Source organism: Lineus longissimus, chromosome 19 (genome assembly GCF_910592395.1).
Source record: "Lineus longissimus chromosome 19, tnLinLong1.2, whole genome shotgun sequence".
NCBI classification, from domain to species: domain Eukaryota; kingdom Metazoa; phylum Nemertea; class Pilidiophora; order Heteronemertea; family Lineidae; genus Lineus; species Lineus longissimus.
The window spans coordinates 10,565,905-10,630,127 of record NC_088326.1 but is presented as its reverse complement, the minus strand read 5'-3'; the positions used below and the strand labels follow the sequence as shown (position 1 = coordinate 10,630,127).

The following is a 64,223-nucleotide window of genomic DNA, read 5'->3' as shown; positions in this document are numbered from 1 at the left end:
TCCATCCATCCATCCATCTGTAGGCAAAGTTGGGCATTTTGTAATCATACAACCGAGGCACTTCAAATCTAGTCTTGCTTATAAACACCGCAGAAAATGTTGCTTTCGGAAAAAAATTTGGGCGATTCGACTCAAATTCAGCTCCCCAGGGGGCAAAATGCGTAAATGAAAAAACAATTTTTTGACGCTCTATTCCAGCAGATAAAAGCTCGAAATAAAGTTGAAAAGGTCTTCATGATACAGAAGTTTTGATATAAAATAGATTAGTGTGGATTTATATCACCAGTTGGCGGTAGTGAGCAAAACTGTTGTTTGACCCCGGATGACCCCGCTTTAAATTTCCCGCCGGTTACCTGGAGTACTATCATCAAGAAAATGGCGGTGACCTTTTTATTTCTACCGGAGCGATGATTTTGTAAGTGACAAATTTTCTTTTTAAGCCTTTACGGAAACGTATTTTGGTACGAAACTTTACACGTTTATAGAAAAGATCAACGAGAATGTGTTCAAATGCCCTCACAACGATGAGTTCAACAGAATTTGGTCAAAACAACCTTCGAATGGAGTCAACTTTCTTTGCGAAATTGAAGCGACGACTTCATTATTTATCGTAATTTATGCAGATCTGAGTCCAGCTGATGGGCGATGTTTTGATTTGTGTTCAAACTATTGGAAACTTCGGAAATTAGTTCTATTAGTTCTACTATTCTGTAGGAGTATATTTATTATAGCCATTGATGTTGACAGCTAAAAGTTTCTTGTCCAATCACGTGACCTCTCCAACACTCGATAATAATGCACTCTTTTCGTCCACGTTTTAGGCCAATCTTCGGCCTGAACATGAAATCTAATAAGCGCAGTACTTAAATCAGATGTTTCTCTCGCCTTGAAAACATTCATGGGTAAAATCCATTGAGATTAGTCGAGTTAATCCACTTTTTCCGTGCCTAAAATCTCTGCCGCTGAATTCTATAAATAGAAACTATTAACATCGCGGCAGTGTGGTTCCCATTGTGCGCCCTCCCACTTCACACCATGTCAGGAACTTTTACGGAGAGAGAGGGCGTGCGGTAAGAAGAATGGCCAAAATGACGTCACGTTTTCCTGGCAATGCCTCTTGCCAGACCAGTCAAGCATTGGGAAAGCATCTTTAATTCAGACAACGTTAGAACTAGAGAAACGAATATGTTAATTTGCAAAATTAAAAGCAGATTTCACCACTAACCAGCCAAATCGGAATACGACGGCGCAAAATGTTCTCGCTTTCCTCCTGCTAAAAAACCTTGTTCCCGCACTCCTATTTTAATTTATCCCAAGGAATATGATATGATCTGTTTTCACTTTTTGGCTCAGTCACCGTAGGGGAGTCTATGCAATACTGCAGTGTCCGTCGTCCGTCTTCGTCGTTGTCCGTCGTATCCTAGTTCAAAAACAGTGGCACGTTTTTTAACCGCTAGGCCTATGAACTTAGAACTTTGTACACATGACCCCCTAGGTCAGATGACCCGTGACACTAAATTTCTGTCCGATCTGATTCTCTACTTGGCCACCAGGGGGCCAAATGTGGATATCTAAAAAGTGTGATATCTCGCTTATTAGTGACTTGTTTTCGATAAAACTTTTGTGGTAGGTACTCATAGCAAGGATACATCATATATCTTACGGGTTTTTAATTTGATCTACTTTTCAAGGTCGCAGAGGTCAAATGGCGTGAATTGGCCGTTTGAGTGTAACTATGGCACGTTTCTCAACCACCAAAGCTATGAGCTTGAAACTTGGTACATATAACCCCCTATATCAGATAACCTCTGGTGCTGAATTTCAGCCTGATCTGATTCTTGACTTTGCCACCAGGGGGCCAAAACAGAAAAAGTAAGAAGTGCAATAGCCTGCTTATTAGCAAATTGTTTTTGATGAAATTTTTATGGCAGGGACCCCTAGCAAGGTTACCTCAGATGTTGCACGATTTTTCGGATTTGACGTACTTTTTAAGGTCGCAGAGGTCAAATGGCGTAAATTTGCCGTTTGAGTGTAACTATGGCACGTTTCTCAACCGCAACAGTTATGAACTTGAAACTTTGAACAAATGACCCCCTAGGTCAGTTGACCTTTTACACTGAATTTTGGTTCGGTCTGATTATTGACTTGGCCACCAGGGGGCCCAAACTCAAAACTCAAAAAGTGTGATTTCTCGCTTATTACTGATTTGTTTTTGATAAAAGTTTCATGGTAGGTACTCCTAGCAAGGATACATCACATATCTTACGGGTTTTTGATTTGACCCACCGTTCAAGTTCACAGAGGTCAAAGTTGAAAACTTTACCGTTCTTGGTACATTTTGTCGTTGTTCAATGTAAAGAGTTTTAATTTTGTGTAATGATGCATCTAAGAAGCCACTATTGTATGCCAAGTTTCAGCCAGATCGGAATTCAAGTATGGCCGAAATTGCATGTTTTGTGGGTTTTTCCTCGTAGTGTGGCAATCCAAAGGTCGTGAGTTCAAACCCCGGTCAAGGACAGCCAAAAATATTTTTATTTTTCATCTTTTCCTTTTTTCTTTTCTGAGTTCTATTTTACATTTTCTTCATTTTTTGATTTATTTGGTGCCATAGATTTAATTAGGCGGCCATCTTGGAAATCGTTTTTGCCGATTGCTGTAGTGTAACGAGTGATGGAATTGTTATGGTCGGGTGGATGTGTCTACATCACATATCACCCTGGTTTGTTATTTGACCTACATGTCAGGGTCACTGAGGTCAAAGTTAAAAATATATTCACCATTGTCATGGAGTGGCACATTTCTTCACTATCATTTTCACCTAGACTCTACAAGCTTGGAACCACAAGTCTCGGATTCACCACTTGGCCAGGGCCGGCTCTTAACTGGTCACAGATGCATGTATAAATTATGAGAGGCCTACATACTGTAGCACTTTCTGTAACTGTCTACTAAAAATACTTACGGTGAGCACAATGGCCCCTGGCCGTTTCATTTGTAATTTAAAAATGGTATTCATATAATGAGATCAATAGTAGTGTCCGTGTCAGATCCCATCATGGAGGTATAAATAATTATTTATACCTCCATGATCCCATCGTTCAACTAGTCTTCTCTCCCCAGGTGCCTCACACGGACCTTCACGTCCCCATACTCAAGACCAACTCTTACAATATCGCCCTCAAAACAACCCTGGAGTCATGAATTCACAGGTGCTCCTGTGAAATCTCAGTTCTAGTTTATTTATCAAACTTTATCGAGGGTTACCCGGTTATCGAATCGAATGGATGTGTCGATCGTCGGGGCGGATCGATATGTGGTTAGGTTGTGCGTCCAAGGCGATTACTAATAGGTCATTCAGTTAGTTTGAGAAAGATCATGATCATGAAGATGCGTGTTGTGTTATCATAACTGGAAAATAAGTTGAAGTTATTATTAGTACTACGATTCTTACATGAGTAAAAAGTAGACGTTTTAAGCAACACAATAATGTTACTCCCATTTTTTTCTGTAAAGCTATACTGAACTAGGGATATCTTCCGTTACCTCCTGTAATATTTACATACCATGGCTGATTAGTTCAATCATATTTCATCCAGCTGGCAGCTCTGCATTGGAAATTTTAGTGGTATAACGTGTTCTCTTGACCTTCAAACAGTAGTATAAAGCCGATATTTACAACTTTATACCCTCAGTCCTATGTTATTAGGTCATCCAGCTGAGCGCCAGGTCCTTGGGCCTCTTGTTAACTTTTGGCCCATAGAAACACCACTTTCACTCTCAGAATGGGCCAAATCTATATGAAGAACAGGTGTTTCGAAGACGCTGTATCCTGCTAAGACAGTAGGCTAGTGTCAACACTGGAAAGCAGGCCTATACAAACACGCGGTCATGTTAATCTTTCATCAAATTTGAAACCAACTGGTACTTCTCAATTTTTTCATCATATCCAATCCAGAGATTATCATCATTGATGCAGATATGTGGCGGGTAACGACTTGTTCTCTTCACACCATCTTGATACTCTATCTCCCTCAATACCATGTCCTCCTCATCTTCTCCTTCCGTCACCTGGTGGATACCGATAATTATCATCATTCCCCATTTGACCAGCTGCAAAAACCTCGCCATCACTTCCAATACAAATATCATAGCAACCGAATCCTTCCACGCCGTGTGAAGATGATGAGATCTCTTCAAGGATGTCATTACTCCGGTGAAACCCCAGGATCCTGTCAACAGCAGCCATATATAGGGTCTGTTCAGGGAACAGAAACCCATACGGAAAGAATATTCAGGTAACCTGATACACTGAATGACGGTGCCATTCGGTTTCACAACAAGAAGTGAATTACTGAAAGAAGTTAAGGCAAACATCTTGTCAGACTCATCAGCCTCAACACGCCACAGCTCATAAATCACCTCCCCAACACGGGTAACGTTAATATCACGGCTTTTCCCATCTTTCCACTACTACTTCACCAGTGGATGAAAAGGCCATTTCATTAGCAGGGTGAACTCCCTCTGTGATTGTGCCCGTCAGTGAAGAAGATACTTCGTCATGGAAGTAAATCGTGTTCGCCGAATGATCATCAGGTGAGCCTAATGTAGCAAGGCGAGAGTCAGGTAGATGCTTCAATCGGAAAGCTACCGCACACGGCCGATTACTGGGAAAGGTTAATTTCCACACCTTTTTCATTTGTCGCAAATCCCGCTTTGTTTTACCTCTTCTGATTTGATGATCCGCACTTATTACAGCCAGACTGTGCCCTAAATCACCGATGTCAAGTCCTAATTCAACGAGCGATCTCGTGACTTCCTCTGTCACAGTCATAGTGACACTTTCCCTTGAAGAACCGACTAAGTCAATGAAATCCTGACTAATGCTGGTGAGGCAAGTAATACTCTCGGTATCAATGGTTATCTTGGTAGATCCTACTGCCCGGGCCTGCTCTATCTTCGTCGTCATTTCCTTCTTCCGGGTCTCAAGGGATCGAATAAGCAGGTTGATCTTCTCAGATGATTTGGCGAATCTCTCTCTGACATCTGCGATGGTTTTTGCCTTCTCTATCTCGAGTTTGTCTACGTCTTTGACGAGTTGCTTTGTCATTTCATCCTCCTTCTCCTTTTCCTTCACCAAGAGGTCGATTTGCTTTTGTATCTTTTGACTCTTTGCCTGGTGATCCCGGATGTCTTTCCTATTCTTAGCAATTTTTTTTCGGTACCGACAGGCGCCTGCTTTACAGCAGAAGTCGACTGTTGCTGGACAATGTCACAAAGCCCCGGCAGTTTCGTTTCTTGGTCTCCAACTTGAGTCCTAATCGCGTCTTCTAGTTCAGCCGGACAGGCTTGGATTCTTGATAATAAGTTGATAGCAACTTGACGGCTTGGTGTCACCTCGTGGACACAGTCTTTGTGATCAGATAATCTGCAGCCACCACAGACAGCCTGTTTGCGAGGATTGCAGAAAAACAACAATCCGACGCCATGGGAGCGGCAGAGACCAAATATGTTGTGGTCACGATTTTGATGGTGATGGCCATGGTGTCGTTTGCATTCAGGACATAATTTTAGGTCACAATCTTTGCAAAAATAGGACACTCCTTTCGGACACAAAGTACATTTGATTTCCGCCAGATGTGCAGCCCTCTGTTGATGGATTCGATATGTTTCTATGATGTTGGCTAATATGAAGTTGTCCTTCAGGCCATCCCCGCCATTTGACGGAATATGGCATTCTTCGCGGCAATATGGACAAGGTATTGTTCTCGGCTTCTCAAGGGCGACCCCCCCCCCCCCAATACTTATCGATACACTCCTTGCAGAATGTGTGGTGGCAGGGACCGATGTATTTTGGCTGTATCAGTTGATCGGAGCAGATGACGCACTCAAATTCAGTACTCAAGCTGCTGTTTCTATGATGTTGGCTAATATGAAGTTGTCCTTCAGGCCATCACCGCAATTTGACGGAATATGGCAGTCACCACTGTTACAGCTGCTGCAGCTTTTAATTGCTTTTAGAAAATCCTCGCGAAAACCGATTAAACCACAATGCGATCAATGTTAGATGAGACGGACTCCTCTTTGTAGGTCAATAATCCCAACTGGTGCACAGCGAACGCTCATCAGTGGTGAATGAAAGAGAATAGTCTCTACTGCCATGCACCATAATTTGAAATGTCTCCTTAAATAAAAATGTCAAATTGAAAAACAAAGCTCGGTAGTGTTTATATTCATAGTGACATTGTTTATTTATTAGGTCTATTGCTAAGGCTGTTCGTTATGTAACATACAATGTACATGTAACATGCATACTTTATTACTTCTGTGTTTTACTTGTGAGCTACATAGGTTTATAAGCTGATACGACATAAATTTAGTTGTACCTGTTTTTGAATTTGCCTGTCGTCGCAAGTTTAGTAACTAACACTGGCGTTCACTTAACTTGGCATTATCCCCTACAGCAAGTATATTTGCCTTCAGTTAAGTCCATTACACTCAGCGCCAAGTTCGGTAAACGCCCTTGGAAGTGACAAAATTGTTTTCTACAACCGCGCCCAGACCCAAGCTTGAGATCATCTGGCGCTGGTCAGATGGAGACGTCCTCAGTTATCAGGGGCAGCGGTAGCGCAGTGGAAGAGAGTCGGCCTCATGATCAGGAGGTCGTGGGTTCGACTCCCGGCCGAGTCACTGCTTAGTTCCCCTACTGGTCGAGTTCAAGTGAGCACCTTCTGGTTGTTTCCTTGAAACCCCTGATTGATTTCTGTGGAGACCGAGGTAATATTATGATATCCCAAAGCGCTTTGAGCGATAACTATATTGTCACCGAATTGCGCTATATAAAAGACTCATTATTATTATTATTATTGTTATCATTTGCGTGTGTGACGTCATTTTTTCTTGGTAACGAACAACCGGGCCGAGGTCTCTGGGCGACCAGTTGTGGATGTTTATCGTGCTGGGATGACGATATATCGAATCCCAAACTAATGATAGCTAAAGTCATATGACACACATTCTAATCCTCTTTATCAAGGATATCGTGCTGTCCTTACTAGAGAGGTGTCCTGATGACCACCTTAGGACGACAATCAATGTTTTTATTGAGGGTGTCCTTGTCACCAAATTGTTCGTCGAGAGGTTAAAAGATAATGTAACCCTAGGAAGGTTAGAAGAAAACTAGGCGACTTACGGTTTAGAAGGTATATCAATATCGTATAGTTTTCTAGCCGACCCCCATGGCTATGTAGGTAAGAAGATAATTAGAGAAGAATGTGTATTGGGGGGGGGGGGGGGGGGGTTGCATATCAGAGTGGTAAGGGTTTCCTGCGCAAGTCGCCGCTGCGCCACAGTGCGTTTGGCTTAAGCGTTTATTTGGTGATTAAAATGCGGGTGCGTATGGCGTCCTTTGACCAACACTCCCGCTTCTCACCAACCAGCCGAGCTTATAATTTAAATCACCAAATACTACAGTTACCGCTGGGCTGAAAATGGTTCCATCGTGGCGATGACCGCAGCTGGAAAACGTTTTGGTGGAATCGGACATTACTGTGTTTGGATGATGGTTTATTAAAAAAGATAGCCGACAGTTTTTTGCCGAAAGGCAATCATGAATGAAAGCTTCAAGAGGCGAAACAGAAATCGATTTGTCCAAATTGTTCTCGTAAAGTGATCCTACCTGAGCAGCGTGTCAGTGGTGGATGATCATTTTCTTGTCTCACGTTCACTCAACGAAGAAGACAACATCAGCCGAGGGCCGGTAAGCAGCTCCGGAGCTATAACTATGGCTTTAGTCTTTCCAGCCTTGTAGCGATGTCAAAACTTCTCATGCTTGAGCTTCGCCAACGGTTTTGGGTGATAGTTTTGGAGGACAACGTATGGAGTTGTCTCTCGATATAGCAATACAAAGTTACACGTAAATCGATGCATAAAACGGCGCATTTTTTCCAACATGACGAGTAAGGGAGGACGATTTTCTAGATCTAAGGTATATAGTTACCCCCAGTCCCAATAAACCAATAGTATATCAATAAGTCCTATCATAAAATACGCTAAGAAGATATGTTCCAATATCATATGATCTTATACCAATGACAATTTCAAAGAATTTTTAAAAGAGGAAGCTGTACTGCATGCATCATAGGAAAAAACGCATTTTGGCTTTAACTATGAACATGGACCTAATGTCGTAATGGTGCCAAACAACGTCTACCAGTACTTCTATCGCACAATAATTATATGACAAATATCTATCCAATTTACTAAAAATATCTTATCCATCTAATGGTATCCGGGGCCGTTTTATCTCTTTGGCAATTTAACACCAGATTGTGTCACAAAAGCGTCTAAATCTGTATGACGAACAGGTTTTTCGAAGACGTTGTATCCCGCTAGATCCGATCCTGGTACATGAATGCTTCTTATGTTATCTAAGACTGTAGGGTGGTGTCAACACAAGAATGTAGGTCTACATACACCCAATATTTAAACCAACTTGAACTTCTCAAACTTGTCATTATATGCAAGCCAGAGATTATCATAATTGATGCAGATATGGTGCGATAAGTTACGGATTGTTCTCTTCTCACCATCTTGATACTTTATCTCCCTCCATACCATGTCCTCCTCATCTTCTCCTTCTGTCACCTGGTAGATACCGATATCACCATGCCTCATCCAACCAGCCACCAACACCTCGCCACCACTACCAATGCAAACATAATTGCAAAGGAATCCTTCCACGCCGTGTGAACATGATGAGATCTCTTCAAGGATGTTATTACTCCAGTGAAACCTCAGGATCCTGTCACAAGCAGCGATGTATAGGGTTCTATTCAGTGAACAGAAACCCATACGGTGAGAAGGTCCAGTTAACCTGATACACTGAATGACGGTGCCATTCGGTTTCACAACAAGAAGAAATGAATTACTCAAAGAAGTTAAGGCAAACATGTTGTCAGACTCATCAGTCTCAACCGACCACAGCTCAACAATCACCTTCCCATCATGGGCAATGTTAATATCACGGTATGCACCAGTAGCAGGCTTGAACACTCTAATGGGCGGCTCTTTCAATCTTGCCACTACTACTTCACCAGTGGATGTTAAGGCCATGTCTTGAGCAGGGTAAACTCCCTCTGTGATTGTGCCCGTCAGTGAAGAAGATACTTCGTCATGGAAGTAAATCGTGTCCCCCCAACCACCACTAGAGTGGGCTAATGTAGCAAGGCGAGACCCCCAACCACCACTAGAGTGGGCTAATGTAGCAAGGCGAGAGTCAGGTAGATGCTTCAATCGGTAAACTATCCGACGCAGCTGATTTCCTGGAAAGGGAAAGTTACACACCTTCTTCAATTGTCGGAAATCCTGCTTTGTTTTACCGATCGATCTCGTGACTTCCTCTATCACAGCCACAGTGTCACTGTCCCTTAAAGCACCGACTAAGTCCACGAGTTCCTGACTGATACTGGTCAGGTTAGCAATGCTCTCGGTATCAATGGTGATCTTGGTAGATCCTACTGCTCGGCCCTGCTCTATTTTTGTATTCATTTCTTGCCTACGGGTCTCAAGGGATCGAAGACGTAGGTTGATCTTCTCAGATGATTTGGTGAACTTCTCTCTGACGCTTGCGATGATTTTTGCCTTCTCTTTCTCGAGTTTGTCTACGTCTTTGACGAGTTGCTTTGTAATTTCATCCTCCTTCTCCTTTTTCTTCAATAAGATATCGATTTTCTTTTGTATCGTTTGACTCTTTGCCTGGTGATCCCGGATGTCTTTCCTATTCTTAGCTATGTTATTTTCGGTACCGACAGTCGCTTGCTTTTCAGCGGAAGTCGACTGTTGCTGGACAATGTCACGAAGCCCCGACAGTTTCGTTTCTTGGTTTCCAAGTTGAGTCCTAATCGCGTCTTCTAGTTCAGCCGAACAGGCTTGGATTCTTGATATTAAGTTGATAGCAACTTGACGGCTTGGTGTCACCTCGTGGTTACAGGCTTTGTGATCAGATAATCTGCAGCCACCACAGACAGCCTGTTTGCAAGGATTGCAGAAAAACAACAATCCATTGCCATGGGAGCGGCAGAGACGAAATAAGTGGTGGTCATGATTTTGGGGGTTACGGTCATGGTTTCGTTTGCATTCAGGACATAATTTTAAATCACAATCTTTGCAAAAACAGGACGCTCCATTCGGACACAAGGTACATTTGATTTCCGTGAGAAGTGCAGCTTTCTGTTGTTGCTTTCGATATGTCTCTATGATGTTGGTTACCATGAAGTTATCCTTCAGGTCATCCACGCCATTTGACGGGATTGGGCATTCTTCGCGGCATTGTGGACAAGGAATTGTTCTCCGCTTCTCAAGGGAGACCCAATACTTATCGATGCACTCCTTGCAGAATGTGTGTGTGCAGGAACCGATATACTTCGGCTGTTTCAGTTGATCGGAGCAGATGGCACACTCTAATTCAGTACCTAGGCTGTCGGCAGGGGCGGCGGCCATCTTGATTTCTGGGAAGAGAATAAAAATAATCATGAGAGTGTCGTTAGTATCACATAGTGTCTTGTATGTAGTGTAGGGGAGAAATTACGGAAAATGAAAATCAGAAATAAAACAACTCGGGTCTCGAACTGAGGTTAAATGTTTAAGCGTGTCTCAAAGTGGTGATTGGTGTTCCTTCGATCCACGGCATCAACTGTTCTGAAATGGCCAAGTAAAGTGCTGCACAAGAGTATGTGTGCTCTTTGGTTTGGTCCGGAGCGCTTTGGACTGTTCAGTTGCAGAGTATAATGCGCTAATCTGTTAAAAGTGAATGCAGCACGACATGTGGTTTTACAAAACCTTTTCATTTTCCGGGCCTTTAAGAAATTGAAAATGTACCTGGTAGAAGAAAACTCAGTCAGTTAGATTCTGTCTTCTGAACTCGTGATTGGCTAGATTCTTATGGAGAAACTCTTGTCATTGATTAATAGTATTCGGTCGTGCAGGATTTTCGGACCGTTAAATTCTTGCTCGCCTTGATGCCAAGAGTGGCTATTGGCGAAAAAAGGTGGCATTGCGTTTTATCGAGTAGGCGATATTCCCCTTTTTTTACTCCCAGAACTAGTGTCCTTAATAGAGAGATTGTCCTTAATAGAGAGGTGTCCGCTAAGGGAAGTTCCACTGTAGTTCGTATGTTAGGCGTGTCTCGGCGATAAATCAATATTTTCTTTTTAAATAAAGAGTCAAGTTCCCTCGATCGTCTAGTTCGGAAATGTTCCCATGGTCGGGTTTACGTTGTAACTTGACATGCTTCACTTTTCACGAGTTAACTTTAATTCGGCTTGAAAACAGGGGCCGGTTGCACAAAAGAAAAAAATAGTTAAAAATCACTGTTAGTTTATCTTGGCGTTAACTTAACTCCAAAAAGTTAATTTGGGTTGCAAGAAAGAAAATTATTTAAAAGTAGCGTTAAGTTAACGCTAACTTTAACTGACCTCCTAACCCCAAGATAAATCCCTATTTTGGAGTTAGTTGAAACAAAATGGTGGACAATCAGGCCCTGTTTGTGGCTTTCCAGCCATTTTTTCAAGCTCCACGGCATTTTAGAGAAAGAATCAACCACTTGGAGTTCTTCAATGACAAAAAAAATTTTAAAAGATACCGTTTTTGCAGAGAAACCATTGTTTTGATAGTTGATATGCTCAGGGAGGACATTGAAAGTGCGACCAACAGAAGCCATGCAATTTCGCCTGAGGTGCAAGTCTTGATTGCTCTCCGTTATTTTGCATCTGGAGCTTTCTTTGAAGTTATTGGGGACACTTTCGGTGTAGACAAAGCTAGTGTAAGTCGTGTGGTGCACAGGGTGGCTGGCCTGTTAGATGCTGCACGGGACGATTTTATTGTGTGGCCCAAGTCGGTGGAGGAGAGGCGTCGAATTCAAGCTGGATTCTATGGGATCTCACATTTTCCCAAAGTATTGGGATGCATCGACGGCACGCACATCAGAATAATATGCCCCAGTGAGCCACGTCCTGATGCTGATCACATCCCAGAACCAGCCAATGCTGCTGAGAATGACCAGGAGATGCGAGATGACCAGATAGGCCTACATGCTCCTGATCCTGCACATGCACCTGCACTGCCCATGCCTGCAGATCGCGAAGGCGAAGCCATGGAAGAAGCAGAACAACCCGCGCAAGTTCCTCCAGCTCCAGCCTACGAAGCATCTTTTGTAAACAGGAAGGGATATCACTCCATCAACGTGCAAGCAGTGGTTGACGATAAGGGTAATTACTTTTATAATTATACCTGAAAACATGCTAAATACTAGGGCCAATATCCATGATATCACAACAAGCGCCACATCCTCGACATCATGACATGCACCATGACTGACATGCCTTTTTTGGTAAACGAACGTTGACCAATTCCATGATTGCCTGACCAACAAAACATATGGAATGCCATTTATGCAAAAATTATCTCTTGTACACTGTTGCTCATAAAGATAGAATACGCATAGTTTTTGTATTTTTTCATCGTTAATTGCATAGAAACTTGTTGATGCTGAAATATGTTGAATATAATAAAATACGGAGTGGTCGTGTAATAATGATCAATAGCCCTCCTAACTAAAATGATACATTTCCTTTTCAGGAAAATTCACCAATGTAGTTGCACGTTGGCCAGGGGCAACCCATGATGCCTTTATTTGGAGGAACAGTGACCTTAAAGAGCACCTGGAACTGACAAACCCCAGAGGTGAAGATGGACTGTTGCTAGGAGATAGTGGATACCCTTGTACGCCGTATCTCATCGTCCCGTACGGAGCACCCACAACAGAAGCCCAGCAGAGATTGAACACTTCGTTATGTGCCACAAGAGTGAGGATAGAACATGCCTTTGGAGTGTTAAAGAGGAGGTTCCATGTTCTCCATGGGGAGATTCGTATGCAGCCAGACCGTGTAGTTAAGATCATCTCTGCCTGTTTTGTCCTGCATAATATTGCAAAGATGAGAGGAGAACGTGACCCGCGGCCAGAAGACGACGACAGTGATGACGAAGAAGATGATGAAGATGATGATGAGGAGTATGCTGGCCCAAACTCTGGCAGTGTTTACAGGGACTACCTCGCCAATCGCTACTTTGCTTAATTGACTGTGATCCACTGCAACCTGAGTGAGGGGATATATCAAAACAGTGGAAGCTACAGCCAGTGAATTTTCCAATTTCAAACTTAAAAACTATAACTTATGTATTGCATAATCAACACTCGCGTAAGAAATATACCATAACATTTTCATCATGTCACTGACAATGTAGCTTCTAATTTTGATACATTCCCTTTGTGTTTTAAATAACTTGATATTTACTATATATTTACTATTTAATATATTTAATATCTAAAAAATTCAAATCCTATAAACATAGATACTATTTACACATAAATTTACAGTTCAATGCCCGACAGACCCAAGAACTCCTTTTCCTTCAGCAGAGCAATCTCCAGCTGTAGCTTTTCTATTCGAAGGCCAGCCTCTTTCTGAAGAACTTCCTGAGTACGTGTTGTGGCCTTCTGCGTAACAAGAGTTGCCTCAAGGACCTCAAGCTGCATGTTAAATACATCCTGCTGAGTCTTCTGTCGGCACATGGCGTCTGTCAGCAGACCCTTCGCATGTGCTTTCCTGGCACCTCGGAGAGAATGAAACAAATTATGACGGGTTAAATGGATCACAAAGCACTTCAATTTTGTCACTTTGTGAACGGCCAGAGCTCATTTTAGCACATTTGATTGATTCATGTAGGGACTGCTTAAAATCAAGAAAGGCTTTCGCCATTCTAGAGTCCCAACTACTCACCAGTGATTTTGCACAGTTTGGCCTTCTTTTTGGCTGGAGATTTTGGGGCAGTCATTGCAGTGGCTGTCATCGTCTGTTGAGAATCTAGAATAAAAATGACAGTTCGGCCTATATGATGATAAATATCAAATCACGAAAGGTCACAAAATGTTTTGCAACCAAAACTCTGGCAAATATAGATTCAAATATCCAAAATGCAAATGCCTTGATATATGAGGTGTGGGCCAGGCTATCAGCATCGATACAGTATTAGACCCCGGGCCTGATAGCCTACTGAAAGACCGAACCTGTATCTAATAGCATACCAAGAATTATTGTGGCTCCCTCTATGTGTGTTTCGTGTGGTTGACGATCAAAGGTTGCCACAACCACTGCATCTGAGCAGTCGACATCAACATCTGCAGCTTGATTTACTGAAAAATTAAATGAAATTATCATAAAAAATAATTTTACTATTTCTAAATTAAAGACGCATGATGTCTAACCGGGTCACTACAGTCGCTTTCTGTTTCTCAGTAGGCCTACTTGTATTTCTTCCATTGTATACCGGTACCAATGTAATGTATCATAGTCTAAGAAATACTCGGCTCTAAATTGACATGGGCATATTTATCATCGAGCTTCCAGCACCTTTAAATTAAACTTACCAGGAGTCCAACCAGCCAGATCAGGTAATGTAGCAGGGAGGGAGACTGCTGCTGTAGCCTTTATAGGTGTGGTTACTGAAAATATTAACAAATGAAAGTTTTAAAGTTTAAAGGGAATGAATCACATAAATTGGCGGGAAAAATCAATAAATTCTAATTAAATCCATTGAAAATCCAAATTTCTATGATATTCCATTAAAACAGGGTGATGTCAGCTTAACAATAGGCCTAATGTGTACAATTGCGATCATTTTGTTAATTCTTTGAGGTAATTCACATGCATCATGATGCATGACTTATTGAATAAATTAAAAGTATTAACAAAATATTTATATTGGAACTTATTTCTGTTTCACCCTGTATAGTACTATTTGCAAACTTTGCGTTCCATACACTTACTGGGCATGCTCAGTGCGTTTAGAAATATGGAGTCGGGAAATTTGCAAGCGCGTATTTGGAGCAGCGAATAACCACATTTTCTGTACTTTTGTGCAGTTCAACTACCTTATCTGCTGATGAATTTGATTTATAGAGCTATGAAGTCAACTACTATGGTACTATTTCTAAGTGACGGTCATGAAAAGCTGTACTTTCGGCCGCTTGAAAAATGCATGCATGCACTGTCATGTCAGCATGTACACATGGTCGCTATACACACAGGAAGTCCAACAGAAATGGCTGGCAGAGTGCCAATATCGATGCAGGGACCAGACGACATACTTTGAACTTAGCCAGGGTAGGGCCGAGTTGAGCTTAATTCCACCAATGTTTTTGAAGATTGACATCAGGCTATGAAATCTAGACCTATGTAAGGCTTAGGCCTATGTTCAGAAATATATGCTGGTAGAAGTAGATAGCGTTTTATGGCCTAATTAGGCTAAATCGGAGCCTGGTGTACCTACCTGCAGACTCAAATCCACCAGTGATGCCTCTGAATGCTGCGTCTTTTTCGAATGTTTCTATTATTCTCTGCAGTGTAGGGTCGGCCTGTGGCATCTTTCCCCCTCCGCCAGTCCCTCTCTGGTGTTTTTGCTGCAGGGAATGGATCTCTTTCGCCTTTGAAAGCTGCTGGTTCCATTTTTCCCTGCAGTTATCCCCGGTCCTTGTGGCCACTCCCAAGGAACTAACCATTAGGGCAATTTCATCCCATTTGTTTTTTTTCATTTTGTTTGTCACATCTGACGAAAACTTGGATCGCAAGATCCCAAGTTCATTTATGACAACATCGGCTAAAACTTCGGCTTCTGAGTGTGAAAAATTTGGTTTTCTCTCCCTTTTTGTCTTTTGAGATGAATGATTCTCTATGGAGGCAGCCATCTTGCATGTCTTGCTTTCAATATGAGGACCAAATGCATTATGGGAAATGTCCCTAGCAACTAACATTGATTTACTTAAAAGTAGCGTTAGTTAACATTGGGCCTAACATTGATTTGTGAAACTCAATTTTAGCGTTATGTTAGCTAACGCTAAGTTAGGGACTTTAACATAAAAAGATAAACTAACATACTTTTATCACCATAACTTTTGTGCAACCGGCCCCAGGACGTTAGGGTGAAAAGTGACGTCGTGAATCGTATGTAGCCCACTTTTTAGAAATGACTTGTTCGTACTTCATGTCACGCATGAAAAGTGAACAGTGACACGTTACATGTGAAAACGTGAATTCTATATAATCGCAGCTTTAGGAGATGTTACTACAATGTAATTATATGTGTGAACGACGCCATATTGCTTTAGGAGTCGTCAGATAACTAACTGATGATCAGTATAAACCAGATCATCATTTAGCAACACTTTGTTTTTGTTGTAAACCATGTCATTTTATCAAAACGCTTCTGATTTGAGCATTATATATGCTTCATAAATCAGCTTAGCCATGGACATAAACGTATACATTGACAATAACACTACACATGGGCCATGTCTTTTCGGTTCTCTTCGGTTTAGATACAACACCAGGGCCAAACATCGCTCAGATAGAGCTGTTAGAGGATTATTAAAATTGACACCGGTACCTCAGTATCGGTGTAGGTTATCTCACAGAACCATGGGGCCAACATCGCTTGGATAGAGCTGTTAGAGGAAGGACATTCATACCGGTACAACACTGTCGGTGTAGGTTGTCGCACAACACTACCGTTCGAAGGAGCTGTCTGTTTGTACAAAAACCTCTGCGAGACGCATTGGTTTTGGCCTAAATCAATTCAGCTCCATTCTTCATGTTAAGTCATGAGACAACCAACCTATACCTTCAGTTCTGTATCGATTCCTTACACATGTTTGTATCGGGACCTTTTTATAAAAAGACTCGATACACAGTTTTTAAATTAGGCCAACGACAACCAACCTTTGTGACATTAATAATGAGCACAATTTGTCGTAAAACTGTCCCATATTTATACTATTAAGATATATTCAATATATAAAACATATATAGATATCCCGTGCGTTTAGAAATAAGCACAACATTGTCAACACTGCATTCAAATGACAGTAGGAAATCCTTCTTTTGATGTTGTTTATGGTTAAGAGTGTAAGAACCTCCACCAAATCAACATACATGTATTCAATACAAACGGTAAAAACGATATATCGAATCCCAACTAATGATAGCTAAAGTCATATGACACACTTTCTAATCCTCTTTATCAAGGATACCCTGCTGTCCTTAGTAGAGAGGTGTCCTGATGACCACCTTTGGACGATAATCATTGTTTTTATTGAGGGTGTCCTTGTCACCAAATTGTTCGTTGAGAGGTGAAAGGTTGATGTAAGCCTTAGAAGGTTAGAAGAAAACTAGGCGGCTTGAGGTTTGGAAGGTATGTATATCAGAAGATAATTAGAGAAGAATGTGTTGGGGGGGGGGGGGGTATATCAGAGTGGTAAGGGTTTCCTGCGCAAGTCGCCACTGCGCCACAGTGCGTTTGGCTCAAGCGTTTATTTGGTAATTAAAATGCGGGTGCGTATGGCGTCTTTTGACCAAATACTACAGTTACCGCTGGGCTGAAAATGGTTCCATCGTGGCGATGACCGCAGCTATAAAACGTTTTGGTGGAATCGGACATTACTGTGTTTGGATGATGGTTTATTAAAAAAGATAGCCGACAGTTTTTGGCCGAAAGGCAATCATGAATGAAAGCTTCAAGAGGGGAAACAGAAATCGATTGGTCCAAATTGTTCTCGTAAAGTGATCCTACCTGAGGAGCGTGTCAGTGGTGGATGATCATTTTCTTGTCTCACGTTCACTCTACGAAGAAGACAACATCAGCCGAGGGCCAGTAAGCAGCTCCGGAGCTATACCTATATCTTTACTCTTTCCAGCCTTGTAGCGATGTCAAACTTTGAGAGTCAAGATTGCGACCTCCTTCTTCCTATCATGTACTATCACGAGTTTGCTTTAGCTATTTGAAGTTCCTGGTTGAGAAGGGCGAGGCAATATTTGGGTCATCAATCTATGCTTCTTCGCCTAAGCTTTTCTCTCTCACCGAAGGAGTCGGTTTCGTTTCTTTTCAATCTCATTTGTGACGTCGGTTGGATACGTAGGCCTTTCATTGTTTGGCCCAACACAGAAATTGAAATTTGCTATGCCTTGTTGAACATGCATTGACATCAGATATGTCTTCATGGTTGGCTATTGAATGACAACAGCATAGGCTTAGATTTATTAAGAACACCGAAAGGTGTCTTCACTAGGGTATCTTGATACACATCAGTGATTTACACTACTTGATTGAATTATGCAAGGCACGTACAATACACCCTTTACGTCCCGTAAAAGACGATATTGTGTCGCATTAGCTTGCGATGTATTTATTGTGTAGCCAATGGACAATGGTAAATAACAAATTTCTTTATGATCTGGAATAGCTGTCATCAAGGCATGGCTGGATACGACATCTATTGACAAGGTGTTGTACTGGGCACAGCCATAACACATAACACATTATTATCCGTTTCAACATGCCTGTCTTCTCTATTTTGTCTCGTGGGCCTGGGTGTTCAAAACAAGTTTTGTCACTAACACCAGTGTCAACCAGAGTCTTACAAATAGTCAATTACCTGAAATGCTCTCTGTTTAATCACAAGTCACTTGGCGCAATCACTTTCATTTATGTGAAGTAAATTTAAAGAGTCCATCAGTGTTAGTGAAATTGTTTTGAACATAAGCGCCCAGACATCTGGCTCTTGTCAGATGAGGACGTACTCAGCTGCATTGACGCGAGTGTCGTCATTTGGTGGGAAATAAACGAATCCAGCCGATCAAATGGGTGACCAGTTGCCGATGTTCATCGTGCTGGAATGATGTTGTCATGTGATTTCCTTACTGAAGAGTCAGAGCCGCATTTGTGGTCTTCTCATGCTTGAGCTTCGCCAACGGTTTTGGCTGATAGTTTTGGAGGACACCGTATGGGGTTGTCTCTTGATATAGCAATACAAAGTTACACGTAAATCGATGCATAAAACGGCGCATTTTTTCCAACATGACGAGTAAGGGAGGAAGATTTGCTAGATCTAAGGTATATAGTTACCCCCAGTCCCAATAAACCAATAGTATATCAATAAATCCCATCATAAAATACGCTAAGAAGATATTTTCCAATATCATATGATCTTATACCAATGACAATTTCAAAGAATTTTAAAAAGAGGAAGCTGTACTGCATGCATCATAGGAAAAAACGCATTTTGGCTGTAACTATGAACATGGACCTAATGTCGTAATGGTGCCAAACAACGTCTACCAGTACTTCTATCGCACAATTATTACATGACAAATATCTATCCAATTTACTCAACATTTCTTATCCATCTAATGGTATCCGGGGCCGTTTTTAACTTTTTGGCAATTTAACACCAGATTGTGTCACAAAAGCGTCTAAATCTGTATGACGAACAGGTTTTTCGAAGACGTTGTATCCCGCTAGATCCGATCCTGGTACATGAATGCTTCTTATGTTATCTAAGACTGTAGGGTGGTGTCAACACAAAAATGTAGGTCTACATACGCCCAATATTTAAACCAACTTGACCTTTTCAAGCTTGTTATTATATGTAAGCCAGAGATGATCATCATTGATGCAGATATGTGGCGAGGAACGACCTGTTCTCTTCACACCATCTTGATACTCTATCTCCCTCCATACCATGTCCTACTCATCTGCTCCTTCTGTCACCTGGTAGATAACGCTATCACCATTCCCCATCCAACCAGCCACCAACACCTCGCCACCACTACCAATACAAACATCACAGCAACAGAATCCTTTCACGCCGTGTGAACATGATGAGATCTCTTCAAGGATGTTATTACTCCAGTGAAACCTCAGGATCCTGTCACCAACAGCGATGTATAGGGTTCTATTCAGTGAACAGAAACCCATACAGTAAGGACGTCCAGGGAACCTAATACACTGAATGACGGTGCCATTCGGTTTCACAACAAGAAGACGTGAATTATTGAAAGAAATTAAGGCAAACATGTTGTCAGACTCATCAGTCTCAACCGACCACACCTCATCAATCACCTCCCCATCATGGGTAATGTTAATATCACGGTTTGCACCAGTGGCAGGCTTGAACACTCCAATGGGCGGCTTTTCATGTCTTGCCACTACTACTTCACCAGTGGATGTGAAGGCCATGTCAATAGCAGGGTAAACTCCCTCTGTGATTGTGCCCGTCAGTGAAGAAGATACTTCGTCATGGAAGTAAATCGTGTCCGCCCAACCACCACTAGAGCGGGCTAATGTAGCAAGGCGAGAGTCAGGTAGATGCTTCAATCGGAGAACTCCCGCACACGGCCGATTTCCTGGAAAGGTAAAGTTACACACCTTCTTCAATTGTCGGAAATCCCGCTTTGTTTTACCGATCGATCTCGTGACTTCCTCTATCACAGCCACAGTGTCACTGTCCCTTAAAGCACCGACTAAGTCCACGAGTTCCTGACTGATACTGGTCAGGTTAGCAATGCTCTCGGTATCAATGGTGATCTTGGTAGATCCTACTGCTCGGCCCTGCTCTATTTTTGTTTTCATTTCTTGCCTACGGGTCTCAAGGGATCGAAGACGTAGGTTGATCTTCTCAGATGATTTGGTGAACTTCTCTCTGACGCTTGCGATGATTTTTGCCTTCTCTTTCTCGAGTTTGTCTACGTCTTTGACGAGTTGCTTTGTAATTTCATCCTCCTTCTCCTTTTCCTTCAATAAGATATCGATTTTCTTTTGTATCGTTTGACTCTTTGCCTGGTGATCCCGGATGTCTTTCCTATTCTTAGCTATGTTATTTTCGGTACCGACAGTCGCTTGCTTTTCAGCGGAAGTCGACTGTTGCTGGACAATGTCACGAAGCCCCGACAGTTTCGTTTCTTGGTTTCCAAGTTGAGTCCTAATCGCGTCTTCTAGTTCAGCCGAACAGGCTTGGATTCTTGATATTAAGTTGATAGCAACTTGACGGCTTGGTGTCACCTCGTGGACACAGTCTTTGTGATCAGATAATCTGCAGACACCACAGACAGCCTGTTTGCAAGGATTGCAGAAAAACAACAATCCATTGCCATGGGAGCGGCAGAGACCAAATAAGTGGTGGTCATGATTTTGGGGGTTACGGTCATGGTTTCGTTTGCATTCAGGACATAATTTTAAATCACAATCTTTGCAAAAACAGGACGCTCCATTCCGACACAAGGTACATTTGATTTCCGTGAGAAGTGCAGCTTTCTGTTGTTGCTTTCGATATGTCTCTATGATGTTGGTTACCATGAAGTTATCCTTCAGGTCATCCACGCCATTTGACGGGATTGGGCATTCTTCGCGGCATTGTGGACAAGGAATTGTTCTCCGCTTCTCAAGGGAGACCCAATACTTATCGATGCACTCCTTGCAGAATGTGTGGTTGCAGGAACCGATATACTTCGGCTGTTTCAGTTGATCGGAGCAGATGGCACACTCTAATTCACTGCTCAAGCTGCTGTCGGCAGGGGCGGCGGCCATCTTGAATTCTGGGAAGAGAATAAAAATAATCATGAGAGTGTCGTTAGTATCACATAGTGTCTTGTATGTAGTGTAGGGGAGAAATTACTGAAAATGAAAATCAGAAATAAAACAACTCGGGTCTCGAACTGAGGTTAAATGTTTAAGCGTGTCTCAAAGTGGTGATGGGTGTTCCTTCGATCCACGGCATCAACTGTTCTGAAATGGCCAAGTAAAGTACTGCACAAGAGTATGTGTGCTCTTTGGTTTGGTCCGGAGCGCTTTGGACTGTTCAGTTGCAGAGTATAATGCGCTAATCTGTTAAAAGTGAATGCAGCACGACATGTGGTTTTACCCAACTTTTTCATTTTCCGGGCCTTTAAGAAATTGAAAATGTACCTGGTAGAAGAAAACTCAGTCAGCTAGATTCTGTCTTCTGAACTCGTGATTGGCTAGATTCTTATGGATAAACTCTTGTCATTGATTAATAGTATTCGGTCGTGCAGGATTTTCGGACCGTTAAATTCTTGCTCGCCTTGATGCCAAGAGTGGCTGTTGGCGAAAAAAGGTGGCATTGCTTTTTATCGAGTAGGCGATATTCCCCTTTTTTTACTCCCAGAACTAGTGTCCTTAATAGAGAGATTGTCCTTAATAGAGAGGTGTCCGCTAAGGGACGTTTCACTGTAGTTTGTATGTTAGGCGTGTCTCGGCGATAAATCAATATTTTTTTTAAAATAAAGAGTCAAGTTCCCTCGATCGCCTAGTTCGGAAATGTTCCCATGGTCGGGTTTACGTTGTAACTTGTCATGATTTACTTTTCACGAGTTAACTTTAATTCGGCTTGAAAACAGGACGTCAGGGTGAAAAGTGACGTCGTGAATCGTACGTAGCCCACTTTTTAGAAATGACTTGTTCGTACTTCATGTCACGCATGAAAATTGAACAGTGACACGTTACATGTGAAAACATGAACTCTATATAATCGCAGCTTTAGCAGATGTTACTACAATGTAATTATATATGTGAACGACGCCATATTGCTTTAGGAGTCGTCAGATAGCTAACTGATGATCAGTTTAAACCAGATCATCATTTAGCAAAACTTTGTCTTTGTTGTAAACCATGTCATATTATCAAAACGTTTCTGATATGAGCATTACATATGCTTTATAAATCAGCTCAGCCATAAACATAAACGTATACATTGACAATAACACTACACATGGGCCATGTCTTTTCGGTTCTCTTCGGTTTAGAAACAACACCGGGGCCAAACATCGCTCAGATAGCGCTGTTAGAGGATTATGGAAATTGACACCGGTACCTCATTATCGGTGTAGGTTATCTCACAGAACACTGGGGCCAACATCGCTCGGATAGAGCTGTTACAGGAAGGACATTGATCCCGGCACAACACTATCGGTGTAGGTTTTTGCACAACACTACCGTTCGAAGGAGCTGTCTGTTTGTACAAAAACATCTGTTAGGCGCATCGGTTTTGGCCTAAATCAATTAAGCTCCATTCTTCATGTTAAGTCATGAGACAACCAAACTATACCTTCAGTTCTGTATCAATTCCTTACACATGTTTGTATCGGCACCTTTTTATAAAATGACTCGATACACAGTTTGTAAATTAGGCCAACGACAACCAACCTTTGCAAAGACATTAATAATGAGCACCATTTGTCGTAAAACTGTCCCATATTTATACTATAAAGATATATTCAATATATAAAACATATATAGATATCCCGTGCGTTTAGAAATGAGCACAACATTCTCAACACTGCATTCAAATGATAGTTTACATTGTACAAATGTCTAAAAGGAAATCCTTCAGTCATATGACACACATTCTAATCCTCTTTATCAAGGATACCCTGCTGTCCTTTCTAGAGAGGTGTCCTGATGACCTTAGGACGATAATCATTGTTTTTATTGAGGGTGTCATTGTCACTGAATTGTTCGTCGAGAGGTTAAAAGTAAATGTAAGCCTTGGAAGGTTAGAAGAAAACTAGGCGGCTTAAGGTTGGGAAGGTATGTATATCAGTATCGTATAGTTTTCTAGCCTACCCCCATGAAGGTTGGAAGATAATTAGACAAGAACGTGTGTGTGGGGGGGGGGGGGGGGGGGGGTTGGTAAGGGTTTCCTGCGCAAGTCGCCACTGCGCCACAGTGCGTTTGGCTCAAGCGTTTATTTGGTGATTAAAATGCGGGTGCGTCTGGCGTCCTTTGACCAACACTCCCGCTTCTCACCAACCAGCCGAGCTGATAAATTAAATCACCAAATAATTGTTTTGAACAACAGCGCCCAGACATCTGGCTCTTGTCAGATGAGGACGTACTCAGCTGCATTGGCGCGAGTGACGTCATTTGGTGGGAAATAAACGAATCCAGCCGATCAAATGGGTGACCAGTTGTCGATGTTCATGGTGCTGGGATGATGTCGTCATATGATTTCCTAACTGAAGAGTCAGAGCCGCATTTGTAGTCTTCTCATGCTTGAGCTTCGCCAATGGTTTTGGCTGATAGTTTTGGAGGACACCGTATGGGGTTGTGTCTCGATATAGCAATACAAAGTTACACGTAAATCGATGTATAAAACGGCGCATTTTTTCCAGCATGACGAGTAAGAGAGGAAGATTTTCTCGATCTAATGTATATAGTAACCCCCAGTCCCAATAAACCAATAGTATATCAATAAATCCCGTCATAAAATACGCTAAGAAGATATGTTCAAATATATTAATATGATCTTATACTCTATCTCCCTCAATACCATGTCCTCCTCATCTTCTCCTTCCGTCACCTGGTAGATACTGATATCACGGTTCCCCATCCAACCAGCCACCAACATCTCGCCACCGCTACCAATACAAACATCATAGCAATAGAATCCTTCCACGCCCTGTGAACATGATGATATCTCTTCAAGGATGTCATTACTCCAGTGAAACTTCAGGATCCTGTCACTAGCAGTGATATATAGGGTTCTATTCAGTGAACAGAAACCCATACGGTGAGAAGGTCCAGGTATAAACCTGATACACTGAATGACGGTGCCATTCGGTTTCACAACAAGAAGTAATGAATTACTGAAAGAAGTTAAGGCAAACATGTTGTCAGACTCATCAGTCTCAACACGCCACAGCCTACCAATCACCTCCCCATCATGGGTAATGTTAATATCACGGTATGCACCAGTAGCAGGCTTGAAAACTCTAATAGGCGGCTTTTCCCATCTTGCCACTACTACTTCACCAGTGGATGTGAAGGCCAAGTCATCAGCAGGGTGAACTCCCTCTGTGATTGTGCCCGTAAGTGAAGAAGATACTTCGTCATGGAAGTAAATCGTGTTCGCGAAACAACCATCAGATGAGCCTAATGTAGCAAGGCGAGAGTCAGGTAGATGCTTCAATAGGAAAGCTACCGCACACGGCCCATTTTTTGGAAAGGTTATGTTGCACACCTTCTTCAATTGTCGGAAATCCCGCTTTGTTTTACCTCTTCTGATTTGATGATCCCCACTTATTACAGCCAGACCGTTCCCTAAATCACCAATGTCAATCTCGTGACTTCCTCTATCACAGTCATAGTGACCCTTCCCTTGAAGCACCGACTAAGTCGATGAGTTCCTGACTGATGCTGTTGAGGCAAGTAATACTCTCTGTATCAATGGTTATCTTGGTAGATCCTACTGCCCGGCCGGGGACACCCTGATGTGAGAGCCAAGAGCCAAGTGCCAAAAGCCACGATTACCGTTTTTTACAATACATGCAGATAGGCACTCCTTGCCTAATGTGGTGCGATGAGGCGACCCTACTATCATTATTTGCTTGAATCGGTCGCTTTCAAGAACTTATAAACTTGAGCAATATCATGCCTTTTAAAAACAGTTTTGATTGCTTAGGATTCCCAAAGATAATAATCATATTCATTAGCCATACTTTTTCTTTAGCTCGTGGCTTTTCTGGCGGAACTTGGCTATTTAATGGAGTCTTGGCTCTTGGTTGGTGGCTCTTGGCTCCCGGCTCTTGGCTCTCAGATAAGGGTGTCCTGACATGCCGTCTGGTACATCTGGCTAATGACTGGCATTATCATCAAGTCGGGAAGAAATTTAAAACCTTACATTGAATCTTGTCTATTCAGGTTGCCGAAATATTATATACTTCATTAATAAAACGAATATACTGTCATTGACCGAGGTTGTCACCGATCATACATACTGTAGTATTTTCGAAGGTTTGCGGTGATCAATGCTTCGTCTGATTCAGGTCCCAGCTATTTTCATTTATACCGACCCAGTGTAGGTCTATTTACTGCGGCGGGCAGAAAATGCATGCTGCATACCGTCTGCAGACTGGGGGTTTTCTCATGAGTCAATAGAATCTAAGGTTTGGAATTATGGGACCATATCAGTAGTTGCTTTGCGCCAACTTTTCTTCAAAGTTTGTTTTCTTATATTTGAATTACCAGTGTGAATCATCTTGCAGGAAGATGTTTTTTGGGTGTGCATGACAGATGACGTACTTAATACAGAACATGTATGTTGTATCGGCCTGTTGTGCCTCGTGTGCCTGGTTGATTGGCCGGCAAGGTTGGGTTCGTTTCAAAGGCAGCATTTCATGATAAAAAGTGCTGAATGACATGGGTAAATATAATTAAAGATAACAGAATGAAGAAACCCAGGGAACAGAAAACCATTGTATATCAAACACCCACCTTGACAGTTCTCCTCTGTCTCTTGATGTTAAGTGAAAATACCGGCCTCTTTGACATTCTAAACAGGTGTTGTTAGGCCAAATAAAAAATGTTTTCAGGCAAATGTTTATTACTACAGTCCTGGTCACAAGATACATCCTAGCTGATTAGCATCATGTAGGCCCTACGTGCTAAATCCGTGCGAGTCACACATACATGTAGCGTGCCAGTGGATGCACTTGGTTCACAGTTAAAGGAATTTAGGCCTACACCCCAACTCGTGGTGTATCGCAAAGCCTGTTTGCACAACGGCCTAGATAATCTTTGTTCTACCGTTTGGCATATACCTGAAATGGCCTCTTATTTTTTAGTGTGAAAATCACATGGCAACTGTTGAGATGGTCCCCTAATTCCAGATCTTAATTTTAATACAGAAGTTGGCTGAAAGCAACTGCTGATATGGTCCCCTAATTCCAGACCTTAGATTCTATTGACTCACGAGAAAACCCCCAGTCTGCAGACGGTATGCAGCATGCATTTTCTGCCCGCCGCTATTTACTGTAACCATGGTTCTTGAGCGTAATCAATGAATGGACTACTTCGAAACGAGGACATTTTCCTCGTAACTGGGTCATCATCTAGGGCTCAGTATACAATTAAATCTGCTATAGAGTCCGTGTACACTTTGTGTACACACATTTTCGTGATTTAAAAAAACACTTTGCAGAAGTGTAGTCCTATGTCTATACTATAATGCGCGTTGTGGCCGCTAAATAGGAGGCGATTTTTGTTTCAAAATTGGGCCTCGGAAATGCGTCGAATTCTTGCAACTTTTGGCTTCGTAGGTGTGGATCATAAGTAAGAGTGTCACTGAGGGTGTCATACGTCGAATATCTTGGTGGTTTTGGAATAAATAACAACTTTTCAGAGAGCACGTCGACTGGAGAGCTCCGCTCATTCTCAAAAGCATACACAAACTTCTCGCATATTCTCCCTGCCACATCAATATTAGCTTCCAGCACGTATGTAGTGCTATACAACCTGGTCCATGGTGCAGGGTATTAGCAGAGAGATTAATGATTAGCCTATTCTATTTTAGTTCTATTCGAGAAACACTGACCGGAGTGATAAGGCAAATTCTGCAGGGTGGCCTACCGGAACATGCAGTCAGGGTATCAATAAACAGTTATGCCAGGATGGACAAAATATGTACAGGGGCCAGCGCTTGCTCTTTGATTTATTCTTGGAAGTGACTATTTGGCAAGCCCGGCTCACCAAACAGCGCCTTTTTTCTGCCCTAGATGGAGAGCCGAACTCATGCATATTCAACCATCCAGGAGCTCATTATCATTCGTGGCAACACGGTCAGCAACACTGGAGTTACAGTGAAACGCCTTTAGAAATGCACACTAATGCATTTAACACGCTTAGCAGTTAAATCACGTTGATGACTTTTTTTGTAAATCCATACAGTCATGTACATGTACATGCTTCTTCATGGATTATTGACCAAAACCCGAGTTTAGTAACAGAAATTGAATCGAGAGCGGGAAGTCGGCCATTGTTAAATATGCGCATATAAATTCGAATATGACGTCACTGCTCTCTGATTGGCCAACATGTTGTAACCTCTCCGGCTCGCCAAAGAGGGTAGTATTTTTGCCCTGTTTGGCAAGCCCGGCTTGCCGAACAGGGTGGCTTTTTAGTGCTGTTTGGCAAGCGGCTCTCCAAACAGGACAAAAAAAGATGCCTGTTCGGCGAGCGGCTTGCCAAATAGACCCGGCCTTTATTCTTTACTGATTGATGTTGTCAGTTTGAATTGCGTTCTGCATCTCTCCATGCGCCTGGCTTTGGTCCGACAGTGGCATTGGGTACGGGAGTGGGTAGGTGATATGCCTAATATGTGAGGCCCTTATTTGGAACAGGACCTGCTGTCACTGGTCTCAATGCATTGTGCAAAATAGCGTACACCAATCAGTCTATTGGGGGCTGCATGTTGATAGCAGCAATAAGTCCCTAAATGCAGTTCATTTCGTGTTTTACCTTTAATAAAACTTCAGTAACGTTAGAAATTTAATGTAGTTCAATCATCGTGCCCATTTAACTAATGTATATTACATTTCAACTTTGCCCGCTCCATGGGTATATGCTAGTCCTGTTAATGTCATAAGTGAATTTTAGAAAGTTCCAATGATTCCAAATTGTTTTATTAGCGTTTTTGTGAGACATTCCAGAATATGACACGATGCGGGGCCGTGTTTAGGTCGTAGACTGTCCACATTATCCGACCCGATCGGCCGACAGATTCTTAACTAGTCGGGTCTGGTTCGAGTCGTATAATGTGATACGGCCTGTATAATCGTGGGCACATGCAGTGGAGACATGCCGGGGACACCCTGATCTGAGAGCCAAGAGCCAAGTGGCAAGAGCCACGATTACCGTTTTTTTTACAATACATGCAGATAGGCACTCCTTGCCTAGTGTAGTGGGATGAGGCGATCCTACTCTCATCATTTGCTTGAATTGGCCGCTTTCAAGAACTTATAAACTTGAGCAATATCAGGCCTTTTAAAAACAGTTCTGATTGCAGTATTTGCGCAAGGCTACATGATTCGGCAGGAATGACAAACACGTGTGATTGTACACAGTGCATGAAGTGCAGGCACAAAATCCTGATAGTACGATAGTACGATAAAAATCCTGGGATGATACTGCTATCCACGAGGTGATGTCTGACAAGTCATAAACGGTTACAAAATAAAGTTATTTTTAAGTAGGGTGCCTGTAGGCTTAGGATTCCCAAAGATAATAATTATATTCATTAGCCATAGTTTTTTTTGGCTCGTTGCTTTTCTGGCGGCACTTATTTAATGGAGTCTTGGCTCTTGGTTGGTGGCTCTTGGCTCTCTGCTCTTGGCTCTCAGATAAGGGTGTCCTGACATGCCGTCTGGTACATCTGGCTAATGACTGGCATTATCATCAAGTCGGGAAGAAATTAAAAACCTTACCTTGAATCTTGTCTATTCAGGTCGGCGAAATATTATGTACTTCATTAATAAAACGAATGTACTGTCATTGACTGAGGTTGTTACCGATCATACTTACTGTAGTATTTTCGAAGACTTGCGGTGATCAGTGCTTCGTCTGATTCAGGTCCCAGCTACTTTCATTTATACCGACTCAATGTAGGTCTATTTACTGTAACCGTAGTTCTTGAATATAATCAATGAATGGATTTCTTCGAAACGAGGACGTTTTCCTCGTAACTGGGTCATCTAATTACTGATGCTGTGTCGGATGGTAGCAATGCAGGAGGCAAGGTATGGCATGCCAAAGGGGAATTTATTCAGAGGACATTATTTTTCAATGCAAGAAGCCGTTTTGCAATCAGAAATTCAGAAAATATTGTTCAGAACCCTTTTTACAGCAGACTGAAGTCGAAATTTACTTCACAGAATGAAAAATAGCATCGCAAAGCGAGCATAACCCCTCAGCCTATTAAGGTTGAAGGTGAGATAATGGTGAAGTTGGCTTAGTGGAGTGGCTAGTTTGCATATGGAAATGAAAATTGTGGAAATCTATTTTGACTATGTGAGCGTGGGGGCCATATTGAATTTCGCATCGCGCTGATTTTCGAAAGGCACCTCCCCTTACAAAACTGCATTAGGCCTACACCCACTAAAAATTGATTCCATCCTCCAAGCCGTTCTCCTCGAAATTGACGGAAACCGATTTCAAGCACATTGCCCTGGTGACCATATTGAGAATCAGAACGAGCCGGTTTTCGAAAGGAATCTTCCTCTAGTCACCCCCAACGTACATACAAAAAATGAATTTGATCGGACGAACGGTTCTCCTCGAAATTGACGGAAACCAATTTCAAGCACGCCGCCCTGGTGACCATATTGAGAATCAGAACGAGCCCGTTTTCGAAAGGAACCTTCCTCTAGTCACCCCCAGTGTACGTACAAAAAATTGAATTGATTGTCAAAGCCGTTCTCCTAGAAATCGACGGAAACCAAGTAGCAGACGCGGCCCGCCCGCCCACCCGCCTGGACGGACGGCGCACGTGACGACAATACCCCTCTAGCCCATTTGGGCTGAGGGGTAAAAACACTATATTCTGCCAAAAAATTCGTTCTGCCCAAAAAGTCGTTCTGAAACTTTATTTTATCCAAGAATGCAAAATGCGTCAGAATTGTTTTTGCGGGCAGAATGAAAAATTCAGCAGAATTCACGTGACTTCTGCCAGTAATCACGTGACTCCTGCCAGTTATCACGTGACCACAAACACGATGACGTCGCACGGCACAAAGTTACGAGCCCTAGGCGAACACCATCCGGAGTACCGGATGTGTTTTTCCGTAGATCTCTCAAGAGATCCTCAAAACTGCTGCAATTGAACAAATTGTTCAATTCGTCTGCTCGATTTGGTGCCATGATGCAGAGCTATGTCGTGTGAGCGACGACAACTAGACTATAAGACGTCAGCAGTTTAAATGGTCACGTGCGTTCTGGCAGGAGTCACGTGAGTCCTGTGGTCATTGAAATTCTGAAGGATAAAAATCCTGCCGTGTTTTTCGTTCTGACCAAAAATTTTGGGAAACATGCCAATGAATTATTCTGAAGGAAAAACATACATGAATCGGAATCTTTAACTTGGTGTTGTCAAAGTTCGGTCTGAGATAAAGTTTTGTACACTTTGGCAATTCATAGCGTGATTCTGGCGTAAATTTTAGTCCTGATGTAAACAATCGGTCCTGAATAAATTCCGCTTTGGCTTGCCATAACAAGGTCATTAATATTGGTTTGCTATTCCTTCAGGCAGGTGGCAGCAGCGTTTGTGATATACCGGTGTAACATCTGTCAGTGTTTGCAGGATTTCAGAGTTTCTCTTTTCCCGTTCTCTTATTCGCAGATTAGACGACCACTATTTACCAAACAACAAGGGAAGCACTGGCACACTTTTGGTGGTGGTGGTGGTGGTGGTGGTGGTGGTGGTGGGGGGGGGGGTCGGCTAAATCATTGTCCAAACACATTCTGGTGATAGTTGCCCCCCCCCCCCCCCAACACACCGCTAGCTACGCCCCTGCTCAGATGGTAACGCGCGCGTGGATGACATCGAGTCAGGACAGAGGTTTGGGGTCAAATTCATCTCCGCCCTGGAGATCAACCATGCACAGTTAAGGGACTGGTTCGTGTTTGATTCAGCATAATTATCGTCGTAAAGACTGGGATAAATTATTTCGCTGTACTAAGATGGAAAATAGCCCTACTGGCGAATCGTGCACTTGAGCGTGGGATACTTTTGTGCCAAAACATCACCCCTGCCATCTTTACGCAGACAGAAACACTGCCGACATTCAGCGAATCAATCCCAAGCCATTACCTCATCCGTATGTACCGTCAATTGTACAGTAGATACATATGGAATAATGTACAGAAATCAGCGTGTAAGGACGCTCTCCGCCGGTTAGTCAGGGTTTTTTGCGCGTATAGACGCTCTCCGCGGTCAAGTGGTTAACTACAGTTTGTGACTCATGACGTGGTAGTTTTGGGGCTATTCTATATTTCAGCCCTTTAAAAGTTTTCCAGAAGTAGTTTATGATACGCTTAGCGTGTTAATACGCGCCCTGTCACCCTTTGAACCGTTAAAACATAATTATGAGACTTATATAGCGCTAAATCCAACTTGTTTCAGTCGCTCAAAGCGCTTCACATTATCACCCCTAGCTATTGTACATTCCTGGTACATTCCTGGTTCAAGCTCTACTCTCTGGGAGTATTACCGGTCCGAGCTCCAGCTATACAGCGCTCAGGACTAACATTCATAGTGTGCCAACTCTGCCAGCTAGATACCATTTACTCCTGGGTGGAGAGAAGCAAGTGCCTTGCTCAAAGACACAAAGACGAAACAGCAGTGACCCTTCCGAGAATCGAACCCACGACCTCCTGATTATGAGCCCGGTGCTCTAACCACTACGCCACTGATCTTCCCATAAAATGAGAAAACAGTCATTAAAGGACCATTGGCATTATTAAGGGCAATATTACCCAGTTACCATAAACAAATTGCGCAAAAAAGGAAAAAAAATATCAAAATCTGACATGGAATAACACATACCTTTTCGGTTTTCTTCGGTTGAGATACACCACCGGGGCCAAACTTCGCTCAGATAGAGCTGTTAGAGGATTATTGAAATTGACACCAGTACTTCATTATCGCTGTAGGTTATCTCACAGAACACTGGGGCCAACATCGCTCGGAAAGGGTAGCATGTAAACACTGAAACGTTTCAAAAGAAACAGGTCAAACGAAACAAGTCAAATAAATCGTCAAAACGTGAAATTGAAAATGCACTCTGTTGATGTGTCGTTTTTAAGGCTCTGTTTTGTATTTTTACCACATAAAAGCCACAGAAATTCAAACAGAAAGCGATTAATTATAAATAGATTTACCACAGTCCGTTCAGCTCGTTCACAATTTAGATAAACCGGTATTTCCCCATGTAACCTCGTACCCTGCCCCAATATTAATTAGCGCTATCGTATACTTTAACGACAATAACGACGATTTATTGGAACACGTTGCATTGAACATGTCCAATTTTGCCTTGAACTCTGACACGGAGCATCAGCAGATCAGAGGTCATAGCATTATTCATGTTATTCCGCATTTCAACTGGCATTTCCCTGAACTAATGGTTCGGTTTTGTAAACAAAAAAAAACGAACACGAATTTAAAACAAAAGATAGAATTGATATCATAGGCTAAAAGGCGTGCACAACAAAACATAACATCAGTCTGGTCAGAAGCTCAAGCTGTGTCATGGAATGCATAATGTACAATGATTTGCCAACATGAAAGCCAATTCGGGCAGAGATAATATTTTGAATATTAACTCTGCTTTTGGAGATTGGCACGGGGACGAGGCCGATTTACTTATTGCGCTGAAAATGTGGAATGCCAAGGCGGGTCGCCGTGTTGCAAAAAATAATTACCAAATTCATCGCCTAAAAATCGATCCAGACTATCGAAGTACGCAAAAAGAATTATTGTAATCATTATCACAGATCATGAGTATAATTATTCAGTAATATTCATTTTTATGCAATATTTTTATTTTTGACTCGTTTCGTTTGACCTGTTTCTTTTGAAACGTTTCAGTGTTTACATACTACCCTCGGAAAGAGCTGTTAGAGGAAGGACATTGATACCGGTACAACACTATCGGTGTAGGTTGTCGCACAACACTACCGTTCGAAGGAGCTGTCTGTTTGTACAAAAACATCTGTTAGGCGCATTGGTTTTGGCCTAAATCAATTCAGCTCCATTCTTCATGTTAAGTCATGAGACAACCAACCTATACCTTCAGTTCTGTATCAATTCCTTACGCATGTTTGTATCGGCACCTTTTCATAAAATGACTCGATACACAGTTTTTAAATTAGGCCAACGACAACCAACCTTTGTGACATTAATAATGAGCACAATTTGTCGTAAAACTGTCCCATATTTATACTATAAAGATATATTCAATATATAAAACATATATAGATATCCCGTGCGTTTAGAAATGAGCACAACATTGTCAACACTGCATTCAAATGACAGTTTACATTGTGCAAATGTCTAAAAGGAAATCCTTCTTTTGATGTTGTTTATGGTTAAGAGTGTAAGAACCTCTACCAAATCAACATATCCAATACTAATGATAGCTGAAGTCATATGACACACATTCTAATCCTCTTTATCAAGGATATCCTGCTGTCCTTACTAGAGAGGTGTCCTGATGACCACCTTAGGACGACAATCAATGTTTTTATTATATATCTTGCTACACATCAGTGATGTACACTACTTGATTGAGTTATGCAAGGCACGTACAATACACCCGTTGCGTCCTTTGAAAGACGATATTGTGTCGCATTAGCTTGCGATGTATTCATTTTGTAGCCAATGGACAATGGTAAATAACTAGTTTCTTTATGATTTGGAATGGCTGTCATCAAGGCATGGCTGGATACGACATCTATTGACAAGGTGTTGTACTGGGCACAGCCATAACATTGTCGCTAGCTCTATTGTGTTGGATGTTCCATATATGACATACGTGTACATCGCTACACCCTAAAGTTACGTCGAAGAGCTGAAACGACATACATGTACATGCAGTTGTATATCACATTATTATCCGTTTCTACATGTCTGTCTTCTCTATTATGTCTTGTGGTCCTGGGTCTTCAAAACAGGTTTTGTCACTAACACCAGTGTCAACCAGAGTCTTTCAAAGAGTCAATTATTTGAAGGGCTCTTTGTTAAATCACTAGTCACTTTCATTCGTGTGAAGTAAATTTAAAGAGTCCATCGGTGTAAGTGAAATTGTTTTGAACAACAGCGCCCAGACATCTGGCTCTTGTCAGATGAGGACGTACTCAGCTGCATTGACGCGAGTGTCGTCATTTGGTGGGAAATAAACGAATCCGGCCGATCAAATGGGTGACCAGTTGTCGATGTTCATGGTGCTGGGATGATGTTGTCATGTGATTTCCTAACTTAAGAGTCAGAGCCTCATGCTTGAGCTTCGCCAACTGTTTTGGCTGATAGTTTTGGAGGACACCGTATGGAGTTGTCTCTCGATATAGCAATACAAAGTTACACGTAAATCGATGCATAAAACGGCGCATTTTTTCACGCATGACGAGTAAGGGAGGAAGATTTTCTCGATCTAAGGTATATAGTTACCCCCAGTCCAAATAAACCAATAGTATATCAATAAATCCCTTCCAAAAAGATGCTAAGAAGATATGTTCCAATATCATCACATGATCTTATACTCTATCTCCCTCAATACCATGTCCTCCTCATCTTCTCCTTCCGTCACCTGGTAGATATCACTGTGACGGTTCCCCATCCAACCAGCCACCAACACATCCATACATACATACATACATTATAAAATTTGTGTGGTGCGCCTTTCCACCGAACAAATCGTGCTCAAGGCGCTGCCCCCCTCAAAGTGCCTCGCGTACAGCCAGGTCTTTAACTGACACTTGAATTTAAGGACAACTGAAGCATCCACCACTACCAATACAAACATCATAGCAATAGAATCCTTCCACGCCCTGTGAACATGATGAGATCTCTTCAAGGATGTCATTACTCCAGTGAAACCTCAGGATCCTGTCACTAGCAGTGATATATAGGGTTCTATTCAGTGAACAGAAACCCATCCGGTGAAAATGTCCAGGTAACCTGATACACTGAATGACGGTGCTATTCGGTTTTACAACAAGAAGAAGTGAATTACTGAAAGAAGTTAAGGCAAACACGCCACAGCTCATCAATCAACTCCCCATTATGGGTAATGTTAATATCACGGTATGCACCAGTAGCAGGATTGAACACTCTAATGGGCGGCTTTTCCCATCTTGCCACTACTACTTCACCAGTGGATGTGAAGGCCATGTCTTGAGCAGGGTGAACTCCCTCTGTGATTGTGCCCGTCAGTGAAGAAGATACTTCGTCATGGAAGTAAATCGTGTTCGCCAAACAACCATCAGATGAGCCTAATGTAGCAAGGCGAGAGTCAGGTAGATGCTTCAATAGGAAAACTACCGCACACGGCCGATTTTTTTGAAAGGTTATGTTGCACACCTTCTTCAATTGTCGGAAATCCCGCTTTGTTTTACCTCCTCTGATTTGATGACCCCCATTTATTACAGCCAGACCGTTCCCTAAATCACCAATGTCAAGTCCTAATTCACCATTCAATCTCGTGACTTCCTCTATCACAGTCATAGTGACACTTTCCCTTGAAGCACCGACTTAGTCCATGAATTCCTGACTGATGCTGTTGAGGCAAGTGATACTCTCTGTGTCAATGTTTATCTTGGTAGATCCTACCGCCCGGCCGGGGACACCCTGTTCTAAGAGCCAAGAGCCAAGTGCCAAGAGCCACGATTACCGTTTTTTTACAATACATGTAGATAGGCACTCCTTGCCTAGTGTATTGCGATGAGGCGATCCTACTCTCATTATTTGCTTGAATCGGCCGCTTTCAAGAACTTATAAACTTGAGCAATATCATGCCTTTTAAAAAAACCGTTTTGATTGCTGAGGATTCCCAAAGATAATAATTATATTCATTAGCCATACTTTTTCTTTAGCTCGTGGCTTTTCTGGCGGCACTTGGCTATTTAATGGAGTCTTGGCTCTTGGTTGGTGGCTCTTGGCTCTCGGCTCTTTGCTCTCAGATAAGGGTGTCCTGACATGCCGTCTGGTACAACTGGCTAATGAAGGTCGGCGAAATATTATATACTTCATTAATAAAACGAATGTACTGTCATTGACTGAGGTTGTCACCGATCACACATACTGTAGTATTTTCGAAGGTTTGCGGTTATCAGTGCTTCGTCTGATTCAGTTCCCGGCTACTTTTATTCATACCGACTCAATGTAGGCCTATGTACTGTAACCATGGTTCTTGAGCGAAATCAATGAATGGACTACTTCGAAACGAGGACATTTTCCTCGTAACTGGGTCATCATTTAGAGCTCAGCACACAATAAAATCTGCTATAGGTTCCGTGTACACTTTTTGTACATACATTTTCGTGATTTAAAAAAAACTTGGCAGAAGTGTAGTCCTAAATCTTGTTAATGTCATAAGTGAATTTTAGAATGTTTCAGTGATTCTAAATGGTCTTTTAAGCGTTTTTGTGAGACATGCCAGAATATGACAGCATGCGGGGCCGTGTTTAGGTCGTAGACTGTCCTAATTATCCGACCCGATCGGCCGACAGATAGTCGCGTCTGGTTCGAGTCGTATAATGTGATACGGCCTGCATACTCGTGGGCACATGCAGTGGAGACATGCCGGGGACACCCTGATCTGAGAGCCAAGAGCCAAGTGCAAAGAGCCACGATTACCGTTTTTTTACAATACATGCAGATAGGCACTCCTTGCCTAGTGTAGTGCGATGAGGCGATCCTACTCTCATCATTTGCTTGAATTGGCCGCTTTCCAGAACTTATAAACTTGAGCAATATCATGCCTTTAAAAAACAGTTCTGATTGCAGCATTTGCGCAAGGCTACATGATTCGGCAGGAATGACAAACACGTGTGATTGTACACAGTGCATGAAGTGCAGGCACAAAATCCTGGTAGTACGAAAGTACGATGGTACGATAGTACGATAAAAATCCTGGGATGATACTGCGATCCACGCGTCGATGTCTGACAACGTCATAAACGGTTACAAAATAAAGTTATTTTTAAGTAGGGTGTCTGTAGGCTTAGGATTCCCAAAGATAATAATTATATTCATTAGCCATAGTTTTTTTTGGCTCCTGGCTTTTCTGACGGCACTTATTTAATGGAGTCTTGGCTCTTGGTTGGTGGCTCTTGGCTCTCTGCTCTTGGCTCTCAGATAAGGGTGTCCTGACATGCCGTCTGGTACATCTGGCTAATGACTGGCATTATCATCAAGTCGGGAAGAAATTAAAAACCTTACCTTGAATCTTGTCTATTCAGGTCGGCGAAATATTATGTACTTCATTAATAAAACGAATGTACTGTCATTAACTGAGGTTGTTACCGATCATACTTACTGTAGTATTTTCGAAGACTTGCGGTGATCAGTGCTTCGTCTGATTCAGGTCCCAGCTACTTTCATTTATACCGACTCAATGTAGGTCTATTTACTGTAACCGTAGTTCTTGAATATAATCAATGAATGGACTTCTTCGAAACGAGGACGTTTTCCTCGTAACTGGGTCATCTAATTACTGATGCTGTGTCGGATGGTAGCAATGCAGGAGGCAAGGTATGGCATGCCAAAGGGGAATTTATTCAGAGGACATTATTTTTCAATGCAAGAAGCCGTTTTGCAATCAGAAATTCAGAAAATATTGTTCAGAACCCTTTTTACAGCAGACTGAAGTCGAAATTTACTTCACAGAATGAAAAATAGCATCGCAAAGCGAGCATAACCCCTCAGCCTATTAAGGTTGAAGGTGAGATAATGGTGAAGTTGGCTTAGTGGAGTGGCTAGTTTGCATATGGAAATGAAAATTGTGGAAACCTATTTTGAGGATGTGAGCGTGGGGGCCATATTGAATTTCGCATCGCACTGATTTTCGAAAGGCACCTTCCCCTTACAAAACTGCATTAGGCCTACACCCACTAAAAATTGATTCCATCCTCCAAGCCGTTCTCCTCGAAATTGACGGAAACCGATTTCAAGCACATTGCCCTGGTGACCATATTGAGAATCAGAACGAGCCGGTTTTCGAAAGGAATCTTCCTCTAGTCACCCCCAACGTACATACAAAAAATGAATTTGATCGGACGAACGGTTCTCCTCGAAATTGACGGAAACCAATTTCAAGCACGCCGCCCTGGTGACCATGTTGAGAATCAGAACGAGCCCGTTTTCAAAAGGAACCTTCATCTAGTCACCCCCAGTGTACGTACAAAAAATTGAATTGATTGTCAAAGCCGTTCTCCTAGAAATCGACGGAAACCAAGTAGCAGACGCGGCCCGCCCGCCCACCCGCCTGGACGGACGGCGCACGTGACGACAATACCCCTCTAGCCCATTTGGGCTGAGGGGTAAAAACACTATATTCTGCCAAAAAATTCGTTCTGCCCAAAAAGTCGTTCTGAAACTTTATTTTATCCAAGAATGCAAAATGCGTCAGAATTGTTTTTGCGGGCAGAATGAAAAATTCAGCAGAATTCACGTGACTTCTGCCAGTAATCACGTGACTCCTGCCAGTTATCACGTGACCACAAACACGATGACGTCGCACGGCACAAAGTTACGAGCCCTACGCGAACACCATCCGGAGAACCGGATGTGTTTTTCCGTAGATCTCTCAAGAGATCCTCAAAACTGCTGCAATTGAACAAATTGTTCAATTCGTCTGCTCGATTTGGTGCCATGATGCAGAGCTATGTCGTGTGAGCGACGTAAACTAGACTATAAGACGTCAGCAGTTTAAATGGTCACGTGCGTTCTGGCAGGAGTCACGTGAGTCCTGTGGTCATTGAAATTCTGAAGGATAAAAATCCTGCCGTGTTTTTCGTTCTGACCAAAAATTTTGGGAAACATGCCAATGAATTATTCTGAATGAAAAACATACATGAATCGGAATCTTTAACTTGGTGTTGTCAAAGTTCGGTCTGAGATAAAGTTTTGTACACTTTGGCAATTCATAGCGTGATTCTGGCGTAAATTTTAGTCCTGATGTAAACAATCGGTCCTGAATAAGTTCCGCTTTGGATTGCCATAACAAGGTCATTAATTTTGGTTTGCTATTCCTTCAGGCAGGTGGCAGCAGCGTTTGTGATATACCGGTGTAACATCTGTCGGTGTTTGCAGGATTTCAGTGTTTCTCTTTTCCCGTTCTCTTATTCGCAGATTAGGCGACCACTATTTACCAAACAACAAGGGAAGCACTGGCACACTTTTGGTGGTGGTGGTGGTGGTGGTGGTGGTGGTGGTGGTGGTGGTGGGGGGGGGGGGGTCGGCTAAATCATTGTCCAAACACATTCTGGTGATAGTTGCCCCCCCCCCCCCAACACACCGCTAGCTACGCCCCTGCTCAGATGGTAACGCGCGCGTGGATGACATCGAGTCAGGACAGAGGTTTGGGGTCAAATTCATCTCCGCCCTGGAGATCAATCATGCACAGTTAAGGGACTGGTTCGTGTTTGATTCAGCATAATTATCGTCGTAAAGACTGGGATAAATTATTTCGCTGTACTAAGATGGAAAATAGCCCTACTGGCGAATCGTGCACTTGAGCGTGGGATACTTTTGTGCTAAAACATCACCCCTGCCATCTTTACGCAGACAGAAACACTGCCGACATTCAGCAAATCAATCCCAAGCCATTACCTCATCCGTATGTACCGTCAATTGTACAGTAGATACATATGGAATAATGTACAGAAATCAGCGTGTAAGGACGCTCTCCGCCGGTTAGTCACGGTTTTTTGCGCGTATAGACGCTCTCCGCGGTCAAGTGGTTAACTACAGTTTGTGACTCATGACGTGGTAGTTTTGGGGCTATTCTATATTTCAGCCCTTTGAAAGTTTTCCAGAAGTAGGTTATGATACGCTTAGCGTGTTAATACGCGCCCTGTCACCCTTTGAACCGTAAAAACATAATTATGAGACTTATATAGCGCTAAATCCAACTGGTTTCAGTCGCTCAAAGCGCTTCACATTATTACCCCTAGCTATTGGCCTGTACATTCTTGGTTCAAGCTCTACTCTCTGGGAGTATTACAGGTACGAGCTGCAGCTATACAGCGCTCAGGACTAACATTCATAGTGTGCCAACTCTGCCAGCTAGATACCATTTGCTCCTGGGTGGAGAGAAGCAAGTGCCTTGCTCTAAGACACAAAGACGAAACAGCAGTGACCCTTCCGAGAATCGAACCCACGACCTCCTGATTATGAGCCCGGTGCTCTAACCACTACGCCACTGATCTTCCCATAAAATGAGAAAACAGTCATTAAAGGACCATTGGCATTATTAAGGGCAATATTACCCAGTTTCCATTAACAAATTGCGGAAAAAAGGAAAAAAAATCAAAATCTGACATGGAATAACGCAAACCTTTTCGGTTTTCTTCGGTTAAGATACAACACCGGGGTCAAACTTCGCTCAGATAGAGCTGTTAGAGGATTATTGAAATTGACACCAGTACCTCATTATCGCTGTAGGTTATCTCACAGAACACTGGGGCCAACATCGCTCGGAAAGGGTAGCATGTAAACACTGAAACGTTTCAAAAGAAACAGGTCAAACGAAACAAGTCAAAGAAATGGTCAAAACGTGAAATTGAAAATGCACTCTGTTGATGTGTCGTTTTTAAGGCTCTGTTTTGTATTTTTACCACATAAAAGCCACAGAAATTCAAACAGAAAGCGATTAATTATAAATAGATTTACCACAGTCCGTTCAGCTCGTTCACAATTTAGATAAACCGGTATTTCCCCATGTAATCTCGTACCCTGCCCCAATATTAATTAGCGCTATCGTATACTTTAACGACAATAACGACGATTTATTGGAACACGTTGCATTGAACATGTCCAATTTTGCCTTGAACTCTGACACGGAGCATCAGCAGATCAGAGGTCATAGCATTATTCATGTTATTCCGCATTTCAACTGGCATTTCCCTGAACTAATGGTTCGGGTTTTGTAAACACAAAAAAACGAACACGAATTTAAAACAAAAGATAGAATTGATATCATAGGCTAAAAGGCGTGCACATCAAAACATAACATCAGCTGGTCAGAAGCTCAAGCTGTGTCATGGAATGCATAATGTACAATGATTTGCCAACATGAAAGCCAATTCGGGCAGAGATAATATTTTGAATATTAACTCTGCTTTTGGAGATTGGCACGGGGACGAGGCCGATTTACTTATTGCGCTGAAAATGTGGAATGCCAAGGCGGGTCGCCGTGTTGCAAAAAATAATTACCAAATTCATCGCCTAAAAATCGATCCAGACTATCGAAGTACGCAAAAAGAATTATTGTAATCATTATCACAGATCATGAGTATAATTATTCAGTAATATTCATTTTTATGCAATATTTTTATTTTTGACTCGTTTCGTTTGACCTGTTTCTTTTGAAACGTTTCAGTGTTTACATACTACCCTCGGAAAGAGCTGTTAGAGGAAGGACATTGATACCGGTACAACACTATCGGTGTAGGTTGTCGCACAACACTACCGTTCGAAGGAGCTGTCTGTTTGTACAAAAACATCTGTTAGGCGCATTGGTTTTGGCCTAAATCAATTAAGCTCCATTGTTCATGTTAAGTCATGAGACAACCCACCTATACCATCAGTTCTGTATCAATTCCTTACACATGTTTGTATCGGCACCTTTTCATAAATGACTCGATACACAGTTTTTAAATTAGGCCAACGACAACCAACCTTTGTGACATTAATAATGAGCACAATTTGTCGTAAAACTGTCCCATATTTATACTATAAAGATATATTCAATATATAAAACATATATAGATATCCCGTGCGTTTAGAAATGAGCACAACATTGTCAACACTGCATTCAAATGACAGTTTACATTGTGCAAATGTCTAAAAGGAAATCCTTCTTTTGATGTTGTTTATGGTTAAGAGTGTAAGAACCTCTACCAAATCAACATATCCAATACTAATGATAGCTGAAGTCATATGACACACATTCTAATCCTCTTTATCAAGGATATCCTGCTGTCCTTACTAGAGAGGTGTCCTGATGACCACCTTAGGACGACAATCAATGTTTTTATTATATATCTTGATACACATCAGTGATGTACACTACTTGATTGAGTTATGCAAGGCACGTACAATACACCCGTTGCGTCCTTTGAAAGACGATATTGTGTCGCATTAGCTTGCGATGTATTCATTTTGTAGCCAATGGACAATGGTAAATAACTAGTTTCTTTATGATTTGGAATGGCTGTCATCAAGGCATGGCTGGATACGACATCTATTGACAAGGTGTTGTACTGGGCACAGCCATAAAACATAACACATTATTATCCGTTTCAACATGCCTGTCTTCTCTATTTTGTCTCGTGGGCCTGGGTGTTCAAAACAAGTTTTGTCACTAACACCAGTGTCAACCAGAGTCTTACAAATAGTCAATTACCTGAAATGCTCTCTGTTTAATCACAAGTCACTTGGCGCAATCACTTTCATTTATGTGAAGTAAATTTAAAGAGTCCATCAGTGTTAGTGAAATTGTTTTGAACATAAGCGCCCAGACATCTGGCTCTTGTCAGATGAGGACGTACTCAGCTGCATTGACGCGAGTATCGTCATTTGGTGGGAAATAAACGAATCCGGCTGATCAAATGGGTGACCAGTTGTCGATGTTCATGGTGCTGGGATGATGTTGTCATGTGATTTCCTTACTGAAGAGTCAGAGCCGCATTTGTGGTCTTCTCATGCTTGAGCTTCGCCAACGGTTTTGGCTGATAGTTTTGGAGGACACCGTATGGGGTTGTCTCTCGATATAGCAATACAAAGTTACACGTAAATCGATGCATAAAACGGTGCATTTTTTCCAACATGACGAGTAAGGGAGGAAGATTTGCTAGATCTAAGGTATATAGTTACCCCCAGTCCCAATAAACCAATAGTATATCAATAAGTCCCGTCATAAAATACGCTAAGAAGATATGTTCCAATATCATATGATCTTATACCAATGACAATTTCAAAGAATTTTAAAAAGAGGAAGCTGTACTGCATGCATCATAGGAAAAAACGCATTTTGGCTTTAACTATGAACATGGACCTTATGTCGTAATGGTGCCAAACAACGTCTACCAGTACTTCTATCGCACAATAATTATATGACAAATATCTATCCAATTTACTAAAAATATCTTATCCATCTAATGGTATCCGGGGCCGTTTTATCTCTTTGGCAATTTAACACCAGATTGTGTCACAAAAGCGTCTAAATCTGTATGACGAACAGGTTTTTCGAAGACGTTGTATCCCGCTAGGTACGATCCTGGTACACGAATGCTTCTTATGTTATCTAAGACTGTAGGGTGGTGTGAACACAAGAATGTAGGTCTACATACACCCAATATTTAAACCAACTTGAACTTCTCAAGCTTGTCAATATATGCAAGCCAGAGATTATCATCATTGATGCAGATATGTGGCGGGTTGTAACCACCTGTTCTCTTCACACCATCTTGATACTCTATCTCCCTCAATACCATGTCCTCCTCATCTGCTCCTTCTGTCACCTGGTAGATAACGATATCACGGTTCCTCATCCAACCAGCCACCAACACCTCGCCACCACTTCCAATACAAACATCACAGCAACAGAATCCTTCCACGCCGTGTGAACATGATGAGATCTCTTCAAGGATGTTATTACTCCAGTGAAACCTCAGGATCCTGTCACAAACAGCGATGTATAGGGTTCTATTCAGTGAACAGAAACCCATACAGTAAGAACGTCCAGTTAACCTGATACACTGAATGACGGTGCCATTCGGTTTCACAACAAGAAGACGTGAATTATTGAAAGAAATTAAGGCAAACATGTTGTCAGACTCATCAGTCTCAACCGACCACAGCTCATCAATCACCTCCCCATCATGGGCAATGTTAATATCACGGTATGCACCAGTAGCAGGCTTGAACACTCTAATGGGCGGCTTTTTCAATCTTGCCACTACTACTTCACCAGTGGATGTGAAGGCCATGTCTTTAGCAGGGTAAACTCCCTCTGTGATTGTGCCCGTCAGTGAAGAAGATACTTCGTCATGGAAGTAAATCGTGTCCCCCCAACCACCACTAGAGTGGGCTAATGTAGCAAGGCGAGAGTCAGGTAGATGCTTCAATCGGTAAACTATCCGACACGGCCGATTTCCTGGAAAGGTTAAGTTACACACCTTCTTCAATTGTCGGAAATCCTGCTTTGTTTTACCGATCGACCTCGTGACTTCCTCTATCACAGCCACAGTGTCACTGTCCCTTAAAGCACCGACTAAGTCCACGAGTTCCTGACTGATACTGGTCAGGTTAGCAATGCTCTCGGTATCAATGGTGATCTTGGTAGATCCTACTGCTCGGCCCTGCTCTATTTTTGTTTTCATTTCTTGCCTACGGGTCTCAAGGGATCGAAGACGTAGGTTGATCTTCTCAGATGATTTGGTGAACTTCTCTCTGACGCTTGCGATGATTTTTGCCTTCTCTTTCTCGAGTTTGTCTACGTCTTTGACGAGTTGCTTTGTAATTTCATCCTCCTTCTCCTTTTCCTTCAATAAGATATCGATTTTCTTTTGTATCGTTTGACTCTTTGCCTGGTGATCCCGGATGTCTTTCCTATTCTTAGCTATGTTATTTTCGGTACCGACAGTCGCTTGCTTTTCAGCGGAAGTCGACTGTTGCTGGACAATGTCACGAAGCCCCGACAGTTTCGTTTCTTGGTTTCCAAGTTGAGTCCTAATCGCGTCTTCTAGTTCAGCCGAACAGGCTTGGATTCTTGATATTAAGTTGATAGCAACTTGACGGCTTGGTGTCACCTCGTGGACACAGTCTTTGTGATCAGATAATCTGCAGACACCACAGACAGCCTGTTTGCAAGGATTGCAGAAAAACAACAATCCATTGCCATGGGAGCGGCAGAGACCAAATAAGTGGTGGTCATGATTTTGGGGGTTACGGTCATGGTTTCGTTTGCATTCAGGACATAATTTTAAATCACAATCTTTGCAAAAACAGGACGCTCCATTCCGACACAAGGTACATTTGATTTCCGTGAGAAGTGCAGCTTTCTGTTGTTGCTTTCGATATGTCTCTATGATGTTGGTTACCATGAAGTTATCCCTCAGGTCATCCACGCCATTTGACGGGATTGGGCATTCTTCGCGGCATTGTGGACAAGGAATTGTTCTCCGCTTCTCAAGGGAGACCCAATACTTATCGATGCACTCCTTGCAGAATGTGTGGTTGCAGGAACCGATATACTTCGGCTGTTTCAGTTGATCGGAGCAGATGGCACACTCTAATTCACTGCTCAAGCTGCTGTCGGCAGGGGCGGCGGCCATCTTGAATTCTGGGAAGAGAATAAAAATAATCATGAGAGTGTCGTTAGTATCACATAGTGTCTTGTATGTAGTGTAGGGGAGAAATTACTGAAAACGAAAATCAGAAATAAAACAACTCGGGTCTCGAACTGAGGTTAAATGTTTAAGCGTGTCTCAAAGTGGTGATGGGTATTCCTTCGATCCACGGCATCAACTGTTCTGAATTGGCCAAGTAAAGTACTGCACAAGAGTATGTGTGCTCTTTGGTTTGGTCCGGAGCGCTTTGGACTGTTCAGTTGCAGAGTATAATGCGCTAATCTGTTAAAAGTGAATGCAGCACGACATGTGGTTTTACCCAACTTTTTCATTTTCCGGGCCTTTAAGAAATTGAAAATGTACCTGGTAGAAGAAAACTCAGTCAGCTAGATTCTGTCTTCTGAACTCGTGATTGGCTAGATTCTTATGGAGAAACACTTGTCATTGATTAATAGTATTCGGTCGTGCAGGATTTTCGGACCGTTAAATTCTTGCTCGCCTTGATGCCAAGAGTGGCTGCTGGCGAAAAAAGGTGGTATTGCTTTTTATCGAGTAGGCGATATTCCCCTTTTTTTACTCCCAGAACTAGTGTCCTTAATAGAGAGATTGTCCTTAATAGAGAGGTGTCCGCTAAGGGACGTTTCACTGTAGTTTGTATGTTAGGCGTGTCTCGGCGATAAATCAACATTTTTTTTAAAATAAAGAGTCAAGTTCCCTCGATCGCCTAGTTCGGAAATGTTCCCATGGTCGGGTTTACGTTGTAACTTGTCATGATTTACTTTTCACGAGTTAACTTTAATTCGGCTTGAAAACAGGGCGTTAAGGTGAAAAGTGACGTCGTCGTGAATCGTATGTAGCCCACTTTTTAGAAATGACTTGTTCGTACTTCATGTCACGCATGAAAAGTGAACAGTGACACGTTACATGTGAAAACGTGAACTCTATATAATCGCAGCTTTAGGAGATGTTACTACAATGTAATTATATGTGTGAACAACGCCATATTGCTTTAGGAGTCGTCAGATAGCTAACTGATGATCAGTTTAAACCAGATCATCATTTAGCAACACTTTGTCTTTGTTGTAAACCATGTCATATTATCAAAACGTTTCTGATATGAGCATTACATATGCTTTATAAATCAGCTTAGCCATGACTATAAACGTATACATTGACAATAACACTACACATGGGCCATGTCTTTTCGGTTCTCTTCGGTTTAGAAACAACACCGGGGCCAAACATCGCTCAGATAGCGCTGTTAGAGGATTATGGAAATTGACACCGGTACCTCATTATCGGTGTAGGTTATCTCACAGAACACTGGGGCCAACATCGCTCGGATAGAGCTGTTACAGGAAGGACATTGATCCCGGCACAACACTATCGGTGTAGGTTTTTGCACAACACTACCGTTCGAAGGAGCTGTCTGTTTGTACAAAAACATCTGTTAGGCGCATTGGTTTTGGCCTAAATCAATTAAGCTCCATTCTTCATGTTAAGTCATGAGACAACCAAACTATACCTTCAGTTCTGTATCAATTCCTTACACATGTTTGTATCGGCACCTTTTTATAAAATGACTCGATACACAGTTTGTAAATTAGGCCAACGACAACCAACCTTTGCAAAGACATTAATAATGAGCACCATTTGTCGTAAAACTGTCCCATATTTATACTATAAAGATATATTCAATATATAAAACATATATAGATATCCCGTGCGTTTAGAAATGAGCACAACATTCTCAACACTGCATTCAAATGATAGTTTACATTGTACAAATGTCTAAAAGGAAATCCTTCAGTCATATGACACACATTCTAATCCTCTTTATCAAGGATACCCTGCTGTCCTTACTAGAGAGGTGTCCTGATGACCACCTTAGGACGATAATCATTGTTTTTATTGAGGGTGTCATTGTCACTGAATTGTTCGTCGAGAGGTTAAAAGTTAATGTAAGCCTTGGAAGGTTAGAAGAAAACTAGGCGGCTTAAGGTTGTGAAGATATGTATATCAATATCGTATAGTTTTCTAGCCTACCCCCATGAAGGTTGGAAGATAATTAGACAAGAACGTGTGTGGGGGGGGGGGGGGGGTTGTATATCAGAGTGGTAAGGGTTTCCTGCGCAAGTCGCCGCTGCGCCACAGTGCGTTTGGCTCAAGCGTTTATTTGGTGATTAAAATGCGGGTGCGTATGGCGTCCTTTGACCAACACTCCCGCTTCTCACCAACCAGCCGAGCTGATAAATTCAATCACCAAATAATTGTTTTGAACAACAGCGCCCAGACATCTGGCTCTTGTCAGATGAGGACGTACTCAGCTGCATTGGCGCGAGTGACGTCATTTGGTGGGAAATAAACGAATCCAGCCGATCAAATGGGTTACCAGTTGTCGATGTTCATGGTGCTGGGAAGATGTCGTCATATGATATCGTAACTGAAGAGTCAGAGCCGCATTTGTAGTCTTCTCATGCTTGAGCTTCGCCAACGGTTTTGGCTGATAGTTTTGGAGGACACCGTATGGGGTTGTGTCTCGATAATAGCAATACAAAGTTACACGTAAATCGATGCATAAAACGGCGCATTTTTTCCAGCATGACGAGTAAGAGAGGAAGATTTTCTAGATCTAATGTATATAGTAACCCCCAGTCCCAATAAACCAATAGTATATCAATAAATCCCATCATAAAATACGCTAAGAAGATATGTTCAAATATATTAATATGATCTTATACTCTATCTCCCTCAATACCATGTCCTCCTCATCTTCTCCTTCCGTCACCTGGTAGATACCGATATCACGGTTCCCCATCCAACCAGCCACCAACACCTCGCCACCGCTACCAATACAAACATCATAGCAATATAATCCTTCCACGCCCTGTGAACATGATGAGATCTCTTCAAGGATGTCATTACTCCAGTGAAACTTCAGGATCCTGTCACTAGCAGTGATATATAGGGTTCTATTCAGTGAACAGAAACCCATACGGTGAGAAGGTCCAGGTAACCTGATACACTGAATGACGGTGCCATTCGGTTTCACAACAAGAAGAAATGAATTACTGAAAGAAGTTAAGGCAAACATGTTGTCAGACTCATCAGTCTCAACACGCCACAGCCTACCAATCACCTCCCCATCATGGGTAATGTTAATATCACGGTATGCACCAGTAGCAGGCTTGAAAACTCTAATGGGCGGCTTTTCCCATCTTGCCACTACTACTTCACCAGTGGATGTGAAGGCCAAGTCATCAGCAGGGTGAACTCCCTCTGTGATTGTGCCCGTCAGTGAAGAAGATACTTCGTCATGGAAGTAAATCGTGTTCGCGAAATCACCATCAGATGAGCCTAATGTAGCAAGGCGAGAGTCAGGTAGATGCTTCAATAGGAAAACTACCGCACACGGCCGATTTTTTTGAAAGGTTATGTTGCACACCTTCTTCAATTGTCGGAAATCCCGCTTTGTTTTACCTCTTCTGATTTGATGACCCCCATTTATTACAGCCAGACCGTTCCCTAAATCACCAATGTCAAGTCCTAATTCACCATTCGATCTCGTGACTTCCTCTATCACAGTCATAGTGACACTTTCCCTTGAAGCACCGACTTAGTTCATGAGTTCCTGACTGATGCTGTTGAGGCAAGTAATACTCTCTGTGTCAATGTTTATCTTGGTAGATCCTACCGCCCGGCCGGGGACACCCTGATCTGAGAGCCAAGAGCCAAGTGCCAAGAGCCACGATTACCGTTTTTTTACAATACATGTAGATAGGCACTCCTTGCCTAGTGTATTGCGATGAGGCGATCCTACTCTCATTATTTGCTTGAATTGGCCGCTTTCAAGAACTTATAAACTCGAGCAATATCATGTCTTTTTAAAAAAACAGTTTTGATTGCTGAGGATTCCCAAAGATAATAATTATATTCATTAGCCATACTTTTCTTTAGCTCTTGGCTTTTCTGGTGGCACTTTGCTATTTAATGGAGTCTTGGCTCTTGGTTGGTGGCTCTTGGCTCTCTCCTCTTGGCTCTCAGATAAGGGTGTCCTGACATGCCGTCTGGTACATCTGGCTAATGACTGGCATATCTTCAAGTCGGGAAGTAATTTAAAACCTTACCTTGAATCTTGTCTATTCAGGTCGCCGCAATATTATATACTTCATTAATAAAACGAATGTACTGTCATTGACTGAGGTTGCCACCGATCACACATACTGTAGTATTTTTGAAGGTTTGCGGTGATCAGTGCTTCGTCTGATTCTACGGTGGTTGGGAAAGGACATTGTGATTTTTATTTTCAATGACGATGTTTAATTTTTATCTCAGGCGCCTGACTTACTCTCTCAGGCGCCTGACTTACTAACTCAGGCGCCTGACTTACGAAAACGAGGCTGGTGAGCTCACTAAGCTGGATGCCATCGTTAAGGAACTGTTCGGTCTTGCGCTGAATCAGAAGGAAATCCTCGCTGTTCTCAAAGAGCGGTTCGGCATTAGGATTAGTGCAAGGCATCTAAGACGCGTCCTTGCTAAGTGACCCTTCTTCTTCTGCGACGCCTTTATGTCAAAAATGTAAAATGCCCAGTATCGCGCGTGCATCAACCAGCCTCGTTTTCGTATGTCAAGCGCCTGAGTTAGTAAGTCAAGCGCCTGAGATAGTAAGTCAGGCGCCTGAGATAGTAAGTCAGGCGCCTGAGATAAAAAATAAACATCGTCATTGAAAATAAAAATCACCATGTCCTTTCCCAGCCACCGTATGATTCAGTTCCCGGCTACTTTTATTCATACCGACTCAATGTAGGCCTATGTACTGTAACCATGGTTCTTGAGCGAAATCAATGAATGGACTACTTCGAAACGAGGACATTTTCCTCGTAACTGGGTCATCATTTAGGGCTCAGCACACAATTAAATCTGCTATAGGTTCCGTGTACACTTTTTGTACATACATTTTCGTGATTTAAAAAAAACTTGGCAGAAGTGTAGTCCTATATCCTGTTAATGTCATAAGTGAATTTTAGAATGTTCCAATGATTCTAAATTGTTTTATTAGCGTTTTTGTGAGACATTCCAGAATATGACACGATGCGGGGCCGTGTTTAGGTCGTAGACTGTCCACATTATCCAACCCGATCGGCCGACAGATAGTCGCGTCTGGTTCGAGTCGCATAATGTGATACGGCCTGTATAATCGTGGGCACATGCAGTGGAGACATGCCGGGGACACCCTGATCTGAGAGCCAAGATCCAAGTGCCAAGAGCCACGATTACCGTTTTTTACAATAAATGCAGATAGCACTCCTTGCCTAGTGTAGTGCGATGAGGCGATCCTACTCTCATCATTTGCTTGAATTGGCCGCTTTCAAGAACTTATAGACTTGAGCAATATCATGCCTTTTAAAAACAGTTCTGATTGCAGCATTTGCGCAAGGCTACATGATTCGGCAGGAATGACAAACACGTGTGATTGTACACAGTGCATGAAGTGCAGGCACAAAATCCTGATAGTACGAAAGTACGATGGTACGATAGTACGATAAAAATTCTGGGATGATACTGCGATCCACGCGCCGATGTCTGACAACGTCATAAACGGTTACAAAATAAAGTTATTTTTAAGTAGGGTGCCTGTAGGCTTAGGATTCCAAAAGATAATAATTATATTCATTAGCCATACTTTTTCTTGGCTCGTGGGTTTTCTGGCGGCACTTATTTAATGGAGTCTTAGCTCTTGGCTGGTGGCTCTTGGCTCTCAGATAAGGATGTCCTGACAGCCGGTGTCGCCGCCCCTGACTCATAGGGTGGCGAACAGAGCTGTTGAGAAGGCCGATCATTGGCTGGGATTCCAGAGAGGGTTGTCCAGGCCTCATATCCAATATACTTCAGTTTCGAGTCCAATCCTTATTGTTTGGGTTGTTGAAACCGATTCGTAGGTCTCCTATGAATGGGATAATGGGATCGGGCCTTCGGCCATTGTACTGAGTGTCCCAGAACATTTTCAACAAATCGTCATTGGTAGTGTAAAGGGTGTCCCAGTGCTAATGGCTGATAGTGTACAGGGTGTCCATGAAAAAAGTCCAAGTGTCATATTGGCTTCTGCTGGTTTTAGGGACTGACCTGCCCTTTCAAAGTGAGGCACTGCTCAGGGAGGTAATGGAGCATGTCTTCGGGTCTTATCATCCCTTACCAGCTTCGGGCTTTCAAAGATACTTTGCAGTGCGAAATTGGTAAGAATGAGAAGTTGTCCGTCACATATCGGGAGACAAAACCGAACATCCCTCTGAATGTACAGTCTTGTCCGAAGTGATCAGTGAAGGAATAAAAAAGAACAATGCAAATCCCGATTCAATTTTTTTTCAAGCTAAAGATACACATTATTAGATTGTCCAGCTTTCAGAATCGTACCCACAATCATTCACAACACCCACAGTCAATTCAAGTCCATCACAATGTCCTCCTCGACTACATTCACGAACTCTGGTCCATCCACGGCAGTCTCCTCTTCTTCCTCCAAGATAGCATGTGGTCCAGCTTCGATTGGCCTTGGTCGAAACGATGCTTTAAATCAGTTGACGATAACGTCCTCATCAACACCATCCCAGGCATCTCTGATGATGTTGGTCACGTCTCTCAGGCCGATGTAAGGGCAGTCTCCTCGTTCGTCCGTGTGGTCCTTCTTCCACGATTTCCATTGTCGCCGTACGTGACATTTGAAGGACTTCATGACTGCAACGTCTAACGGTTGAACGAGGGATGTGCAACCAGCAGGTACGTAATCCAGGCTGCCTCTCATGTCGCGGACTCTCGCCCGGAAGTTCTCTGTCCGTTGGACCCGATAATGATCGACGATTAACAGGAACTGGTCGGTCTCGTTGTCGGTGACGTAGGGTGATAGGACTTCATCTAACCAGTGGTGCGCCGTTTCCTCCCTCATCCAACCAGTTTCCGATTGGGTAATCTACATCTGCTGGTGGGTTGTCTTGGAGGGCTGCAAACACCCGGACGAAACCTCTTCTGGGGAAGGTGATGTGCGCCGGCAACTTTGCTCCAGCGGCTGCGATGCAGAGGGTGACGGTGTATCCCAGCTTCGTATTGGACCTGGATGATCGGACGTCTATGGCCTTCTCCCCCGTGGTGTTGGCCGTGTACATGGTTCTCATATCAAACAGGACAAAGGTTTGGTCCATGTTAAAGAAGAACCGCATCTGTATATCAAGACGATCGATGCTCCCAGTAACCGCATCTCGGAAGGTCTGGATCCTTGCAGCAGCATCAGCGGGGACGATCGTAGTATTCTTGGTCACCTTCCGTAGGGACACCTGGCGTCTCTTCATCAAGCACTCCACCCAGCCTATGGATGCGTTGAAATCCCATAGCTGAGGGCGACAATGCTGAATCCATTCTCTGACATCTTGGGCTAACTCATTCCACCAGCTTTGCCACACTACCAACGCCTTATCTTGAATGTCGAGAACGGAGTCTGCGAGGCGACGCTCTCTCATCTGCTGCAGCCATTGGTAAAGCTGGTCCTAAACCTGTGGCCATAACAGATCACGGGGCTCCATTACCGTCTTCTTCCGGCCATGCCCTTGTTCTTGCTTCTGCTCGAGGTTCTCGATATTACACCTTCTAAACGTCTCCCAGGGGATGTTATAGTGGGAGGCGAACTCCCTCATAATGCGCACCGTACCGTTCACCAGTGCCTCCTTCTGGTCTCTCAGGTAGGCAAGTTTTTCTGTCACGATGTAGCGCCGGCGTCGTTTTCTCAGCAGCTCTACAGCATCCATTGTCGCACAGGTTGTCTGCAATGTGGGTACCCTCAGTTGGGCTTCATTTATAGGCCTAAGAGGCCCTAGAATTACACAAGAAAACCACAAATCCTAGAAACTTCGATTCCGTTTTCTCCTACGTAGGCCTAGGGAGTCTAAATAAAAAAAGAGGGTTGTAGAAAAACAGAGGATGAGCTCCTCGTTTTTCTTCGGAATTTCGTGACTACTATCATTGCCTGAATTTCACTTTGCTTTACTAATGCAAGCATTCGTAGATTTTCCTTCAGAGTTTCAATAAGGACTTTTTTTGTTTTGGGGGGTTTGGATCAATCTAAAAGGTGCTTCAGTTTTATGAGACAACCTGTATAAACGGTCGGCGAGTGGCGTTACCATTTACGTCATTCCACATGCGCACTCATCGACCAGTAGGCCCACAACACTTCGAATCAATAGGGCTGCGGTAATAAGTGGTTTAGGGTAACCGTGACAGCTCGGCTGAGCCATCACAAGGGCCAGCGAAGTCACTCATTGGTTACCTCTGGTGAATAGACTCGAGAGAAGAGGCCGGGCCTTGAATATCCCGAAGTGGTGTTATTTTCATGAAACTACAGTACTTACTGTAGTATTTTCGAAGACTTGCGGTGATCAGTGCTTCGTCTGATTCAGGTCCCAGCTACTTTCATTTATACCGACTCAATGTAGGTCTATTAACTGTAACCGTAGTTCTTGAATATAATCAATGAATGGACTTCTTCGAAACGAGGACAATTTCCTCGTATCTGGGTCATCTTATTACTGATGCTGTGTCGGATGGTAGCAATGCAGGAGGCAAGGTATGGCATGCCAAAGGGGAATTTATTCAGAGGACATTATTTTTCAATGCAAGAAGCCGTTTTGCAATCAGAAATTCAGAAAATATTGTTCAGAACCCTTTTTACAGCAGACTGAATTCGAAATTTACTTCACAGAATGAAAAATAGCATCGCAAAGCGAGCATAACCCCTCAGCCTATTAAGGTTGAAGGTGAGATAATAGTGAAGTTGGCTTAGTGGAGTGGCTAGTTTGCATATGGAAATGAAAATTGTGGAAACCTATTTTGAGGATGTGAGCGTGGCGGCCATATTGAATTTCGTATCGAACTGATTTTCGAAAGGAACCTTCCCCTTACAAAACTGCATTAGGCCTACACCCACTAAAAATTGATTCCATCCTCCAAGCCGTTCTCCTCGAAATTGACGGAAACCGATTTCAAGCACATTGCCCTGGTGACCATATTGAGAATCAGAACGAGCCGGTTTTCGAAAGGAATCTTCCTCTAGTCACCACCAACGTACATACCAAAAATGAATTTGATCGGACGAACGGTTCTCCTCGAAATTGACGGAAACCGATTTCAAGCACGCCGCCCAGTGGCCATATTGATACTCGGAACAAGCCCGTTTTCAAAGGAACCTCGCTCTAGCCACCCTCAACGTACATACCAAAAATGAATTTAATCGGACGAACGGTTCTCCTCGAAATTGACGGAAACCAATTTCAAACACGCCGCCCTGGTGGCCATATTGATAATCGGGACAAGCCCGTTTTCGAAAGGAACCTTCCTCCAGTCACCCCCAGTGTACATACCAAAAATTGAATTGATTGTCAAAGCCGTTCTCCTAGAAATCGACGGAAACCAAGTAGCAGACGCGGCCCGCCCGCCCACCCGCCTGGACGGACGGCGCACGTGACGACAATACCCCTCTAGCCCATTTTGGCTGAGGGGTAAAAACACTATATTCTGCCAAAAAAATCGTTCTGCCCAAAAAATCGTTCTGAAACTTTATTTTATCCAAGAATGCAAAATGCGTCAGAATTGTTTTTGCGGGCAGAATGAAAAATTCAGCAGAATTCACGTGACTTCTGCCAGTAATCACGTGACTCCTGCCAGTTATCACGTGACCACAAACACGATGACGTCGCACGGCGGGTTGGTTCTAAAAGCGGCATTGGCACTGACATTGGCATTGGCATTGGCATTGGCAATCTGCCAAATTCCAAAATAACACCAAAATAACACCATTTATTAGTGACCATTGTTCATGAATATTCTTTAGACAGGAGAAGTAACACCAAATTTAATATTGAAAGATTTCCCGACGATGTTTTACATTTATATGTACATGTGGGCACCTGGTCTGCTGACGACTCCTTTCAGGCAGGTCATTGAAGACTATCAAAGACCAGAAGTTCACAAAACTGATCGATGCCCCCATATCGATCTTGCTGCTCTGAAAGTTGGTGGATTCATTGCCCCCTCATTATAATAAATGCGAGGTCAAAGTTCAATTCTCGGTTCTCCATCTATATCCATGCCTACTAGAATGGAATTTCCTTCCAAGTCAACACCACTCATGAGAGGAAGGTCCCAGACGTCCTACTGAATCAATGGCATCGTAGCTGGCAGTTCCCACAAAAGGATGAAATAACCATTGGGTTTTTTGCACTACATTTTTACTACAGGCTACAGGTACACGCAGTCATTCCTCGGACAAAAGTCCATGGTTGAGAAGGAGACTCCCAGAGTCTGCCTGCCTTAAACTAAGCGGGCCTTGAAGAAGGGATAAGCCTAGGAAGTAGGGTTAGTTAGAGCCGCGTTAGTAGAAGGGTATAAAGCGTTTTCCCCTACTTCATGGCTCATCCCTTCTTTGATACTCCTGTAAATAGCCTTCAGGGTTATATGGCTCAACAGACAACTATAGTTCATAGTCATTATTATTAGTCATTATTATTGTTACACCAACTCCCCTGAGCGAGCAAGTAGTCTTTGAATTATTTTGGGCAGCTCTGTAATAAGCCTTACGAAGGATGTTGCCCGTATGGTCTGCAGCTTATCAAACTTCCATATTTGGTACTCATTTGGCAGATTGCCAATGCCAATGCCAATGCCAATGTCAGTGCCAATGCCGCTTTTAGAACCAACCCTCGCACGGCACAAGGTTACGAGCCCTAGGCGAACACCATCCGGAGAACCGGATGTGTTTTTCCGTAGATCTCTCAAGAGATCCTCAAAACTGCTGCAATTGAACAAATTGTTCAATTCGTCTGCTCGATTTGGTGCCATGATGCAGAGCTAAGTCGTGTGAGCGACGACAACTAGATTATAAGACGTCAGCAGTTTAAATGGTCACGTGCGTTCTGGCAGGAGTCACGTGAGTCCTGTGGTCATTGAAATTCTGAAGGATAAAAATCCTGCCGTGTTTTTCGTTCTGACCAAAAATTTTGGGAAACATGCCAATGAATTATTCTGAAGGAAAAACATACATGAATCGGAATCTTTAACTTGGTGTTGTCAAAGTTCGGTCTGAGATAAAGTTTTGTACACTTTGGCAATTCATAGCGTGATTCTGGCGTAAATTTTAGTCCTGATGTAAAAAAGCGGTCCTGAATAAATTCCGCTTTGGCTTGCCATAGCAAGGTCATTAATTTTGGTTTGCTATTCCTTCAGGCAGGTGACAGCAGCGGTTGTGACATAACGGTGTAACATCTGTCAGTGTTTGCAGGATTTCAGTGTTTCTCTTTTCCCGTTCTCTTATTCGCAGATTAGGCGACCACTATTTACCAAACAACAAGGGAAGCACTGGCACATTTTGGTGGTGGTGGTGGTGGTGGTGGGGGGGGGTCTGCTAAATCATTGTCCAAACACATTCTGGTGATAGTTGCCCCCCCCCCCCCAACACACCGCTAGCTACGCCCCTGCTCAGATGGTAACGCGCGCGTGGATGACATCGAGTCAGGGCAGAGGTTTGGGGTCAAATTCATCTCCGCACTGGAGATCAATCATGCACAGTTAAGGGACTGGTTCGTGTTTGATTCAGCATAATTATCATCGTAAAGACTGGGATAAATTATTTCGCTGTACTAAGATGGAAAATAGCCCTACTGGCGAATCGTGCACTTGAACGTGGGATACTTTTGTGCCAAAACATCACCGTGGTAGTTTTGGGGCTATTCTATATTTCAGCCCTTTAAAAGTTTCCCAGAAGTCGGTTATGATACTTTACTTAGCGTGTTAATACGAGCCCTGTCACCCTTTGAACCGTTACAACATAATTATGAGACTTATATAGCGCTAAATCCAACTGGTTTCAGTCGCTCAAAGCGCTTCACATTATTACCCCTAGCTATTGGCCTGTACATTCTTGGTTCAAGCTCTACTCTCTGGGAGTATTACCGGTCCGAGCTCCAGCTATACAGCGCTCAGGACTGACATTCATAGTGTGCCAACTCTGCCAGCTAGATACCATTTACTCCTGGGTGGAGAGAAGCAAGTAGGGTTAATTGCTTTGCTCAAAGACACAAAGATGAAACAGCAGTGACCCTTCCGAGAATCGAACCCACGACCTCCTCATTATGAGCCCGGTGCTCTAACCACTACGCCACTGATCTTCCCATAAAATGAAAAAACAGTCATTAAAGGACCATTGGCATTATTAAGGGCAATATTACCCAGTTTCCATTAACAAATTGCGCAAAAAAGGAAAGAAAATCAAAATCTGACATGGAATAACGCATGCCTTTTCGGTTCTCTTCGGTTAAGATACAACACCGGGGCCAAACATCGCTCAGATAGAGCTGTTAGAGAATTATTGAAATTGACACCAGCACCTCATTATCGGTGTAGGTTGTCTCAAAGAACACTGGGGCCAACATCGCTCGGAAAGAGCTGTTAGAGGAAGGACATTGATACCGGTGTAACATCTGTGGTTGTTCCCCATGTGTCAGTGTTTCCAAACAATAGGCAGCTAGAGAGACCACGACTTTTCAATAGGGGGGATACACAGAAAAACTTGTCAATCTATTTTTGAGCGTTCCCAAACAATGAGGGGAAACACTCAAAAACAGAAACACTCAAAAACATTGCACCGGCACAACACTATCGGTGTAGGTTGTCGCACAACACTACCGTTCGAAGGAGCTGTCTGTTTGTACAAAAACATCTGTTAGGCGCATTGGTTTAGGCCTAAATCAATTAAGCTCCATTCTTAATGTTAAGTCATGAGACAACCAAACTATACCTTCAGTTCTGTATCAATTCCTTACACATGTTTGTATCGGTACCTTTTTTATAAAATAACTCGATACACAGTTTTTAAATTAGGCCAACGACAACCAACCTTTGTGACATTAATAATGAGCACCATTTGTCGTAAAACTGTCCCATATTTATACTATTAAGATATATTCAATATATAAAACATATATAGATATCCCGTGCGTTTAGAAATAAGCACAACATTGTCAACACTGCATTCAAATGACAGTAGGAAATCCTTCTTTTGATGTTGTTTATGGTTAAGAGTGTAAGAACCTCCACCAAATCAACATATTCAATACAAACGGTAAAAACGATATATCGAATCCCAACTAATGATAGCTAAAGTCATATGACACACATTCTAATCCTCTTTATCAAGGATACCCTGCTGTCCTTATTAGAGAGGTGTCCTGATGACTACCTTTGGACGATAATCATTGTTTTTATTGAGGGTGTCCTTGTCACCAAATTGTTCGTTGAGAGGTGAAAGGTTGATGTAAGCCTTAGAAGGTTAGAAGAAAACTAGGCGGCTTGAGGTTTGGAAGGTATGTATATCAATATCGTATAGTTTTCTAGCCTACCCCCCCCCCTGTAGGTTAGAAGATAATTAGAGAAGAATGTGTTGGGGGGGGGGGGGGGGGTGTATATCAGAGTGGTAAGGGTTTCCTGCGCAAGTCGCCACTGCGCCACAGTGCGTTTGGCTCAAGCGTTTATTTGGTAATTAAAATGCGGGTGCGTATGGCGTCTTTTGACCAAATACTACAGTTACCGCTGGGCTGAAAATGGTTCCATCGTGGCGATGACCGCAGCTATAAAACGTTTTGGTGGAATCGGACATTACTGTGTTTGGATGATGGTTTATTAAAAAAGATAGCCGACAGTTTTTGGCCGAAAGGCAATCATGAATGAAAGCTTCAAGAGGGGAGATAGAAATCGATTGGTCCAAATTGTTCTCGTAAAGTGATCCTACCTGAGGAGCGTGTCAGTGGTGGATGATCATTTTCTTGTCTCACGTTCACTCTACGAAGAAGACAACATCAGCCGAGGGCCAGTAAGCAGCTCCGGAGCTATACCAATGTCTTTACTCTTTCCAGCCTTGTAGCGATGTCAAACTTTGAGAGTCAAGATTGCAACCTCCTTCTTCCTATCATGTACTATCACGAGTTTGCTTTAGCTATTTGAAGTTCCTGGTTGAGAAGGGCGAGGCAATATTTGGGTCATCAATCTATGCTTCTTCGCCTAAGCTTTTCTCTCTCACCGAAGGAGTCGGTTTTGTTTCTTTTCAATCTCATTTGTGACGTCGGTTGGATACGTAGGCCTTTCATTGTTTGGCCCAACACAGAAATTGAAATTTGCTATGCCTTGTTGAACATGCATTGACATCAGATATGTCTTCATGGTTGGCTATTGAATGACAACAGCATAGGCTTAGATTTATGAAGAACACCGAAAGGTGTCTTCACCAGGGTATCTTGATACACATCAGTGATTTACACTACTTGATAGAATTATGCAAGGCACGTACAACACACCCTTTACGTCCCGTAAAAGACGATATTGTGTCGCATTAGCTTGCGATGTATTTATTGTGTAGCCAATGGACAATGGTAAATAACAAATTTCTTTATGATTTGGAATGGCTGTCATCAAGGCACGGCTGGATACGACATCTATTGACAAGGTGTTGTACTGGGCACAGCCATAACACATAACACAGTATTATCCGTTTCAACATGCCTGTCTTCTCTATTTTGTCTCGTGGGCCTGGGTGTTCAAAACAAGTTTTGTCACTAACACCAGTGTCAACCAGAGTCTTACAAATAATCAATTACCTGAAATGCTCTCTGTTTAATCACAAGTCACTTGGCGCAATCACTTTCATTTATGTGAAGTAAATTTAAAGAGTCCATCAGTGTTAGTGAAATTGGTTTGAACATAAGCGCCCAGACATCTGGCTCTTGTCAGATGAGGACGTACTCAGCTGCATTGACGCGAGTGTCGTCATTTGGTGGGAAATAAACGAATCAAGCCGATCAAATGGGTGACCAGTTGCCGATGTTCATGGTGCTGGAATGATGTTGTCATGTGATTTCCTTACTGAAGAGTCAGAGCCGCATTTGTGGTCTTCTCATGCTTGAGCTTCGCCAACGGTTTTGGCTGATAGTTTTGGAGGACACCGTATGGGGTTGTCTCTCGATATAGCAATACAAAGTTACACGTAAATCGATGCATAAAACGGCGCATTTTTTCCAGCATGACGAGTAAGGGAGGAAGATTTTCTCGATCTAAGGTATATAGTTACCCCCAGTCCAAATAAACCAATAGTATATCAATAAATCCCTTCCAAAAATATGCTAAGAAGATATGTTCAAATATATTGATATGATCTTATACTCTATCTCCCTCAATACCATGTCCTCCTCATCTTCTCCTTCCGTCACCTGGTAGATACCGATATCACGGTTCCCCATCCAACCAGCCACCAACATCTCGCCACCGCTACCAATACAAACATCATAGCAATAGAATCCTTCCACGCCCTGTGAACATGATGATATCTCTTCAAGGATGTCATTACTCCAGTGAAACTTCAGGATCCTGTCACTAGCAGTGATATATAGGGTTCTATTCAGTCAACAGAAACCCATACGGTGAGAAGGTCCAGGTATAAACCTGATACACTGAATGACGGTGCCATTCGGTTTCACAACAAGAAGAAATGAATTACTGAAAGAAGTTAAGGCAAACATGTTGTCAGACTCATCAGTCTCAACACGCCACAGCCTACCAATCACCTCCCCATCATGGGTAATGTTAATATCACGGTATGCACCAGTAGCAGGCTTGAAAACTCTAATAGGCGGCTTTTCCCATCTTGCCACTACTACTTCACCAGTGGATGTGAAGACCAAGTCATCAGCAGGGTGAACTCCCTCTGTGATTGTGCCCGTAAGTGAAGAAGATACTTCGTCATGGAAGTAAATCGTGTTCGCGAAACAACCATCAGATGAGCCTAATGTAGCAAGGCGAGAGTCAGGTAGATGCTTCAATAGGAAAGCTACCGCACACGGCCCATTTTTTGGAAAGGTTATGTTGCACACCTTCTTCAATTGTCGGAAATCCCGCTTTGTTTTACCTCTTCTGATTTGATGATCCCCACTTATTACAGCCAGACCGTTCCCTAAATCACCAATGTCAATCTCGTGACTTCCTCTATCACAGTCATAGTGACCCTTCCCTTGAAGCACCGACTAAGTCGATGAGTTCCTGACTGATGCTGTTGAGGCAAGTAATACTCTCTGTATCAATGGTTATCTTGGTAGATCCTACTGCCCGGCCGGGGACACCCTGATGTGAGAGCCAAGAGCCAAGTGCCAAAAGCCACGATTACCGTTTTTTACAATACATGCAGATAGGCACTCCTTGCCTAATGTAGTGCGATGAGGCGACCCTACTATCATTATTTGCTTGAATTGGTCGCTTTCAAGAACTTATAAACTTGAGCAATATCATGCCTTTTAAAAACAGTTTTGATTGCTTAGGATTCCCAAAGATAATAATCATATTCATTAGCCATACTTTTTCTTTAGCTCGTGGCTTTTCTGGCGGAACTTGGCTATTTAATGGAGTCTTGGCTCTTGGTTGGTGGCTCTTGGCTCTCGGCTCTTTGCTCTCAGATAAGGGTATCCTGACATGCCGTCTGGTACATCTGGCTAATGACTGGCATTATCATCAAGTCGGGAAGAAATTTAAAACCTTACATTGAATCTTGTCTATTCAGGTTGCCGAAATATTATATACTTCATTAATAAAACGAATATACTGTCATTGACCGAGGTTGTCACCGATCATACATACTGTAGTATTTTCGAAGGTTTGCGGTGATCAATGCTTCGTCTGATTCAGGTCCCAGCTATTTTCATTTATACCGACCCAGTGTAGGTCTATTTACTGCGGCGGGCAGAAAATGCATGCTGCATACCGTCTGCAGACTGGGGGTTTTCTCATGAGTCAATAGAATCTAAGGTTTGGAATTATGGGACCATATCAGTAGTTGCTTTGCGCCAACTTTTCTTCAAAGTTTGTTTTCTTATATTTGAATTACCAGTGTGAATCATCTTGCAGGAAGATTTTTTTTGGGTGTGCATGACAGATGACGTACTTAATACAGAACATGTATGTTGTATCGGCCTGTTGTGCCTCGTGTGCCTGGTTGATTGGCCGGCAAGGTTGGGTTCGTTTCAAAGGCAGCATTTCATGATAAAAAGTGCTGAATGACATGGGTAAATATAATTAAAGATAACAGAATGAAGAAACCCAGGGAACAGAAAACCATTGTATATCAAACACCCACCTTGACAGTTCTCCTCTGTCTCTTGATGTTAAGTGAAAATACCGGCCTCTTTGACATTCTAAACAGGTGTTGTTAGGCCAAATAAAAAATGTTTTCAGGCAAATGTTTATTACTACAGTCCTGGTCACAAGATACATCCTAGCTGATTAGCATCATGTAGGCCCTACGTGCTAAATCCGTGCGAGTCACACATACATGTAGCGTGCCAGTGGATGCACTTGGTTCACAGTTAAAGGAATTTAGGCCTACACCCCAACTCGTGGTGTATCGCAAAGCCTGTTTGCACAACGGCCTAGATAATCTTTGTTCTACCGTTTGGCATATACCTGAAATGGCCTCTTATTTTTTAGTGTGAAAATCACATGGCAACTGTTGAGATGGTCCCCTAATTCCAGATCTTAATTTTAATACAGAAGTTGGCTGAAAGCAACTGCTGATATGGTCCCCTAATTCCAGACCTTAGATTCTATTGACTCATGAGAAAACCCCCAGTCTGCAGACGGTATGCAGCATGCATTTTCTGCCCGCCGCTATTTACTGTAACCATGGTTCTTGAGCGTAATCAATGAATGGACTACTTCGAAACGAGGACATTTTCCTCGTAACTGGGTCATCATCTAGGGCTCAGTATACAATTAAATCTGCTATAGAGTCCGTGTACACTTTGTGTACACACATTTTCGTGATTTAAAAAAACACTTTGCAGAAGTGTAGTCCTATATCTATACTATAATGCGCGTTGTGGCCGCTAAATAGGAGGCGATTTTTGTTTCAAAATTGGGCCTCGGAAATGCGTCGAATTCTTGCAACTTTTGGCTTCGTAGGTGTGGATCATAAGTAAGAGTGTCACTGAGGGTGTCATACGTCGAATATCTTGGTGGTTTTGGAATAAATAACAACTTTTCAGAGAGCACGTCGACTGGAGAGCTCCGCTCATTCTCAAAAGCATACACAAACTTCTCGCATATTCTCCCTGCCACATCAATATTAGCTTCCAGCACGTATGTAGTGCTATACAACCTGGTCCATGGTGCAGGGTATTAGCAGAGAGATTAATGATTAGCCTATTCTATTTTAGTTCTATTCGAGAAACACTGACCGGAGTGATAAGGCAAATTCTGCAGGGTGGCCTACCGGAACATGCAGTCAGGGTATCAATAAACAGTTATGCCAGGATGGACAAAATATGTACAGGGGCCAGCGCTTGCTC

At 42.7% G+C, this 64,223-nt stretch overlaps 4 protein-coding genes across 7 annotated transcripts; all 4 read right to left on the bottom strand.

Annotated features, from left to right (window-relative positions):
* Positions 1-6,223: 6,223 nt before the first annotated feature.
* LOC135502726 (uncharacterized) lies at positions 6,224-17,960 on the bottom strand. The gene is made up of 2 exons (XM_064795701.1): positions 17,680-17,960; positions 6,224-10,505 (listed from the first exon to the last, which is right to left on the bottom strand). The coding sequence occupies exon 2, from the start codon at positions 10,495-10,497 to the stop codon at positions 8,482-8,484; it is 2,016 nt and encodes a 671-aa protein (XP_064651771.1). The 5' UTR covers positions 10,498-10,505; positions 17,680-17,960; the 3' UTR covers positions 6,224-8,481.
* Positions 13,742-16,013, bottom strand: LOC135503186 (uncharacterized). 2 transcript variants are annotated; one of them, XR_010449871.1, is made up of 4 exons: positions 14,839-14,948; positions 14,483-14,557; positions 14,141-14,248; positions 13,742-13,919 (listed from the first exon to the last, which is right to left on the bottom strand). XR_010449871.1 is itself a non-coding variant. In XM_064796624.1 (4 exons), exons 1-4 carry the CDS (start codon positions 15,863-15,865, stop codon positions 13,828-13,830), a joined length of 756 nt encoding a protein of 251 aa, XP_064652694.1. In that variant the 5' UTR covers positions 15,866-16,013; the 3' UTR covers positions 13,742-13,827. The 2 variants fall into 2 exon arrangements, 1 of the variants encoding a protein (XP_064652694.1); XM_064796624.1 differs by lacking the exon at positions 14,839-14,948 and adding an exon at positions 15,385-16,013.
* Positions 17,961-18,102: 142 nt separating the features above from the next.
* LOC135503227 (uncharacterized) lies at positions 18,103-32,294 on the bottom strand. The gene is made up of 2 exons (XM_064796695.1): positions 32,279-32,294; positions 18,103-21,479 (listed from the first exon to the last, which is right to left on the bottom strand). Exon 2 carries the CDS (start codon positions 21,469-21,471, stop codon positions 19,633-19,635), a length of 1,839 nt encoding a protein of 612 aa, XP_064652765.1. The 5' UTR covers positions 21,472-21,479; positions 32,279-32,294; the 3' UTR covers positions 18,103-19,632.
* Positions 32,295-43,393: 11,099 nt separating this feature from the next.
* Positions 43,394-59,880, bottom strand: LOC135503199 (uncharacterized). 3 transcript variants are annotated; one of them, XM_064796646.1, is made up of 2 exons: positions 59,630-59,880; positions 43,394-45,800 (listed from the first exon to the last, which is right to left on the bottom strand). In XM_064796646.1, exon 2 carries the CDS (start codon positions 45,790-45,792, stop codon positions 43,816-43,818), a length of 1,977 nt encoding a protein of 658 aa, XP_064652716.1. In that variant the 5' UTR covers positions 45,793-45,800; positions 59,630-59,880; the 3' UTR covers positions 43,394-43,815. The 3 variants fall into 3 exon arrangements, with proteins under 3 accessions (XP_064652716.1, XP_064652719.1, XP_064652718.1); XM_064796649.1 differs by lacking the exon at positions 59,630-59,880 and adding an exon at positions 54,201-54,249; XM_064796648.1 differs by lacking the exon at positions 59,630-59,880 and adding an exon at positions 49,935-50,006.
* Between the last annotated feature and the right edge of the window lie 4,343 nt (positions 59,881-64,223).

Excerpts from the sequence above, each read along its gene's own strand:
- LOC135502726 (XM_064795701.1), bottom strand. The coding sequence starts at position 10,497 with ATGGCCGCCGCCCCTGCCGACAGCCTAGGTACTGAATTAGAGTGTGCC.
- LOC135503186 (XM_064796624.1), bottom strand. The coding sequence starts at position 15,865 with ATGTTAGTTGCTAGGGACATTTCCCATAATGCATTTGGTCCTCATATT. Across the intron at positions 14,558-15,384 it reads TGGTGGATTTGAGTCTGCAG|TAACCACACCTATAAAGGCT; the intron begins GTAGGTACACCA and ends TAATATTTTCAG. Across the intron at positions 13,920-14,140 it reads GGGAGCCACAATAATTCTTG|ATTCTCAACAGACGATGACA; the intron begins GTATGCTATTAG and ends TTTTTATTCTAG.
- LOC135503227 (XM_064796695.1), bottom strand. The coding sequence starts at position 21,471 with ATGGCCGCCGCCCCTGCCGACAGCAGCTTGAGCAGTGAATTAGAGTGT.
- LOC135503199 (XM_064796646.1), bottom strand. The coding sequence starts at position 45,792 with ATGGCCGCCGCCCCTGCCGACAGCAGCTTGAGCAGTGAATTAGAGTGT.